The 59,123-nt window shown below is 35.2% G+C and overlaps 2 protein-coding genes and 1 non-coding gene across 7 annotated transcripts; 1 reads left to right on the top strand and 2 right to left on the bottom strand.

Moving 5' to 3' along the window:
* The first annotated feature begins 815 nt into the window (after positions 1–815).
* On the top strand, positions 816–14,850 carry LOC123539128 (uncharacterized). Of its 3 annotated transcripts, none has more exons than XM_045323616.2 (2): positions 816–935; positions 11,876–14,850. In XM_045323616.2, the coding sequence occupies exon 2, from the start codon at positions 11,952–11,954 to the stop codon at positions 13,905–13,907; it is 1,956 nt and encodes a 651-aa protein (XP_045179551.2). In that variant the 5' UTR covers positions 816–935; positions 11,876–11,951; the 3' UTR covers positions 13,908–14,850. The 3 variants fall into 3 exon arrangements, with proteins under 3 accessions (XP_045179551.2, XP_045179550.2, XP_045179548.2); XM_045323615.2 differs by lacking the exon at positions 816–935 and adding an exon at positions 8,218–8,333; XM_045323613.2 differs by lacking the exon at positions 816–935 and adding an exon at positions 8,298–8,421.
* Positions 14,851–17,812: 2,962 nt separating this feature from the next.
* LOC123539541 (U1 spliceosomal RNA) lies at positions 17,813–17,975 on the bottom strand. The gene has a single exon (XR_006684009.2). It is a non-coding gene; the product is annotated as a U1 spliceosomal RNA (small nuclear RNA).
* Positions 17,976–30,494: 12,519 nt separating this feature from the next.
* On the bottom strand, positions 30,495–57,583 carry LOC123539017 (catenin beta-like). Of its 3 annotated transcripts, none has more exons than XM_045323478.2 (15): positions 57,429–57,583; positions 41,349–41,422; positions 40,453–40,580; positions 39,960–40,092; positions 39,317–39,504; positions 38,500–38,804; positions 38,007–38,208; positions 37,396–37,540; positions 36,735–36,838; positions 36,194–36,400; positions 35,529–35,783; positions 35,028–35,189; positions 34,171–34,446; positions 33,444–33,558; positions 30,495–33,055 (listed from the first exon to the last, which is right to left on the bottom strand). In XM_045323478.2, the coding sequence occupies exons 2-15, from the start codon at positions 41,389–41,391 to the stop codon at positions 32,847–32,849; spliced, it is 2,472 nt and encodes an 823-aa protein (XP_045179413.1). In that variant the 5' UTR covers positions 41,392–41,422; positions 57,429–57,583; the 3' UTR covers positions 30,495–32,846. The 3 variants fall into 3 exon arrangements, with proteins under 3 accessions (XP_045179413.1, XP_045179414.1, XP_045179415.1); XM_045323479.2 differs by lacking the exon at positions 57,429–57,583 and adding an exon at positions 46,570–46,720; XM_045323480.2 differs by lacking the exon at positions 57,429–57,583 and adding an exon at positions 41,872–42,094.
* Positions 57,584–59,123: the final 1,540 nt, after the last annotated feature.

Raw genomic sequence — 59,123 nt, 5'->3', positions numbered from 1 at the left:
ATGAAAATTCATGTACATTTTCATTAAAACACGACAATACTGACGTCACGTCGACATGTTATTTGGCGCCATATATTTGCATAGAAAGTGCTACCATATTAAAAGACATTTCAGAATCAAAATGTTATAAGAAAATGGCGTTGCACTAAATCTACACATTTGAAATCGAAGTTTAGATGTATACACACTATTTTATTGCTCTATTCCGCGCATGCGCAGAGGGGCGCCTAGGGTCTTTTTGCATCTTAATAAGCTGGAAAGTCGTCATATAACCAGTAATTGTGCCGGTGTGACTTTTAACCCAACAAAAATATTTGCGTCATGAAAAAGCGCTTACGTATTTTGTAACAAAAGACATATTTGAATCGAAATAAAATTTTGCGAACGTTTTTTTAAATATATCGGAAGATTGTGCTGCGTAATGTCATTTCTTAATATACCTAATATTTACAAATACAGAAGTACCAAACATATCATTATTACAAACAGGTCTGAGTAAAAGTCTGTAAATTAAAGTAGGACAATGTATAATTAAACAGTATATCGCTAGTAAATCTTGTTACGTATTTAAGTAGCTTCCTTTAAAATCGGGAGGAAAATGAATATTTAGTGCAGATTTTAATTGACTTCCCAATAAGATTAGATAGTATTTATGTTTAGCGATTTTCAAAAATTATGTTCGATGTTTCATGTCAGTGTACTTGAAAGGAAAACGTTTATATACGCATTAATGCTGATAAGCAAACGCTATAAAATCGCAAAAAGTTCCAGCCTGGTGAAACAAATCGGCTTTTTTTTTGAACACGTAAGAACGTTATTTCTCACATTGAGCTGATGAAAAAGAGTTGATTAAACGTTGATTTCATAAATCATAGACTTCATTATTATTTAATTTCCAAGTGTTCATTCAGCTGTTGGATGAAGAGCTTTATGATGTAAGTTTTTTTTTTTTTTTTTTTTTTTTCTTTTCGTGTTTATTATTATTATTATTATTATTATTATATTAAGTTCAAGAGCGGATCCAACAAGGGGTAGCGTTTGTCATTGTAGTCATATCATTTGTCTCGTTTCGCTCGCCGAACTTTATATATGTAGTCATTAAAATTGCAAAAATTGTGGTCAGATTGCTTTATGAAAATTGACACATTGAAAATGATGACAATTTGTCAAAAATTCAAGCTCAGATTTTGTCAAAATTGAAAATGTATGTTAGATTGTACCATTTGCAGTACAATGTATCAATACTAAAATGTTATGAGGCGAGCGGCATACCCATGGACAACACCTAGAAACTTCCCTTACACCACCCTTTCAAACCAACCCAACCGAAATGGAATAGCTGAGTGCCGTTATTTCAGTTATATGTAACAGTCGTCTGTTAAGCTATGATCCTTACCAGTGTTACTGTTGTACACAGATAGCGATAACTTCCCATCATGAATAAAAAATGTGGAGTGATATATAAAGGCCTTTGGTCTGACATTACGGAGTACAATGTACACATCAACCTGGACTTATAAAATGGTCCATACTTTCTTGTATTACACTCAAGAACACGACTGAAGTCTCTTTCCCCCCCCCCCCCCCCCACTCCCCCCACTCCCTCCAGTCATCCCCATTTCTCACGCCCTTGTAACTGCTCGTGTTAGAACTTGATTTGAATGATTGGAAGATCCCCAAAACAGATGATGATGATAATAAAATAAAAGATAGAATCACTAGCACAAGACCAAAATGAAAGTGACATGATACATATAACACCCGCCTCGGTAGCCTAGTGGTAGAGCGTCCGCTTCGACTGCGGGAGGTCGTGGGTTCGATCCCCGGCCGCGTCATACCAAAGACGTAAAAAGGGTACTAGTAGCTTCCTCGCTTTGCGCTCAGCATTAAGAGGGTAGTGCTAGGACTGGTCAGCCCGGTGTCAGTATAATGTGACTGTGTGGGGTATTGTGTCACGTGTCTACGGCATGATATTCCAGTGAGGCAGCACTGTAAAGTTGGGCATTGTGCTCACTGCTCCAAGTAGACACCGTCGTTTATATGACTGGAAAATTGTTGAAAAAAGACGTTAAACCCGAACACACACACATATATAACACCCTACCCACAGGTTTACTCTGAGAACCATGGTATCCATCGGGGAAATATACGAGCCCATTTCAATCCAGTTGTAAGATCCAACTTAAATGCAAAAGAAAACAAATTAAAACAATTAAAACAATTACTTTCATTCCGTAATTTCTAGTCGAAGAAACCTACCCTAAAATTGCAGAGAACCAGAAAAAATATCTTAACGTTTCTAGTTCCATATTTTGAGCTTTTTGTATTAATAATATTTGAAATTCTTTTCTATTTTTTTGTGCATGTACTTGTATTTTATAGCGCAATTTTATAATAAAGATAAACAAACTCGCATATGGCATTATCAGCAAATCAAATTTCAATAAGAGCGCCTGTTTCGCTGGTCCAATACTCAAAACCGTCTAATCAGTCTAATCAGACTTATTTTGAGAAGAGAAGGGACATAATTTAATATATAATTTTTGAATATCATAAGGAATTACCTCCTATGAACAAAACATTTGATCTGAATACAGACTATAATTTCAAGGAAAATTCTTCATTGCTCACTTAGGCTTCTGAAAAGCTAATTCCGATAGGTCAGATGATTTTTTGACTTTCTTTCATGGAAGATTGTTAGAAAATCATTAAACTTTCTAGTAATTGTTAGCTATGAACAGGACCGCTCAGATTTCCCGCATTTTAAAGAATATGTAACACAGTTAAAAAAAAATCCTACTAAATAATTAAGGTATTGGACACCTAATAGCAACTTTTACTGTGCCGTGTTTTATAAATTTTGTATAATTTATGGTATTTCCTCAATTTCAAAGTGATGGCTACTATCCAAAACGTTTCCAGAGAATTTATTATACCATTAATTTTGATAAAAGAAACATCAAACTATTTGTAAACAATTATAAAACACAAAATAAAACTGTCAATATCATTTTTTTCTAGGGTGCCTCAAGTAAACAGATTTAATGGAACTGAATTCTAAACTTCAACATTGAAAGGGTCTGTTTTGAATTTTACTCACTTCATTCAAAAATAACCTTGAGGCAGAAGTAAAACCTACCTACATTTCTTCCACAATATGTAATCTAAAGAGTGAAGGCAATATAATAATAGAGAACTTTTACCTCGTGTAACTCAGTATTTTTAAAGATGTCTAATTCTACCCCTTCTGTTTCAGAGATAAATTCACTGTCTTTAAAGAAGTAAAAACTTACTAGGAAAAAAGGAAAATAAGCGAAAAAAATTTTGGCCCCGGTGGGGTTTGACCCCCCCCCCCCCCCCCCCCCCCCCGCCGAAAATTAAGGTCAGAGTAGGTCTATGTTAGGAAATGAATAATCTTCAAAGAGGAGGTACTCTATTACGGGTCTAATACATTAAAGTTGCTTTAGAATCTTATTTATTTATTTATTTATTTGGGTTTTACGGCGCACCAACACAGTACAGAATCATCGTAGTAATCGGAGTTACAATGAAGCTCGAACACATGATTACGTCCCTTTTCCTGTGTATACTCTATACATGTAGAAACGGCGACGTTGCAATATTTTGCTAAATAAATAAACACAATCATTATAGGCAAATAATAATTAAATGTTGTTGTTTTTTCTTAAATGTCGTAAAGGATCTTCGAAAGTGAACTTTACTTTTGGTAATGCTCTATGCTACTAACCTTCAAGATAGACGGAAATGCACAACATCCAAGTTCGATCCAGAAGTGACGGGGGAACATGTTATCCCTATCCCAGTCAGCTAAGATGTGACCTTTATAAGTTTAGACTAAAATTCACCGGACATAGCTCAATCAGCTGAACAGTGGCCATTGGCATTTCTGCCAATATACTGTTGTCTACAGCCTCGGTCCAGATTGGTAATATTTCGGTAACAAGATGTTCGGCTAAAATCTACCATCTTTTATTTTTAAAAAAATATCCAGTTAAGACCCCCTGAAACCTTTACAGGAAGGGCACCCCATCCCGTATCTACCCCTAACACGAACCTCGCCGATGACGACGCCGTCACCCTCAACTTCTGCCTTCTTCCCTTCCCCATCCCTACAAACACCCACTTCCCCACCTCCAAAAGTAAAAATATTCTGGAACCGGGCCTGCAACTACCACCATTAATAAGTGTCATTTTGACTCCCCTATCAGCCTTGGCATTTAATATTAAGAAGCGTTTTGTTGATTGTTACGTTTATGACGTCACCAGAGTACGAACGAAATAACACGTGCTTAATTACGTCATATTTACCACCGTTTCGTTCAGTTCAGATCGCAGTTTCGGACAGTGTAAGTTTTTCTCGGATTTTTTCCGACTTTTTTGCGTTTTCTTAAGTAGAGTTTTATAAAAATTGATACAGTCAAACTCGCTTAATACGAACTCTTCGGGACCTGGGAAATGTGCTCGTATCAAACGAAATGTATGATTTCCGGGTAATTTGCCCGAGCAAGTTGGGCAGTATCACCAGTATCTCTGGTGAATAGCGTCCGGTAAATAAATAAAAACAGAAGTGAATAGATGCTCATTAGTAGTTTTAACTAATTAAGTGAGTGTGTTCAGTTTACAATGAAATAACTCAACAAAATTCATACTGAAACACGTAAAAATGTATGAAAAATAAATTTTAATGTACAAATGTATTGAATCACCAAGTGTTTATAACAAATGAAAGTGATTATCGCTGAATTGCTGAAGACATTATTACTTGGACTCGATTGTAATGAATAAAATAACTGCATACATAGTGTTAATCTCTTTATTATGTACTTATCGAATACAGGTGATAACCACTTCGATTAAATATTAGCACTGTAGAGATTTAAACTGTTAAAAGATCAAGCGTAGCAAAAAAATCAAAATTGGCCGCCGACTTCTAAAATAAGTTCGTATCAAAAAATGGAAACTTATAACATTTTAGCTCATTGGGACTTCCAAAATGTGTTCGTATCTCCCGAAAGTTCGTATGAAGCGAGTTCGCTATAACCGAAATAATTTTACAAAGAAATAGAAGGACTCAGCCGGGGAATCTGGATTTTGTTCGTTATAGCGGAAAATTCGTAACAAGCGAGTTCGTATTAAGTGGACTCGACTGTATTTGGTCTACCGACCACTACCACGCCCGGTAATCTCCAGAATCATATCCCTTCGGTTATGTATGGAAATGCTTCTGTTGTGATTTCCGGTTATGATGGTTTTCACGTAAAAACAGTGACACAGGTTAGGAATTCTTACGGTTTCTTTCCAATATTACTAATATGAAATAAGGCAAAGCCTCAAAGCGAGCTCAAAGAAATCGGATTTAGCTAAAAATATTATGCATCATTTATTTGTCACAAAGTAACTATTCACTAGTCACAAGAATTCAGGAGAACCTATTCACTTGAAAAAGTCTACATTTAGTGTCACCATACCTGTAACAGTGAATATCATACGTTGCAAAATTTATGGGAAGCCGGTGTCACGGTGACGTCATTATCGCGTTCCCGTTTCTTTCTGCTTATTAATGACATTTTTTTCCATTTTCTGGCCGATGCTTGACCTTTTAAATGAAAACAATATTTTTTTCAAACAACTGGAAATCATTCTTTCATTATTGTTGAGTGATGAATATTTTTTAGCAATTGAATGAAGTTCTGTATTCACTCCGGAAAAAAGTACTTCCTGTGAGCACCTATCCGCTAGGGTGCGCTTTTTAAAAACTTCCGACGAAACTTTTCAAATCCATCACCAAGTGTGCAAGTATACTTGCGTTACCGTAAAGCTCGATTCTCGAGCTCGCTATAAATGAAAAATCAGCGAATGCTATTTGATGCACGATTGAATAATGATTACATATATACAATATTTTCCGTGCAGCGACCAACTATTTGCTTTCTGTCAACTTTAGAAGTTGTAGGCCCTTACATGATGTCATTTCAGCGTTTGTTTCTGTGCCACCGATATCGCTTTCTGCTATTGTTTTCGAACACGTACGTTTTCTTGCGGCAAATCGTCGGCGTCAGTCGATCAATGATACACAAATTTAACGTTTCAATTTATTCCGACAAAAACGTGTGAGAGCGTTGTTTACGACGGAAAGTTTGCAGTTTATTAGGTGTTATGATCCGGTTGGTGATGTTATGAGTCTTCAAAGTGGGTTATGATTCTTCGTAAAACAATATCTGCCGTAGGAGATCTAAACTATTCTGTCATGAAAAGCAAAGTAAAATGATGGATGTGCGGATTACCATGTCTGCATTGAATGTCTATTTGTTGTTGCTAATATTGTTTAGTCGCGCTTTAAATTTTCATATTAGAAATTACAGCATGATGGTACAAAACGTTTACAAGCTTTTGAAATACTTCCGTTGGTGTAATTAAAACGTTTGTGTATCATTGATCGACTGAGGCCGACTATTTGCCGCAAGAAAACGTATGTGTTCGAAAACAATAGCAGAAAGCACTATCGGTGGCACAGAAACGCTGAAATGTCATCATTTGTACAACTTCTAAAGTAGTTGCTGCACGGAAAATTTTGTATGTATGTGTAATCATTGTTCAATCATGCACCGAATAGCATTCGCTGATTTTGCAATTATAGCAATATTGGAAAGAAACTGTAAGAATCCTTACCTGTGTCACTGTTTTTACGTGAAAACCATCATAACTGGAAATCACAAAAGAAGCATTTCCATACATAACCGAAAGGTTATGATTCTGGAGATTACCGGGCGTGCACTACAGTAACGTGATGTTCGGATCATTTTACGTTCATATTTTGATTACTTTTACTAAAAATGTTTTTCATCAATGCTTTAAAAATCTTATATTTTGAATTGAGGAACTAAAGGGGCCTTATTTTACAAAAAAAAAATAATATAGATAGCAATAAATCTCACAGCTGTTATTAATCCGAAGAATGGTTTAGTTTTCGAACAGATGTGATTCTAATTTCGAACATTTCCAGATTTAAAAAAAAAAATGAATAAGAACAAAGACATAGAGCCATAGGAAATTACTTTTACTTAGCTGGCTGTAAGTTCAAACAATCTCGAAAGGCCATACAAGGTGGCCGAGTAATATTTGAACTTAGAATATTGCACTTTTTCCGCACTTAGAAGGTTTTCGGTACAGTTTGAACTCCTACCACCAGAACTAATCATGCTAAATACGGTTTGAAATCAGGAGGAGACCAGCGTTGGTCATGCATGTATACTGATGTATGGTAGTGCATGTTTGAGCCCCAACATGATGTGTAAAATATATATATCAGATGTGTAAGCAGATATATTCACTTTACATGTTTACTATCTCAGTCAAAAAATGTTGCCCATTATTAATTTTTGCTTTTAAAAGATGGACAGATGTTGAAATTTTGCGGATATAAGTGCGAAATACTAAGTCAAAATTTCAACTTGTTACTCAAAATTTCTACTTAACGTCACTCGAAATAATTGCAAAGAATGGAACATTTTAAAAATTTAGAACTTTCGGTTTCTATACTTGCGAAAACATTTTTTCACAACTGAAGGCCCTATCAGGCTTCCGTACATCGATAAACATCTGGATATAGGTGTTTTTTTTTCATTACACAACTGCATGAAACTTTATGTCAGATCAAGTTACGCTCAGGATCAAGGTAAATAATCCGAGTATACTAAATATAAAGTTATGTATATGTGAAACTATTCAAGTATAAATCTAAAGTTATATCAATATGGATACAGCTTCCTCCGCCATCAAAGCTGGAAAATCGCCATATGGCCTATAATTGTGTCGGTGCGACGTAAAACCCAACAAAATAAATAAATAAACAAAATAATGTTATTTTTAAATTTTCGTCATATGTATCTATAAAGACGCAAAAAAAAATATGTGAAATCGTATAAATGTTTGTATACATGTATATTGTTGTTATTGTTGTTAACAGAAGGTCATACTGAAAAAAGTACCCGGTAAACGTTTCATTTTTATGTTACGTACAGTTTGTATGTAACCTTCATTAAATAAAGATTTTATTATCATCATTTAAATTATTATTATTATTTAAGAGCCATTAGTCGTAAGTATTGCATATCATCAATTACACTTGAATGGCCTTTTTCATTACTATGATATTGGCAGATTGTCAACAAAATCAAATTATCAAGTTTTCACGATTCACCAATAGCATACTCACATGTTATAATCACAGATATAGAATACATTATCGGGGTTTTCCCTGATAACTTAAGGAATTCCAAAATCATATATTTATAGTAGTAGGAATTTCACAGGTAAATACCTATCTCTAACGGTACAGTCAGTTTAATCATACTTTAGATAGCATTTGTGGTGTAAGGATCTATAATCAATCTCACCAAGGTAAGAGACAGTAAACATATATTTGATATGATTGTGACGTGACATGAAGATACTATATTTGTTTTTTTTGTTGTTGTTGTTTTTATTATCATTATCATTTTTATCGGGGATGTCTGAAGTGTAATAGTATTTCAGACAACCGAAACATTGGTAACAGCTGTTATACTTACTGCGCAGTTCTGTCTGCTATGTCATAAATTTCATATTGTCTTGTCATATGCTATGACTATGCAAAGAGCTATAAAAAATACTTCTTTGGACTATGTCTGCGTTTTCTAAGGTTCAAATGGGTCCGTCTTTTTTATATTTGCGCGAACTTGACCAGCAGACATTTTGATAGCCTAAAATTTACACCTTAGATCTTCATGTACTTTCGTAAACAGTATGCATACATGTAGCTTATATGCATATTTCTTTATCATAATATAATAGATTAGCTTAAGGCATCGCCTACAGTGGCAGCCATTTGACTCAAAATTTTACATGCAAATTTTCATAAAAATAAAAGATGACTAAGTGGTAACTATAAAGTCAATAAATTTGTCATAATTATGTTTTAAATATCTATGTGAACATATGCAAGTAGAATGATGTGCATTTCACTACCTGTATTATGCCTTTATTCGATATTTTTTATGACAAAATTTTGCAATTTTATCTGCAGTCAAACTCAATATATATTCAATACATTTCAAAGATAATTACAGCCAACTGTAAAGCAGACCGTGAAGAATAAAGTCTTCAGAAATTATTTTGAAATTTTACCTGATTACTGAATTATACACAAAAATCCCAACACCATCAATTTATCCAATTTGTGTTATATGTTCACACATAATTTACATGTATATAAACAGGTGATATTATAGGATTATGTATAGGTTTACCTGGCTACCTGTGGTCAGTAATGCATGTATAAACAACATTTTAAATTAAATTTACATGGGGTTGTCTTTTTGTGTCTAATGCAATAACCAGGAACAATTTCGACAAAAATCCGTAGGAGTTTGCAGTATACATATTGTACTATGAAATTAACTAAATTTTGTGTTTGTAATATTTTTTATATTGGAGTTCTACTGCACATAAAATTTCAATATTTTGTGGTAAATTTTCGGTCTAAACGAGACTCAAATATTTTACAAGTGGCATATGTACTATAAATCATCATATGCTTCTTATGCTGATGATAATTTGACCAGCTGTTAAGGCTTTAGTGCAATTTTCAAGAGAAAAATACTCGGCCTGAAAATATGAACTGATACTGAGTTGTGACTGTGGCGATGCCTTAAGTCAAGCGGCCGAACAATTTTTAAATGCTGTAAAATTGTTATTTTTCGTTTGCATAAGCCGTTTAATGTAATGGTTGCGGTAGACTAGCTCCTAGACTATGATATATCTTTTTACATTTTTATGACTGAATGTAGTGAACTGAGCCAGTCTATATCCTATGTCCAAATATCATGATAATTTTAACATCATTCCTCTGTGAAAATCTCTAAAATAGACTGGCGTTTGTTTCTATGAAACTGAATTCGACAAAAAGTGGAAAAATGTAGAAATATAATTATTATCAGGCTAGTAGCTAGTCTATGGTTGCGGCAAAAAAACGATCTGTCCATTTCTTTGGGGACAAGACTTCGATAAGATCTATAGTTCTTGAGTAGTATCTGTTCGAACCACGAAATCCGCGAAAGTAAGTCATCCGCGAGTTAAAATGATTAAATCTGACATTTAATAAATGACCCATTAATTTTCAAAATATGGCAAAATTACATTTGAAGTTTTACAGGTAGTCAGTCAGATTTTAGTCGTTTTTTATCACTTGCGATCTGTGTTCACGGAGTACTTAACACTTATTAGATTTCACTTTTAATTTTGATAATCTTTTTTATTATTGTTGCACAACCAAGATAGAATTATGTTCGTATGAGGATCAAGTTGATAAATATACTTTGCCGTTAGAATAATATGCATATAAGAACTATTATACATTGTAAAATATTTTCATCAATGCTTTACATTGGTCATTATATAGGTAGCCGAAGTTAATAAAATGTAAGTTTGTAAGATGTTTGCTTATCCTGGTTTCGCAATCAATATAGAAAGGAAATGAATGCGGTTAGAAGCTACACACGGTTTCAAAACCTGTGTTTTTGTTCAGATTATCGAAATATCCCAGTATCTGTCAGATAGATGTGTAAATCTAGAAGTTATATTTTAAATGAAAATTGCACAATTTTATAACAAAAAAGGTAATAAGATATACATTACTAATAGGAATCTAACTCTGTGTCTTGAGTCATTCTGTTCCTGAAGAAAGCGATAACAGATTAAACAAAAAAAAGTGAAAGGTATCATAGATAATGGGATATTTCAATAACCAGAACTAAACTACAAGTGTAGCTTCGGAAATCTATAATTTTAGGCAAAGGGGGGTAATAATAATCATTTTACAAACTTGCATTTCTAAAGAATTTCGGTTGAATATGTAATTGTCAAAGCAAATCTTTGACAAAAATAATACAAATATCACTCCATACAGTAGGCTAAGTATTTTTTTATCAAATTTATACTAATGCTAAAATAACTTTATCTTTTAAGTTAACTTAGTTGTTCAACCATGACAAGATCATCAAATTCAAAATAATCTCCAGTGAAAATCTAACATGTAGAAATCACTCAGTGAACACACAATAAGTGTTATAGATCACATGTTAAAGACGGCGATAAACCAAATTGATATTTTGAAGAACATGAATACAATTCATTATCTACCATGATAAGATATGAAATATAAACATAGCCTAATTACATACGGGTAACGGATGTTGTTAAATAATTATGTGGTTTACAATGATGATAGATTTCTGCTATTAAACGAATATTTACGAAGATATTAGAAGTCGCATATTTCCTCGAAGTGTTCAAAACAATCAGAAGGGGATTGTGATTGAAATCTATGTAGTTTTAGAATACATCTATGTTGCCATAAGGTAGCCTATATTTTAGAATGGTTCAGTATTATCCCATATTATTCGTAAATTTACTTTGGTTTAGAGTTTCGACCTGTACTCACAGTCCGATGATAATCTTTTAATGAACAAATGTTATTTGATGCGATGTTATTTTCATGTCTGCGCTAGGTCATATTGACCTTGTTTGCTTTTTTGCGGTCTGCAGGTATTAGATCAAGATCACTTTGATCTCGAGACTTAAAACGGGATTCCATCAATAACTGAAATATACTTGGACCTACAGCAGTGACATTTCATTCAGTGATAGCCTGACCTCTACTGTTTTGATAGGTTTTATGGCTTAAGGCTTAGGCCCTCTATTCTTTAGACTGAACATTGGATACACTGATTCCTCCGACAAGCCATTAATCAATGGGGTTTAGAGCAGACTTATTTAACAATTAGCTGCTGTCACAGGTTTTCTCTTTTTATTTCAGCATGAAACCTGTTCCATGACGTTCTGTTCAACCTGTTAACGGCTTATTGGAACACACCGCACTAGAAAATACAGCCATGGCTTACAGTAAACCAATTGGCCGCTGGAGCCGGGATGATGCTTGTCAATTTGAATCTTCGGATCGTATTTCTGACGTTTTTGATGAAATCAGCATGTGTGTAAGACAGGACGAAGGACATGGCGCTTTTGACGCTTTCCAACAGGAAGCGGAAAATGAAGCAACATCTTCTAAACCGACTGTAAGCTGCGGAATGTGTGTCAGTCATGTCAGGGTGGAACGGGTATCACAACTAAAGAAGGGCCAACATATTGCTATGCCTGGTAAGCGAATTGGTCACGCGTATGATTCTTCGAAGAGGAAGCAAGAGTGGGTTTATATGCACCACGCGATTGTTAAGGATATCGTTGCAATGGATGATAAGAAATACATTGCCGAGGTTAAACTCATTCATATGTGGCAGAATGAAAGAGGAGAACTTGGACTTTGTGATTCGGTCACAACATTTGCTTTAACGCATGACGAGCTCTATATAGTTGTATATAGACATCCAAGATACACACCAAGCCAGATTGTAGAAAGAGCTGAAAAAGCATTGAATGATCGTGAAAATGCTCATACAGAGTGCAAAAAGATCAGATTCAGTGACTATAATGTTGTCACCACAAATTGCGAGCACTTTGCTACATGGTGTGTGGTTGGGTTAAGCAAAAGTCATAAAGAATTGCACTGGTGGAAGCAACTGGGACAGAAAATTCTTGAAATCGGCGAGAGTACACAAGTTATGGCATTGAAAGCGCGCATTGTTGAAATCTTCGGACAAGGCAGTATGGTAGTTAAATTGCTCTCAAAATTCCTCGCAAAATTCTCGTTTGACTCCTCCGATGAAATTGCTAAGCTCGTGAATGTTGGGATGCCCGAGGCTAGCACAGTACTAGGTGGAGCCGCAGCCTTTTATGTCCTATACTGCTTGGTGATGACAATATATTTCCATGTAAAATACACCAGGAATGAAATCTGCATGTCGTGCTACCGAGACAATATCACGGATCTATGGGCTAGATGTTCTCTATATGGAATAACGTCTGTTGCCACCTATTTTATAATGAGTGGATGCGTTTGTGTGCCAGCAGTTACAAGTTGCTTTATGTTGATTGTTTTATCAATTGCTGTACAACATCATATACCAAACATAAGGAAAGCTTTGATGGCTCCCTATGGGTGCGAGAAAAAGGCAATATATCGACTTGATGATCTAAAAGTAGGCGACATTGTCACCATTCAGTACTGGGGACTTCCACATGACGTCATAGTAACGGAAGTCCACCCAAATGGCAGACTGAGAAGAGGCAAGATTCGGGCTATTCATTACGCATTGGATAAACTCTTTTCGACGAGGGAAGTTAAAGAAGAGTACTTTCCAACTGCATCGAACCTGAGCAGGTTAGGATGGCCGATCTTGAAACGTCACGAATGTGCGCACTTGAATTTGTTCCCTCCGGAAACAGCAGTTCTAAGGGCCAGGCAGCGAATTGGCGAAAGAAAATGGCATGCGACCAAAAACCGTTCCGATCATGTCTGCTACTGGGCGAAAGTGAGGCAACAGTTAACTGAAGAGGACAAACCACAGGGATTAGCACAGGGGCTCACTGATTATGTTACAGGGAAAGGTCAATCTCCTCATTTGAGTACGTTGTTTATTGGAGAGCATGAAGTCCACCTGAGTAGCGATTTTGATATAGGTGATGTCATCAAAGTAAAGGAGACGGAGGGCATTGTCGTTGGAAAGGACTGTGGTGAAAGAAAGATGAATTTACAGCTAATAACCGTGAAGGGATCTGTGAAACAACTAAAGCAATTTGTGAACCTAAACACTGACAATGCAACAGTTTTGCAATATCATCCTGCACATTGTCATCCGAAGGCTACACGAGCAGATCGTGCAAGACTGATCAGAGGCCAGAAAATTTCAATGCAAAACTTTAAGGACTTTTGTATTTTGTTGAAAAGTTAAGAGAATGCAACAGTTGTAGGGTATAATGCTGTAAATTGCCATCCAAAGGCTACACGAGCATATCGTGCAAAACTCATAAAATTTCAGAAAATTTGTGGTATGTTTTTTTATTTTATTGAGAAGTCAGTGCATTTTATTATGTGTTGCAACAGACTTGATTATCGGCAACATAGCATTAGCAAGCGCACAAGTGTTCATTTTAGTTCAAGTGTGCCGGAAGAAGACACTTTCGTGTTCATTTTCTATAAAGTCTCTGTTAATTATATAGTATGGACATTTATATGATAGTGAAAGCCTAATGTGTTCGTTAGAATGATTCACGTTGACTTTTAGCTTATACAACAGTTTTCATATGAGAACAAATACAGAACTACAAAAGTGAGATTACAAACAGGATCGAGTAGAAAGATTTAAATCTTTTAACCCTCACCTGAAATACAGTGTTTATACAAATTATATCATTGCAAAATCGTGTTATGTTTTAAATGGTTGGCGAATATAAAATATCTTGATATGGATTTTGTAATTGACTTTCGTAAAAGATTGGACAGTAGTTATAGTTAGCTAATTTCTCATTCGGTCTTTTTAACATTAAAATGTAATTAGTTTCTCAGATTCAAGCTTACATTCAGCGGATAGACGAAAGTAACAATTTACAAAGCTATACGCCTATATGTTAAAAAGCAATAGTTCAGTCAAAAGCTATAAAATCGCAAGAACATTTTGTTATTTTTTGGATACCTAGCAGTGTTATTTCTCAAAGAGGAGACAACTTTATGACATTCAGTTATGAGTATAGCTCTACATATACGATGAGGTTACATATTTAGTAAAGTTAAATACCACGGATGAGGATTTTCAGCATTTGTAGTAGTTATCTTAAAATGTACTTATGAAACAAAAATGTTAATTAAATATTGCTCACATAAATTAAATTAAATTATGATTTTGTTTGTTTATTTTGTTAAGTTTAACGCCGTTTTTCAAGGAGGATGTCAGTTAACATAGATCCAGTGTTCCTGGTTTCCTGCCAGTATTAACCTGTTCTCACGAAGTAACTGACAACTTCTCCTCATTAATGACAGGTGTAGCATGATTCATCTTCGAGCACTCACCACGGAGAACATATAAAACACATCGTATTTACCAGCGATGTAAAAACAACTGAATACGCCTGAAGTTGCTCCCCTTGCTTACACTGCTATGCAGATTTGCTTAATAAGAACTGGCGTCTTTGGGGAGACCTTCTTATAACTAATCGAACCTTCAAGCGTGTTGACCTTTACAGAAAATACTATAGGTAGAAGACTGACTGTGTTTTACGGCTACTCTGCACATTTTAAAATTAACCAGAATTGTAAATTTAAGTTTAGAAATTAGTCTCATGAAGCGTGCAACACTGTACTGTCAAATTCAAATTCAGGAAAAAAAAACAATCAGATGTCTGATATTTAAGTGGTACCTAAACTTATGTTGATGAACAAGAATCCTAACAGAAACAAAGGTCGTAAAATTAGTCTCAAAATATTGTAAGAATATATGAGCCGTGCCATGAGAAAACCAACATAGTGGGTTTGCGACCAGCATGGATCCAGACCAGCCTGCGCATCCGCGCAGTCTGGTCAGGATCCATGCTGTTCGCTTTTAAAGCCTATTGGAATTGGAGAAACTGTCAGCTAACAGCATGGATCCTGACCAGACTGCGCGGATGCGCAGGCTGGTCTGGATCCATGCTGGTCGCAAACCCATTATGTTGGTTTTCTCATGGCGCGGCTCATATCACTGGTTGAAGGTGCGGATTGAAATATCTGGCTCGATGGTACATGTAACCGTTTAGGCGGTAACGAGGCTCTACCGAGTTACCTCAAAACAGTCACCGAGAGCCAGATACCGCTATCCGCATTTTTAACCAGTGATGGATTTTTTTTCTTGCATACCATATTCTTCAAATATTAGAAGAAATGTAATTAAGCGAATGGTTTTCTTTAAAGCACTATATTTTTACGCATTCATTCATAACCTACAACACGTGAGTCATCTTACATCCCATGGTGTAAGATGAGTTTTTCTAGCACCGGCAAAAGCACGGGAAAGTCCTGTCTGGTATGTAAGAAAGCCTTCTATTGATCCATTGTCAAGACTAGCCTTCTATTGATCCATTGTCAAGACTGACCACGATCTCGACTTGCTGGGCGTGAGATTGCTAACCTGAATTTTGATGCCAGTCTCTGAATGCAACTTCCTCATTGGTAAATTACAAGCTCGTGTTCAGTGTACACTACCCAGTAAACGTCCTTGACATTGAACTAACACCGTCTAAACTGTCGTCTTATCAGGATTAATATCTTACAGTTCTTCAACATTTCCAAAATTCTTCAGTCAAAAAAAAATGTTATTTTCAACGCCGAGTATTAAAAATATATCCTGTAGATATTCAACATTACTTCCATATTCAGAGAGTTTTGAATGCTCATCGCAAGTACGAGTCATGTTCATCGCCAGGGGAGGTAAATTAAGATTACTGCTCCGCTTCAGGGGAGATAAATTAAGACTGCGGTGCTGTTCCGCTTTAGGGGAGGTAAATTAAGATTACGCAGAGCAGCTACATATCTTTTACCATCTTATGATGGCATATTTCTGCCAACAACATAACAACATATCCACTTAACTATGTAGACAGTTTTCTCTAAAAAATATCACATATCCAGTTACTAAGGCAACTGGCAAAGTCGCCTGTAATCCAGATAATTATGTTAACAGATCAAAACTGCCTGTTAGTGCCCACTTCTGCCATCCACATACAATTCACATAAATAAGTGGTTATTGTGAAAGTTTTCTTGATATCCAGTTAATATTTGTACCCAAATTGGCGATTAACCGCTAAACTTTTCGTCCCGTATACGGAATTGTCACGGTATAGAACTTGAATATTGAAACGGGGTGGCCGGGTAGCTCAGTCGGTACAGCATTGGAACGGTATTCCGAGGCCCCGGGTTCGAGTCCCGGTCTGCCTGCCCATTTTTCTCATCCTGTGACATTTGGCGCCCAACGTGGGGCATTGACGACATTACACTGGTTAGTCTTCGACGAGCGATATTGCCTGATTAATTAAGTACTCGCTGAAATTCGAGGTCGAATTTCAAAATGGTGGGGAAATATGTCACGGAATAGAACTTGAATATTAAAACGAAGAAAAATGTGTGGGCGGTCGGGTAGCTCATTCCGTAGATTATCGGAACGGTATTCAGAGGCCCCGGGTTCGAGTCTCGGTCTAGCTTCACATTTTTCTCACCGTGACAGAATGAACGATTGTATATCCACGTCATACCCTACCTCCACCCCTAATGGTTTGTGCCAATAGACAGCATTTTGAATGATAAATTAAATTAAATTTGCATAATTGTTATGTCCCTTAACGTATTTTCATTTATTCCGTAATGACAGGGAACGATTAACGGGATATTGCCAATCATAACTGACTAACTGACAAAAATCAAGATACCTAATTTTAATACGTAAGTGAATATGTGGATGGCAGTAGTGGGCACTAACAAGCCGTTTTGTCCTGTTAAGATACTTAAGTGGATGACAAGCAATTTTGTCACTTGCCAGATAATAACTGAATAAGTGACATTTTTACAAAAAAAAATCGAGTTAAATAAGTGGATATGTGGTTGGCAGAAATATGCTACCATATGTTCTCGTTCATGGCTATGATCAAACATGTATTTATTAAAATCGCAGTGCACGGTTTACACAGGATCAAATCGAAATAAAATAGTTAAAAGATATCTCAAACTGACTGAGTACGGAAAGACGAGTGACACGTAACCCAGTAAGTCTAATTTTAATGTACAGCCAAAGCCTATTTCGGTTAAATAAAAATGATTCCAGATTTGTTTGTTTAGGGATAGCGCGAACGCAGTCCCCACACCAATAAATTGCGTACCCGAGTAACCCACATTTGGGGCTATCGCAGGCGTCAGCCTAACCGAAGTGCAATGGAAGGGCCTCTTCCTGGGGAAACCGCCTTGCTGATCACGGTGTTCCCTGTACCAGGTAAGTATGATTTCATAGCTGAATTTCAGGTATATAAACTAGCTCTTTTGTTGTAAGTCAACAGTTCAATAATTAGCATACTAATATAAACTAAGGTAAGCATATATATTAATTCAAAATATTAAACAATATAAATTTCTAATAAACTATGTAGTGTAAAATTAATAAATGCACAAAAAATTATCGTATAATAAAATCAGGTTTCCATAGTTCATCGAATATTTTTAAAAATTCTGAATTAAAGTTACGATTATCGCATTTCCGTAATGCTATAAATAACTCTATCACTTATACTCTGGATTATTTCCCTTTACTTGTGTAAAGTTCAATCCAACAGGCATTTACATTATACAGGTAATTGGTAATTTTTCGACCTGACCAGCATTCGTGTGTATTACAGGTAACGGACAGCGTAATATATTAGATCTATAAACTGAATGAATTTCTTGCCGGTTCGCACTTTGACTATTTCTGTAAGACATATAAAGGGAGGTAATCATGTTTAGACCTACATTAGAATCTATTTCAATTTAACTGTTTACTATAACAACCGGAAACGTCTGGAAAACTCCGATTATTCTGATGATTCTATCACAACTTTTAATAAATTCTTTGTCGTATGAAAATATACTGATGTTGGATCGAACTTATAAAAGGTGATTCTTGCCCTGTGCTGATATTAAAACTAAATTAGATCTATCTGTGACCTACAATATAATTTTAGAGATGCGGGCGAGATCATCGATCATTATACCCATCATTATAAATCAAATTTAAACTTCAATTAAATTTTGTTTTAATGAAAAATACTTCAGTGTTACTTGAAAATAAGTGAACAGCGCGTAGGAAACATGGTATCGTGAATATTGTTCAGTGAACAGACACTTATCAGGGAACAGTACTCAGTGCCGTGAACACTTACTCAGCAGTACTCACGATGCCGCGGACACTACTCAGTGAACAGTTCTCACGATGCCGTTAACACTACTCAGTGAACAGTACTCACGGCCGGGGCCGTGAACACTATCCTGTGAGCAGTACCCACGGGGCCGTGAACACTACTCAGTGAACAGTAGGCTACTCACGGGGCCGTGAACACTACTCAATGAACAGTACTCACGGGGCCGTGAACACTATTCTGTGAGCAGTACTCACAGGGCCGTGAACATTTTTCAGTGATCTATGTTCTATGTGAAGTACTCAGATTTTTCATCATTTCAAACGTTTGAAATGTTCAGTGAGAAATTGTAATCCCAGCACCCTTTAAGTCAAACCCACAGCACATGTCTACCAGCAAAAAGGGGACTTTTAGAATAAAATATTGTGTGATCGTGCTACCACATACACACATCACCTAGGGTGATGTCCCTTTCTCTCTGACGAAAGGAACGAATTTTTTGTCAAGCTTTTTTTTTTGTTTTACAAAATTTATTAAGATGATTTAAAACCTGTATTACATCTAGGCTACATCGCAACTCTTTTGATAAATTTCTTGAATACAGAACTCTTTGTACTGGAAGAATAGTGTGAATTCATCTTCCATGAAATATCTTTTGCAAACCGATCTATTGATTTGACATACAAGTTTTTCCAAACAGTATCAAATTTTATTTGTGGATATTTAGCAACGATGATCTTTAGGAGATTTTTTTCTGATCGGACCTAATATATTGATTAGACAGGCAGTCGACCTAATTCGTGTTTCTAGCCATCCATCTTTGTTTATATAAAATTCTGGATTATGATCAATGATATAGTTACCTTATAAACATCTGAGGCCGAAACCCCAGGTGCTGTCACTTGGAAGGACTCGCAGTACTTCTCCTTAACAGGAGAGTAACTAAAATCCAGTTAACAAATAACCAATGAAACAAACTATCGTTTTAACTTTTAGAATTACACGACATTGTTTAAATCCTTTTAACACAACACTCCATACGGCGCTGGCAGCATTTAACACGTCTTATCGCTTCTCCAGTTATAATGTAACTCATTGTGTGATGTTCATTTCAAATTGCCCACGCGTGCTCAAGAGGTGAAGTCATGTTCACATTGGGCGGGCTGTAAAAACTACCCTTTTTGGTGGCAGCGGGTGGGAACCCGCCTTGTTGATCACGGTGAGCATTCGTTATGGAATCGCAAGTATATAAATTAGCTCATGTGTTCTAAGTACACAGGACAATAATTATCATACAGATGTAAACTAAATTAAGCCTACATATTAATTCAAAATACTGAAAAAGATAAATGTCTTCTACATTATGTAGTGTACAATAAATAAATGCATTAAAATTATAGTAAATCAAAATCAAATTTTTCGTTTCTTATCGAACATTTTTCAAAATTCTGAATTTAAGTTACGATAGAATCATCGTAATTTTTCGCATTTCCGTAATGCTATAAATAGCTCTAGCAGTAAATACTCTGGATTACTTCCCTTTACCTGTTTTGAAATCGGCAAGTCATTCATTAAAAGTTTTAGAACAAGAACAAAGAGTTTCTTAAATTTTCGTTACAAGCGTCAGAATCATCATCTCCGGTTATCATAGTAAACATCAAGTCGCCGGAAGAACTGAATTTATTGTGCATCGCCAGTAAACCCATTTCAAAGTGGTTGATCTATACAACAATAATTACACAGAAATAAGAGTAAAAATGTTACTGATCATTGATCTATAAACTGTTAATCTAATTACTTCTACAACTAAGATGTCAGTTTATTAAATCCCCACTTCACGGAAGTGTACTGTAAACTAGACGATGCTTTTGTAAAAAAAGCGCATGTCTCCCCAAATGCATAGTATGGTATAAGCAAATACTCAATAGGGGACAGGAGACACGGATGGTTGGCTGCAATAGGGGTCATCTACTTGGCATGCCCAATCATCCCACTAAGTTTCAACATTCTGAGCCTACTGGTTCTTAAGTTATGAACTGGAAACGGTTTTCCACGTTCAGGCCCCTGTGACCTTGACCTTTGATCGAGTGAAATCATAATCAGTAGGGGTCATCGGGGGTCATCTACTCTGCATGTCCAATCACCAGGGTTGTAGTAATGCTAATGCTAATGGTAATGCATTAATAATGCATTATTTTTTTCAAATAATGCCAAGTAATGATTAATGCCACAATTTTAGCATTGAAAATAATGCTAATTTAATGCCAAAGTAAGTAATGCTAATGCTAATGCTTAGCATTACTTAGGCATTATTTTTTGTATCACTGGAAAAAAAAAATACACATGTATGCTGTTATTTATACAGGTTATAGCAGTTCTCTAATAGATTTTTGTTTGATTTTAATAAACTGTCTGATGATATAATTGCCTTTTGTTCAATGTACACCTGAAAGATTTTGAAAATACATTTAAAACCTTGGACAACTCCAAGGTGCATATTTATAATAGCCATAGAAGTGTGACATAATTAGATCTGTCACCCAAAATATCAAACAGAATCTATTATCTTTTGACACCTTTTTATCAATTGACACTATGCCACTGATAGTGATGTTTAAGACCTGTTTAAGGCAGCTAGCTTTTACATGTCATGTTAAATTAGGCTGTTAGGGAGCCATTAAACAGGTACTTGACTTTCTCTAACAATTTAAATGCTCATTTATGCTGTACTTCCAACATTAGGTATTTTTATTTTTTTAATTTTTTTTTTTATTAAGTAATGGTAAAAGAAAAAAATCAGATATAATACAAGGAAGTCATACACGTATTTAACTATTCATGTAGACGACCTAGACCTAGGTAAACTAAAATGATTTAATGAAAAACAGTGTATGTGATAATAACATGCAATGATTCTCAAAAAGTAATGGTAATGCTAATGCTAATGCACCCTGTGTAATGCTAATTTAATGCATTATTTTGATAAAAATGAGTAATGCTAATGCTAATTTAATGCCATCTTTTTCCAAGTAATGCTAATTTAATGCATTACTATTGCAAGTTATTATTAACAACCCTGCCAATCACCCTATTAAATTTCAACATTATGGGTCAAGTGGTTCTCAAGTTATTGATTGAAAAGTGGTGTCTATGTTCAACCCACTATGACCTTTACCTTTGATGGAGTGACCCCAAAAACTAGAAGGGTCATCTACCCTGTAAGTCCTATCACCCTATGAAATTTGAAGGTTCTGAGTCAAATGATTCTCAAGCTATTGACTGGAAATGGATTTCCATGTTCTGTTGGCTGCGACCTTGACCTTTAATAGGGTGACCAACAAAAAATAATAGTGGTCATCTATTCTTAAGTCCTATCATCCTATGAAGTTTCAACATACTGGCAAAGTTGCCTGTAATCCAGATAATTATGTTTCTATTAATTCTGGGTCAATTGGTTCTCAAGTTACTGACCGGAAATGGATTTCCATGTTCTGTTCACTGAAACCTTGACCTCTAATAGTGACCCCAAAATCAATAGGGGTCATCTACTATGCATGTCCAATCATCCTCTGAAGTTTCAACATTCTGGGTCAAATGGTTCTCAAGTTACTGATCGGAAATGGTCAATCTAATAAGCTTCAACATTCTGGGTCAAGTGGTTCTCAAGTAACTGATCGGAAGTGGTTTTCCATGTTCAGGCCCCTGTGACCTTGACCTTTAATAGTGACCTCAAAATCAATAGGGTTCGTCCACTCTGTATGATCAATCATCCTATGAAGTTTCAACATCCTGGATGAAATGGTTCTCAAGTTATTGATCAGAAATCGTTTTCCATGTTCAGGCCCCTGTGAAATTGACCTTTGATTGAGTGACCCCAATAACAATAGGGGTTGTCTACTCCATAAGCCCTGCCACTCTATGAAGTTCGAGGGTTCTAGGTCAAATGGTTCTCCAGTTATTGATCGGTAATGAAGTGTGACAGATGGACGTACAGGGCAAAAACAATATGTCTGGGGGAAGACATAATAATCTCATGCAGCACTTTAGAGAAATACAATTTATTTGACAGGTGCGGTGAAGAGTTAAACAGTGCCGTGATAACTACTCAGTGAACAGTACTCACAATATCATGAACACTACTGAGTGAACAGTACTTGCAGTGCCGTGAACACTACTCAGTGAACAGTACTCGCAATATCACAAACACTACTCAGTGAACAGTACTCTTAATGCTGTGAACACTATTCAGTAAACAGTACTCTTGATGCCGTGAACACTACTCAGTACACAGTACTCTTGATGCCGTGAACACTACTCAATGAACAGTACTTGCAATGCCAAAATCACACTCAGTGAACAGCAGTCATGATGCCGTGAACACTACTCAGCTAACAGTACTCATGATGCCGTGAACACTACTTAGCAAGCTGTACTCATGATGCCATGAACACTACTCAGTGAACAGTATTCATGATGCCATGAACACTACTCAGTGAACAGTATTCGTGATGCCATGAACACTACTCATAATGCTGTGAACCCTACCCAGTGAACAGTACTTGTGATGACATAAACACTAATTAGTGAACCGTACTCATGATGCAGTGGACACCACTCAGTGAGCAGTACTCACGGGCTGTGAACACTACTGAGTGAACAGTATTCACGATACTGTGAGCAGTACTCATGCTATGAACACTACTTGGTGGATGCCGTGAACACTTCTTGGTATACAATACCCACAGTACTGAAAACACTTTCCAGTGATCTATGTTCAATGTGAAGTACTCAGAGCTGTCATCCCTTCATACTGCATGCACATTTAAAATGGTCAATGAGAACTTGTAATTCCAGCACATTTTGAAGCCAACCCAGTGAACAGTACTTGTGATGAAGTAAACACTAATTAGTGAACCGTACTCATGATGCAGTGGACACCACTCAGTGAGCAGTACTCACGGGCTGTGAACACTACTGAGTGAACAGTATTCACGATACTGTGAGCAGTACTCATGCTATGAACACTACTTGGTGGATGCCGTGAACACTTCTTGGTATACAATACCAACAGTACTGAAAACACTTTCCAGTGATCTATGTTCAATGTGAAGTACTCAGAGCTGTCATCCCTTCATACTGCATGCACATTTAAAATGGTCAATGAGAACTTGTAATTCCAGCACATTTTGAAGCCAACCCAAAGAACATGTCTCACCGCCAAAAAAGGGGGAATTTAAGACTAAACAAACGTGTGACCGTGCGACCACATACACACATCACAGTGGGTGATGATCTTTCTTGCTTTAAACAGGAACTGAAGGTCAACTTGTTTTCAGTTTTGACATAAAAACCAGAATGCATTTATACAAATTTTTGTCAAATATGGGTCTGAACATTTTTTAATTGCATTTAAAATTGTTTCAGTAAAACTTTTTTTATTATTTCATACATTTGCCATTCGTTTTCAAGATGTGTATATGTTAGCTCTATGCAAATCATTGTTTAGGTTAAACAATGATATAATAGGATAACAAGAGGGCCATGATGGCCCTATATCGCTCACCTGAGTACCATTGCTCAAAATGATATGATCATTTCAAACCAATCTCATTAGAAGCTGCTAAGATGTATTCATTTAGATAAAAAAAATAAAGGATGGTAATTTGTCAATATGTATCTTCACTGATTCTCCAAGTTCATCTGTTGAAATTTCAGATCAGTATCTTCATTAGTTACGGAGAAATACCCATTTTAATTTGAAATAAAGGGAGATAATTTGACATAAAATCAGTCCATAGTTATCTACCCTGATTGTCTCAGTCCAACTAATGACAATAATGAAATTTCAAATAAGTCCTATAAGGACTTACTGATATAAATCCATTTTGATTACAATCAGGGGAGGTAATCAGATATAAAATAATTTTAAGATCTGAAAGATTTATCATGGAATCCAAGATTTATTGTTGTTGAAGATATTTTGGAAGTTTGTATCAAATCAAACCATAAATGAAGTCTCCATATGGCTGCAAAAGCCAAAACAGCAAATTTTGGACCTTTAAGGGGCCATAACGGTGGAACCCATGATGGAATCTGGCCAGTTCAAGAAAGGAACCAAGATCTTGTGGTGATACAAGTTGTGTGCAAGTTTGGTTAAAACAAGTGAATGAAGTATTGCCATGCAATACAAAGTCCCCTACTGGAAGGCACCTAATTTTTTCTACTGCAGTATAACATAATGAACTGATATCTGTCAATGATGTATAAACAATATTGTACTACATATACAATATGTTATAACATTATAACAACACACTTGGATTAAAATGTGCATATATAAAAACCCACAGTTGTTTTCATATTGAATTTTTTTGGCTGATTATAAAAATGTTATCATGTAAGTTATTTATAGTAACAACAAAGGGAAATTAATCTTTCAAAAAAAAAAAAAAAAAAAAAAAAAAAAAAAAAAAAAAATTAATAATATAAGTCCACAAGAAACTCTTTACCAGGTAGAGATAGGTCAAAATACACCTAAAAATTGGATGTAACATGCATGCTGTACCACAGAAAAGTGGTCTCGATTTTTCTCTACTGCCAGTAATAAAAAAGTTACAATAAAATCTATTTATAGTAATAACAAAGGGATGTAATTCTAAAAACAAGGGTGCCTCATGGTGGTGAACATTTGGTCCAAGTTACATCAAAATCCCTCCATGCATGAAGAAGAAATGTTCCATACAAAGTCATTCTTGAATTTGACCTTTGACTTTTAAATATGACCTTGACCTTAGACCTAGGGACCTGGTTCTTGCGCATGACATGTTGTCTCATCCAGGGGAATATTTGTGCCAACTGATATCTAAATCCTGCTTTGCATGACAAAGTTATAGACCGGACAGGAAAAAAATCCTCTTGACCTTTGATCTCAAAGTGTGACCTTGACCTTTAAGCTAGGGTACTGGGTGTTGCGCATGACATGTCGTCTCATCATGGGAAACATTTGTGCCAAGTAATATTAAAATCCCTTCATGGATGGCAGAGTTATGGACGGGACAGGAAAAAAACTCTGTTGACCTTTGACCCCCAATTGTGACCTTGACCTTTGAGCTAGGGGTCCGGGATTCGCGCATGACACGTCGTCTCATCATGGGGAACACTTGTGCTAAGTAATATTAAAATCCCTTAATGAATGTCAGAGTTATGGACCGGACACGAAACAGAACCTGTTCATGCTATGTTAACATTTGACTGCTAAGTGTGACCTTGACCTTTGAGCTAGGGGTCTGAAAGTTGTGCATGACATATCGTCTTATTATGAGGTACATTTGTGCCAAGTAATATTAAAATCCCTTCATAGATGGGAGAGTTATGGACCGGACAGGAAAAAAACCTTGTTGACCTTTGACCTCCAATTGTGACCTTGACCTTTAAGCTAGGGGTCCAGGTTTTGCGCATGACACGTCGTCTCCTCATGGGGAACATTTGTGCCAAGTAATATTAAAATCTCTTCATGGATGGGAGAGTCATGGACCGGACAGGAAAAAAGCCCTGTTGACCTTTGACCTCCAATTGTGACCTTGACCTTTGAGCTAGGGGTCTGGGATTTGCGCACGACACATCATCTCATCATGGGGAACATTTGTGCCAAGTAATACTAAAATCCCTTCAAGGATGGGAGAGTTGTGGACCGGACAGGAAAAAAGCCCTGTTGACCTTTGACCTCCTATTGTGGCCTTGACCTTTGAGCTAGGGGTCTGGGTTTTGCGCATGACACGTCGTCTCATCATGGGGAACATTTGTGCCAAGTAATATTAGAATCCCTTCATGGATGACAGAGTTATGGACCGGACATGAAATTGCGGACGGATGGAATGACGGAATGACGGAAAGACGGAATGACGGAATGACGGAAAAGAGCATTCCTATAGTCCCCAAAACTGGTTTTCAACCAGTAGGGGACTAATAAAATCATAAATGAAGCTGCTGTTGTGCAGACAAGGTCAAAATAGCTCATTCTGGCCCTTTCAAGGGCCGTAACTCTGGAACCCATAAAGAATTCTTGCCTGTTCAAGAAAAGACCCAAGATCTTATGGTGATACAAGTTGTGTGCAAGTTTGGTTAAAATCATATCATAAATGAAGCTGCTATTGTGCAGACAAGGTCAAAATACCTAATTTTGGCCCTTTCAGGGGCCATAACTCTAGAACCCATAATGGGATCTGGCCAGTTCAAGAAAGGAACCGAGATCTTATGGTGATACAAGTTGTGTGCAAGTTTGGTAAAAATCAAATCATAAATAAAGCTGCTATTGTGCAGACAAGGTCAAAATTGCTAATTTTGGCCCTTTCAGGGGCCATAACTCCGGAACCCATAATGGGATCTGGCCAGTTCAAGAAAGAAACCGAGACCTTATGGTGATACAAGTTGTGTGCAAGTTTGGTTAAAATAAAATCATAAATGAAACCACTATCATGCAGACAAGAAATTGTTGACGGACGCACGCACAGTCGACGGACGACGGACGAAGGGTGATCACAAAAGCTCACCTTGTCACTTTGTGACAGGTGAGCTAAAAAGCGTGTTTAAGGATATCGCGTCGACCAATTTTAAACGTCAGTCTGTTTATACATATTCCACATTGACAACTATATTTAGCTCTATAACGTAGTTGTACTAGTATGTAGAAAATAAACTAAAACTCTGCTGTTGACTGGAGTTATGGCTTCTATATAAGGCGCTTGCTTACTTCTCCTAGAGTATTTTCATTGGAATCAAGGTAACCAAATACATTACAAGAACCTCTCATATACAACAAAAATTATCCTAGACAATCAAATTAAATAAGTATAACATATCATCCCATAATACTGGCTCCACGTTCAGATACCGAGAAGTTTCTAAAAGGTCAAAAAGGGCCAGAATTCAACCAAAATAGTAAAGACAGAGTTATGTACTCCTGTCCACAGATGGAGACCATGATGATAAACAAGTGTTCAAAAATTCGAAGCTGCATGTCAAATAGTTTTGACAAAACGTGGAATTGTATGAAAACTGTACAAATTTCCAAGTCCAAAAAGGGCCATAATTCAGCCAAACTAGTTGACAGAGTTATGTACTCTTGCCTACAGATACTGTTCTAATAAGCAAGTGATAAAGGTTTCAAAGCCATATGTCAAACAGTTTACACAAAATATGAATTGGTACGAAAAACTTAACCAAGATTTGTAAGTTAAAAGGGACCTTAATTTAGACAAAATCCTTGATGGAGTTATGTACTCTTGCCTAAAACTGGACATGGTGATTGTACACAAATGCTGAAAGTTTCAAATTATCTCGAAAGTTTGTCAAAATGTGGACTGGTACAAAAAACTTAACCAAGGTGTGATGCCAACGCCGTGGTGAGTAGGATAGCTCTACTTATTCTTCAAATAGTGAAGCTGAAGTGTTCCCACACATTTTTAATAGTCAATTTTATTGAATTTCTCCTAAATAATTACCGTTCTGCATTAAAACAAAATTCAACAAGAGCTGTCTCCGTAGGATGACACATGCCCCCGATGGCACTTTGAATGAATAGTTATGGCCGATGTTAGAGTTTAGGACCTTTGACCTACGGAGCTGGGTCTTGCGCACGACACATCATCTTACTGTGTCACACATTCATGCATAGTTATTTTAAAATCCATGCATGAATGACAAAGATATGGACCGGACATGCCCATCAATGCACTATCATGAAAAATGATCTTTAACGTCTAAGTGTGACCTTGACCTTTGAGTTATGGACCTGGGTCTTGCGTGTGACACGTCGTCTTATTGTGGTACACATTCATGCCAAGTTATTTGAAAATCCATCCATCGATGACAAAGATATGGACCGGACACACCCATCAATGCACTATCCTTTAACATCTAAGTGTGACCTTAACCTTTGAGCTACGAACCTGGGTCTTGCGCAGGACACGTCGTCTTACTGTGGTACACATTCATGCCCAGTTATTTGAAAATCCATCCATCGATGACAAAGATATGGACCGGACACGCCCATTAATGCACTATCCTTTAACGTCTAAGTGTGACCTTGACCTTTGAGCTACGGACCTGGGTCTTGCGCACTGCACGTCGTCTTACTGTGGTACACATTCTTGCCAAGTTATTTGAAAATCCATCCATCGATGACAAAGATATGGACCGGACACGCCCATCAATGCACTATCCTTTAACGTCTAAGTGTGACCTTGACCTTTGAGCTACGGACCTGGGTCTTGCGCACTGCACGTCGTCTTACTGTGGTACACATTCATGCCAAGTTATTTGAAAATCCATCCATCGATGACAAAGATATGGACCGGACACGAAAATTGCGGACAGACCGACAGACTGACAGATATGCCTCCCTTCGGTGGCATAAAAAGCCGAGCGATATTGTCTCAGTATTTTCTTGAAGGAAAGATGATTGTCGAGTTCTGCTCAACCAAGGGCTAGCAGGCATCGACAGTAGCTTACATTTCCACTATTGTCCATGAACAAGCTCAAATCAAACCGAGCCATCACCTCTTTTCATTTATGTTGTGTTGGGCAACCAGTGGTCTTCCACTTTTTCTATTTATTATCTCATTGTTATTTAAAATTGTAATAAAATTTTAAGAACAAAATCTTATTTTCCGGAATCTGTTAAACATTTAGCCTGCTGGTAGCAAGAGCTTCTGCCTTTGCGACCAGTGCAGACCAAGATCAGTCTGCATGTCTGTGGATTAAGCTGAACATGGTCTGCACTGTTGGCTATTCAGTCCGTAAATTTACTGTGAAAACCTCTTTGAAACCTAAGTCAAAGTGGTACTGCCCAAATTGAATGATGGACCAATCCATTTAAGAAATTTAGCAGGCTAAAGGTTAAGAATGTCAACCTCCATGCACCCATCCTTAAAGCCAGTCTTTTAAGAAACCAGACCATTGACCACCAAATATATCAAAACACCCTATCTACATCCACTCCGACGTTTTCCAAAAATCTATGACTTTTCCAATCTGCATGTGAGAATCCCGATTATATAAAAATTCATGATAAGCCACCAGGATTTACAAATTTATTTATTATTCCAAGAGAATTTAGGACTACAATTACTAAAAATGTCAGAAATTACTAAAAGCTCACTAAATTATGGTCATACACCGAGTAATTTACATGTATACAAAATTTATGAAAAACCTTAACTTTACAAAACATAACACAGACTAGGCATTTTTTTAAATTAACAAATAAAAGTAATTGGCTCCTTAAATATAAAGAACTTTGTTTAATGTGTTGTTCTTACAGAAAAATTCAAAGGAAAGGTGATACATTTATAAAAGGGCAATGTTTTATCTTCTCAATTGTGCAACTTGGGAGACAAGAACACTAGCCCTTTGCTACAGCAAAGTTTGTCAAAACAGTACAATTTGTGAAGCATTTTTTTTTTCAATTTGCAAAAGACCCATACAGGTGGATACATAAAAGATGAATAACAAGGTGTCAACAAGCTTATTCTTGCTGGGACAATCGATATATTTTATCCAAGGGCTATAGTTATACCAAAGGTAATTCTGTTTTTGGTATTTTTAAATGAGACAACAAAAAGTATACAACTCATTTTTATATCATTTTAATTCACATTTAATAATACCAGTACAAAGAAAAGTAAAATATAGCACAGTACTAATTTAGAATGCACTAAAATTTCATTCTTATCCAATAATGAACATACGAAAGAGAGAAATAAGGAAGTTTGGGGGTAAAAAGTTTGCTAAAAAATGAAATTTCGCATGCACTGTACAGTATGCAACATGTATATAAAACGCATGTACAACCAATAATATAACAGTCTCTGTGAATGGAATGACACGACTTTTACGAAGAGAATACCAGTCAAAATCTAAATGGCTTAAAGCATAAAAACATTTTTTTGCAAGTACATTAAAAAAAAAAAAAATGCCGAAATTTGCTGAAATGAAGACCAGGAGTATGTTATTTTCGATTTGAAATCATCAATTGAAAGAGTAGTAATAAACATTCTGTGAAGTTAACAAAATATTTACTAATTTCGAAGTTAAAAACATTTTCTACTGTAAAACTACTAAATATGTACAAATTTTACAAAGGGATAAAAACAGTCTGCTTTTCAAACATGTTAAATGGTGTCAGATTTATGGTGCTTGATAAAAATGTTTTGAGGCAAACTGATCTGCTTGAAAATAGAAAAGATGAAATTTGCTTGTAAACATGACAAAATAATGGCCTAATAGTTGTGTGCTTTCCTGGGAAAAGAACAAGTAACACCTGAATATGTTCCTAGTTTTTATCTTTGTACAACCTTTTCAGTTCATCAATGATAAAACTAGAATATGACTAAAGAACACAATAATATAAGATATATATACACAAAACATATAATATACCTGGATGATATTATAAAAATAGTTCATTTTGTTCAATTAAAAAAATGGTCAAAAATATATAAAGTTCAGACAGAAAAAAACACAGTTTAACTGTGAATGATACAATGTTGATCATGATTAAAATAATGACATGGTATTATAATTGGTAAGGTTTTCTTTGATTTTTCTTTGCTTCAGAGACATTACCATTCTTTTGATCAAACTTTTCGGAAAAGAAAAAAAACTTAATGACTGCCAACTCTGATGAAAATCTTTTTAAAAAAGATTACTGTTGCACACCATTTTAAATGTTTTTTTTTCTATTTACAGCTAACACCTTATTTAACAGCGTGCAAAAGTAACAAGATTTCTTGTATGAAAATAAATGCAATAAAGATGACTTTTAAATGTTTAAAATACATTTTATTCATACAAAAAGATCTCGATCTTCAAAAGAAAGATGAAATTCAGACAGTTTGTTCGATCAAAAAAGGTGGTAATACCAACTGTGATAAATGCAGCATAATCTACATTATCTATAACTAACTTTAAATATAAGTACAAAGACGTAAGGGACTGACCAAAATATTTTCTGAAATAAACTGAAAATTTTACCAAGACCTTTAGAATTTTTTTCTAAAAAGTTTCTTCTAAAATTTATTACGATGATAAATAGTTAAAATTCATATCAATATCTTTGTGTTTCCCCTCTTTTTTTTTCTTCATTAATGAATTCAAATTTTACTAAAAACTGGTCAGTTAAGCCCCCCGCAGCATTAGGTTTTGAAACATTTCACAATATATATTGCTCCCATATACAAGTTTTGTCAACAACTCTATATACAAAGGTGAATTAAGCACAAATGCATTGATTAGCCAATTTCACATTAAAACATTTCTGAAGTCTTCACTGTCAATAACTTACCTCGTTTAAACTTTATTCCACTATATAATAATTTTTCCCTGAATTTTTATAAAAAAACTTTCCAAAAGCTATCAATTTCAAAACTGCAAAATTAACAAGCACATACTAAAGTTGCATTCCGACACTATGTCTTAATGTGTCAGAATTTTTTTTTACCAAACTTTCAAAACTGTAAAATATTTACCGATAAAAAATTTTCATCAATGAAATAACCTTTCAACAAAGAATTCTCCAACTTACTGGCAATCAAAGCAAATGATACTCAAAAGGCAGTGTGGTATTGTACAAGATGATGTTTTTCCGACTTCTGTTCTGAAAATGGATATGTGGAGTCCGAAAAGGCAACGTGTTACGTCTGATTACTCTCTGTACATTTCACATCGTCTAGTTTAAAACTATCCATCTGGCTTCATTTTGTACAAAACACAATGACATATAAAAGAATGTCCTAAAAATTTTAAAACCAGAATTAAAATCTTTACACATCTGTTTATAAGATCCAAGTATTTTGCACAGTTGGTAGTCACAGATGTCACTATCAACAGATAATTTCCACAATTTGACACTTGTTATCTCCCTTGAATCATCTCTACGTTTGATAAAAAATAATTCACTGATTAAGTACACAGTTGTCTCCCCTTACAAGTCGGTATCAAACCACTGTTGGGGTAGCCCGCCAGGGTTATCTCCCTGACCTTGTGGGGGCATACCACTGTTGTCCAAATTTCCGAAACTGAGATCGCCGTGAGGTCCAATGTCAAGGTTGTCCATAGGACCATACTGGTTGCCACCTTGGCTACCTAGATCTAAACCCTGCATAGAATCTATAGGCAACTGACTGTCATAACCTGTAACAGAAAATATTTAATTTAAAGTATAATAAATTGAAAATGAGACCATTCAGAAGAAGAATCAAATATCTAAAACAGATCGTACAATTTCCTAACTGCAGTGCAGAAATACAATACCAAATGAAATACAAAAAGAGAGAAGCCTTGCAACAGGAGGACTTAATGCCGTATTTGATATTTCAGCTGTTTCCTCATCCAAACAGCTAATTTATTTTAAATCATATACAACTATAAAGCAAAAGAAGTTTAAAATCTAGACAATATTTCTGGCACAGGTTGGTACCTCTAGTCCTGCTGCAATCTTGTGATAAAAAGTGTTTTACAGAACTCTTGACAGTCTGGCATTTTTTAATAAAAATTCATCAATATCCAACATATAATTTACCTCGGCTCATGTCATGTTGAGACCCGCTCATGTTTTGTTGGCTGCCTGGGTTGTACATTTGATCGTTGGAGCGATATTCATCTTGACCGAAACCAACGTCGTCAAATCCTGGTGGCTGTAAACATCAACAAAACAGACAATGAAAACACACGACAAACAATATCACTTTCATATTTAGTGTAAAATGTAACTAGGCTTTAATCTTTTAACCCTTACCATGCGAAATTTCTATAATGGACTGGTCCATCTTCCAATTTTGGCAGTACCATTTATCACCTGAAGGGGTGTTTACTGAAAATTTGCTGACTGAATAGCGAACAGTGTAGACCATGATCAGACTGCGCGGATGTGCAGGCTGATCTTGGTCTACACTGGTCGCAAAGGCAGAATCAATCGTGTCCAGCATGATAAAGGTTAATAATCCTGACTTCCCTGAATGACTTTAGAAAATTGATTCATTTTGTGAAAAAGATTAATAAGACTTTTCAGAATATTCAAGACACTTTCAATAACAGCACTGAAATGTATTTCAAAATTTTAGTAAATTAATGATAAACATACTGTTCTGAAATTTAATCAACAGTCTTACTCCATACAATCCTCAAAAGCATAAATTAAATAAATTTAGTCTTATTTACGAGAAATGCTCATTCTCTGAAATAATTCTTATGCAGTAAATCAAAAATACTGCCAATCTTTCAAATTTGTACTAAAAGGGATAACTCACATCAGCCCATGCCATATTCTGGTCCCCTCTGAAGAGAGAGCTGGTCAGTTCTACTGACAATCTTTTCTTGTAGTCCTGAGGCTTGTCTTCTGACATACGGAACAGAACAGCAGCCGCGTATGTGGCCACTCCCTCGTTCCTCGAGTGGAGAAGTTCCGTGAGGGGAGCCGTGGCTCCCTCCTGCTCAATGAGTTCGGCACCTTCCTTGTCGGAGGCCAACTCGCAGAGCACACCAGCTGCGACACGCTGAATGTTCTCAACTGGTGAATACAGCAACTGTGAAAAAATAAAATAATTTTAATTCATCAACTAAAACTATTTCAAAAACTGTTACCTTTTTTTTTTAGTTCATTTTGCAAATATTTGCTCTACTGAATATGGAAGCTCAAATCTCTACTGAATACTAAAGCTCCAAGGTATCCCCTCGTAATACCAGGCAGACAGACATCTGGACACATCAGATATTCAGCCAGGGAGTTATAAACATGACTGCATGAACAAATTTACTACACACTGTTTCATACTTCACTGCGTATAACAGTTTTGTCTCATAGGTGCATACATGTAGCTCTCTCATGTAAATATTTACATGGCTGTTTTCCAAATTACAATGCGGTGAAGAAGGATGTACTTTAACAAGTGTTACTGGCATCAGCGCAGTAGATCCTTGAAAACATCTTGCCTTAAAATACACTCTAAAGTAACAATTCTAAAGTTTTCCCAGAATATGAATGAAATTAACACTAATCATTAGTTTACCTGTATGCAGAGTCAGCTACATTTAATTACGTTCTTCATTATTCTATAACATTTTTTCTTTTCCCCCATATTGAAATTAAAATTAATCTAGCAGTTACCTGTACGAAAAGTGGGATACAGTTAAGTCCCCTTATGACGGCTCTGTTATGTGCCTCACGGGCGAGGATGTGAAGGGCACCGACGGTTCCCTCAACGATCTCCTCCATTCTAACGCCATCTACGTAGCCACTACCTTGTCCATTAGAACTGATTGATGCTCTCTGTAAAATACATATACAATGATAAAACTTTCCGTTTAAACATTAGATTTTCAATGACATTTTGAATTAAAATGAACAAGCAAAAAGTAAGCTTTAAAAAAAAATATATAAGATCTACCAAATCATAACTTTTAAAATTTAGAAGAGGGATACCTATGAACAAAACGTGTGAAAAATGAAAGACCTTAGTTTAAAATGACAGAAAGAAATCTAAAAATTTTGTCAATACAGCCAGAAAGCCACTGCAAACAAAACCTATACAGTAATGAGTATTTCCAATTTTAATACATGAAAGATTTGTTTTATTCGAATAAAGCAACAGTGGTGGTGAATGCTTACCCTTTGTGTGTCTTGGTGAGCTCTTATCATCAGCTGTACAATTCTTGGTAGTGCTCCGTGCTCTCTGAGAGGGGCATGGTTGGCTTGGCAGAGTGCCAGGTTACGAATGAGACCGACCACAGCCTTGATCAGTGGCCATCTGCTTGGTGGGTGGAGAAGTTTTACGAGGACTGGGAGACCATAGTGCAAACGCACTGCATTCTGGGCCATCTCAGCCTCATGGTGTCGCGCTGTCAAGTGACGTAAAGCACATACCTAAAATTTATGAAAACAGAGAAACATATTAAGGATTGTAACATAAACTTCCTACACTGGTACTTTATCATAACTGATAACAAAGAAACTGGTAACAATCGTTTGTATTTTTTCTTTACTAAATCCAGGTAGTCTGACATAAACACAGAAATATTTCTGAAAGTTCTGAACAATTTACACGACCTGATTTCATGTACTTCAATTTAACTTATATCATTTTTGTCAACCACATTTATAAACAAGAAAATATCCTTACAATATATATTCAGCTTAGAGGAATACTCTCCAATGCAAAACAAAGATTCAAATCCCATTTAAGCAAATGATAATTTTCCTATTGCTATGTTAATGTTAAACAAAAATGAGGAATAGCACAACATTGTACATACAGATAAAGAAGTTAAACTTACAGCTGGCTCTGTGATGTCCTCCCTGTCTCCAGCTTGCAGAATTGTCCTGACGAGAGCTTCGATACCGCCCACCTGGCACACGATCATCTTGTTACGAATGTTGTTACATGTCAAGTTCGAGAGTATACCAGCAGCGCATGTGACCACGTTGATGTCATTAGACGACAATAACTGTACCAGCATTTGTAGAAGTCCATCTAATGTGTCCTGTCAAATAAACAGAAAAAGCGTTTGAAAATAACTATTTGGTCTTGCTAAAAATAAATCTAACAGATTTCTTCACAATCACTAAACACAATGTCATTTACTTCAACATTCTGCATAATGCACTATTACAACAATCGCTGCAGACTTATCTTCCTTTGAGACAGATTTACTCTTGATAATCAATCTAAAATTACATTTATAAACACAACAAAATAAACACAAAAAGGAGCTTTTTACAAGCTCTCGAAATGTGTCGAGTCATAATGAAATTCATTTTACTTCTTACCAATCGTAAAGAAGTCAGTATCTAAAATGAAATTAAAGGCATACTTACACATTTGGTTGCAGCATCTGACAAGTTTCTCAGTGTCCAGAGACAGTTCTGTACAAGTCTCTGACTTCCATGACCGAGGTGATTGGCCAGGGCCTGCATACCGCCTGAAATACAATGCAAGTTGGGTTTAAACCAGTCTGGCTGAAAAAGTAGCCTGCATTAAAAAAATTTTCTTTCAACAAAATGTTCTAGGAGGCTTTTCATCAATCTCTGAGCACAAATAAAAACCAAACAAGATAAGCATAGAAATATGACCAATCCACTTAGTTGTGACTTCAAAGGCAAAAATAGCTCACATTGTAATTACTATAACTGTTATTTTGGCAAGTCTGAAATTAAATACAGATCTGGCACTCATTTTATAAACCCTCAAAGGACAAAAATCTTTTGAAGTAGATTTGTTTCAAATGTGCAATTATTCTTAAAATGCCAAGTAAAACAAAATATGGTAGTTATGGCATAATGTCGACTTAAAGACATCTTAACATGATATACTGGAAAGTGATTTCATTTTTTTTTAGCATAAAAGTATAGTTTGAATTAAAATCAATTTTTCACGAAACTAGATAATCATACATCAAACAAGATGGAAAACAGGACAGTAGCTTTTTCGTTGTGACATACCAAGTATGAATACAAGTAAACATTTATTGATACATACCAGCTTCAACAACAGCTGGTTTGTTACTGGGACAAACAGACAGAACTTTGAGAACACGAGATGTGGTCCACAGAAGTTTTTCATATGTGTATGATCTCATGAGACGAACAAGTTCACCGGGTCCTCCACTGGCCAGGATGATCAGCTGAAATCATTTGAAAAGATATTTGTAGAATTACACAAAAAACCATACATGCAGAAAAGACAACTTACAGTACAAAATAACACAGAACAAAAGTGCAAGGTGCATTTTTCAACTTTTGGTTGACAAAAGTCTTCTTCTGTTCTTTTCTTGGGAGTTTTGTTACCACAAAATCTAAATAAATTCAATACTTTAATTGCCATTTAAGTCCCAATCCTAATGTAGAGCTCAATTTTTTTCAAACAATGGTGAAGGCAATATTTAGAGCTGATGAAATACCTTTAACATTGAAATGCAAGCTTTAAATAGGCACCTACACAAATATTAATTCGTTCTGGACAAGCGGTATGTAAAATAACAAAACTTTTTTCTATCTCGAGGCCACTCTGATGTGGAGAAATGTTTAAACTTCGCTATACACATTTAACTTGTATTTTGAGAATAAAACTCATTAATCTATGTATCATACCTTGCTTTCCTGGTTTCCGTAAGCAAGAATCTGGAGACAGTCTGTCGTGATTGCGAGGAATTTGACATTGTTCCTCTGCAGGAGAGCTACCATCTTCTGTAAGCCTCCAGCAAGTCGGACCGCCATCTTGGATCCATCTTGGTGCAACAGAAGATTGTGTAAAGTTGTGATTGCGTAGAATAACACCGATTCCATTGGTGAACTGTAAAAATAAACAAATATACTTCTGTGTTCCTTCATTCGAGAAAAACATCTAACAGGTTTATATTAATTGCAGATCGTAAGATTTTAAGTAATGCAGGTATACAAATTACGTTGTTGAAAGTTGCTTTCTAGCCTAGGCTCACTATGCAATAAATTAAGATACATTCCTAGTCCAATACACATACTTTTCCCACTCACTTTTATTTCTGGCCAAATTTCTTTTTAAAAAGTAATCTTCATATGCATAATTAAGTTGTTTCATATTTCATTTATTCTCCAATGCACTCACCTCAGAAGTTTCACTAAAGCTGGTATGCCGCCAGATTTAAAGATGGCCAGGAGGCCTTGTCTGTGATGTGACAGGTTATGTAATGTGCCTGCAGCACATCTTGTTGTCTCTGTATCATTTGTGTTGCTCATGGCACGTACAAGAGCAGCAACCATCTGTGGAGAATTCATAATGGCTGCTCGACTGGCCTCCTTCTTGGACAGCTGGTGAACCATCATGGCCGCTTGGCTAACGACGACCTGATCATCATCGCATAGGAGCTTGGTCAGCTCAGGGATGGCTCGTGTGGCAAGATCTGCATCATCCTGTAAAAATAATTTGAATATTTGTACTTACGACACTATTTTTTGGCATGTGATGGGAACCACATCCAATTTTCAGTGCTGAATCAAATTTCAGCTTTAATACTTAATTTCATTCCTCTCACAAATCTGCTTCAATATCAACTTTTGGCACATGTGTAAGATCGCAGAATTGGATTTTGTTAACGGATTATACTGAAAATGAGTGACAGAAACATTTTGTCCTAAACCACAGAAAATGGGTTACTTTCACTTATGATATCGACCTGAAATATTTTTTTCCTTTTATATGATGAAACACAACCACAGCCCAACATGTTTACATGGACAAAGTAACATTACTGTAAGTTCGAGTTTGGATGTGACACAATAGGTCAAAACTCTGAATGGTGATTTCACATGAGATCTTACTTTTAGCATTTTCATTACAGGATATATTTGTTAGGCTTTGAAACACAACTAGGGTGCAAATTCTTCCAGTAAAATGTAAATTTCACGTTGACTAAAACACCTACCTGATAATTGATAAGGTTAACGACTGCATGTTTCAGCATCTGTGAAGGTTCAGCAAGGCGCTGTACCGCTGTTGGTTGGTCGGGATGAATTTGTGTGGATGGTATTTGGAGGCCCTCCTCCAGGGTCTCGGGGAACATGGCTTCCCGTACACGATGGGAACGTGTCTGGTTTAACTGTTGGTTCATATCTGTTGTAAAAATCATTCAAATAAAGATCTGTGTACAAAACATATTAAAGTTTAATTTTTTTTTGACACTTCTGAAACGTGAATGCAATAACTGGTGGCTGCTCTTTAAACTGACACTGCAATAGGAAAATGCAACCATTTGTTATATTATAGTAACAAGGAAGTGGCAAAGCCGAAACCATTCATTAAATGAAGCTGAAATTCAAGCCAGCTACTAAGGAAAGTTTCTGAGAAAAGCCATTCTTGTAATTTTTTTGGTATGAGAACTGTCCAAGAATTGAAAGTTGGGTGCTATAAAGGACATTAAAACTAATTAGAAGGCATTCAAAAGAATGCTTCAATAACAGACTACTTCTGATAGGCCCTTTCAATTTCAGATGAAGCTTTTTATTCTGGGAGAATGTTTACTAGTCTGATTCTCCTGTTGCTATCTACATCATCAGAGGTCAACTTACCATCAACTTGTTCCTGTGTGAAGCCGGGACCCATACCCTGGTCGCCCCAGTTGAACATCATCCTGGATGTATCCATGTTTTGGTCTGGTTCCTCCATATCATCCACATGGCTCTTGCCACTGAGTGATGGAGCCTGGAAACAACAAACAATGCAGCAAATATGTTAGCAATCTATAGGCTTATGAAGTATTTATGTTAAGACTACTTCAAGGTAGATTTCTACAGACTACCTAGTTTATACCAATACCCGACTGATCATTATTTCACTGCATTCAAAAAAAGGTTTTTAACAAACATTATTCTGAAATTTAGATATTGTCAATCAGTAAATCCAACTATCTTTACTCCCTTGTACTGGTGATACACCAAAGACATGATAAATTTATCTATTTACATAATTTTTTAAAACCTCTACATTCTGTTTAAAAGTATGAATTCTTTTTCACATTTTAACACTTTTTTTAAGGTTTTAAGGTTTTATATATTTTTGTACCTGTGTTGTAGCGCCTGAGTGGATTCCTGAATCTCCCATGTACTGGTTCTGCTGCCACATTAATGTCTGTTGTTGTTTGTTGTCCATCGGCATATCTCCTAGATCCATCATGTTTCCTCCAGGGCCCACTGAAAATATCATAATAATTAGTAAATGGATGGAGAAAAGTTGTATTTGCAAACATTCTCAATAGTTCATCGCCTCAGTGTAAAAACTTCTTCTTTAGATCAATCAAGTATATCACTTTCAGCACATAAGAGATACTTATTAAATAACGACATTAGTTTAGTTCTTTATTATATCAGTTCAATTCTCACATGAAGAATGACAACACCCCAAGCAAAGCTTGAACCCTCATTGGTGAGGGGCAAGTGATTTTAAGTCAGCAACCTTAACCACATAATCATAGAGGCTCCCCATTTAAAAGGTAGAATTTCAGGTCATGTTAGTCAAGTAAATATTAATATTTTAAACTAAGTAAAAGACCATCATAACGTTACCATTTTCCCGATTTTTGTGCTAATGGCTTTCAGTCTACTGTTAACCCTTAGCCTGCTAAATTTCTTAAATGGACTGGTCCATCATTCAATCTTGGCAATACCATTTATTATTCAAAGGGGTGTTCATTGAAAATTTACTAACTGAATAGCGAACAGTGCAGACCATGATCAGACTGCACGGATGTGCAGGCTGATCTTGGTCTGCACTGTTCGCAAAGGCAGATACAATTGCCGTCAGCAGGCTAAAGGTTAATGAACAATATGATTGAATAGAATGCACACACCATACCTTCATTAAGGCCTAATTAATCAAAAAGACATTTATTTGCCATTCTGCAGCTCTGTAATAACATTTCAATCAGCGAGACAATAGAAAAAAGAAAAACATGTACTTACAAGCCCTGGTGGAGGCTGGTTGATTCATATTGTATGTACTCATGGTTATAGATCTCTATGTATGCTCATAGGCTCTGAAAATATACAAGAAATACTCTGTTTAAAACAAAGTTCCAATTTTTTTTAATGTATACAATTTTACAAATATAAAGCCAAGTTCAAACATAGAACAAAATATTTTCCTATTTAAATTATTCACCTTCATTTCCTACATGCAATTCAATCAAAACAAGCAAAAAAAAAAATTAATAATTTAATAAGCATTTAATTATCCGGATTATAAACAAAAGACAACTCTGACAAGCTCAATTATAATCTATCCAATGTAATTAATCCATCGCTTAAATATTAAATTCATTATTTCATGCTTAAAATGTAACATCATTAACAATTCTAACAACCTTGTAATACAATGGAAGAATAATTATTCACATATCCAAAATATTACAATTAATTATAACTTATTATTGTATTTTAAGCATGGTATATAATTATGTAATATTCATTTAACAAAGAAACTTACATGAATAAATAATACGAGATTTACATCCAATTAATTCCAATTTATTAAAATCTGCACTTGTGGTTTTTCTTCGATACACAAAGACAGTGTTGTTTATCTTTAACATATATATATATATATTATACACTATTCAAAATAATTCCAGTTTTTACTCAATTTGAGTTAATCACATTTCAAGCAAATGAGTGAATTATTCCATTACACTGATCTACCACAGTTTACTCAATTGAGTTAATCCACACATTTTGTCAAAACTGCCAGTCATAATAATATTTTTCACACCTCTTTCACCTTCATGAATTTCACATAAAAAATATGACTAAACACAAATCAATACAACTCTTTCCTTTATATCTGAAAAACAGTTTAGTCACCCAGTGCAGTATGCTGTGTGTCAGTCAAATGAACATTGTATTAAACCAGCTTAATCAATATTAACGAACATCCACCCAAGATTAACTTCACATACTAAATATCCAATACAGATTTTCCTTTGAAACTTGATAGGTCAAATTAAACTCCAATTTCACTAATTAAAAACTTTAAAACACATGTACACACTATGCCTTCTTACAACCTGACACACTTCTTCCAAACTAAATATATTTCAGTAAATTAGAGAAATTTCTACAACTCGATCAGTAATGATCTTATCAATTATTATTATTGTAGAATTTTATCAGAACCATCAGTTTATTTTCATAACGTTTGACACTTCAGGTATGCTACAATTCAAACATGTCACAACTGTATAAAGAAATACAACCAGTGTTACTATCAGTTTAAAAATCTGACATTGCCCTTTGTAAACACAGACACATTTATGACTTTACCCAAGCAGAAATTTGTGTATTACAGGTTTAACAATCTTACCTGTTAAACGTTTTACAGGTATTAATTTTGGTAGTAATTCTTTCAAAAGTGGTAATTTTTATGTGAAAATTACATAATATTTCTCACAAACATTGGTATCAACAATATTATTCTGTGTAACTGGCAAGATTTGCATCTTCTTACGCAAAATAACACTAATCATGCCACCCCTACGCTGAATGTAGAATGAACTATTCCATCATGACACCTGCCACTTCTGACCTACCTGTCATTAAATAATGGGGTGTGCCAACCGGTTGAGACATTAATAAACAGCAATCTACACTGACATGGGGGCGCAGAAAGGAAGTTAGAAGGAAGAGAACACTCAAGGTTTTTTCCCACACATCAAAGGCAAAGTCAAGTGTGGTAATATTTATGTAATTTCTTGCTGACAAAATAAAATGCAGTCAATACATAACACGGTATTCCTTGTGGTGTACAGTACCAAAAATAAATTGCTATAAAGCAAACAAAAACATCAACATTCAAGGAAGTTACAGAGGTCATGGTTACAGAATTCAGTAAAATCTCAGACTGCATCCCTACAATTGGTCTATTTCAAGACACGAAACACCATCCAACAAGTTACAACACAGCTACATAGCGACCAAGTCATGTCCTGCCGTTGCTGGGTATTCAGTGATAAACTTTGAATGAAGAGGTTAGTTGTTCAAAGACCAGCTACTAGTTTGAGACCAGTTTTCCCTGGACAGCTAATTAAATAAGTCACACGATTAAATCAAATACGCCTCACAATTTGGCAATAAAACAAACATCAACAAGTAAACAAAACTACTCAAGTGGAGTCAGGAGTGATCGGCTCCCTGGTAGCTGGTAGGTCACTCAGTGCCCTGCAGTCACTATCAATTTTGAACCTCATCAGCCCGCCAACATCCCTACCTAACCCATTAATGGGACTGCATCAATCCCACTTTTTATCCTTTATTTTCATGGTAATAATATTGATGCAATCAATTCCATAACCTTAGTACGAAACCATAAAATTCCATCAAGTTATTTTTACGATCTTGGGAAACATGTTCTAGTACTGGAAAAACATGGAATTGGAACTTTTATCAAAGGAAACTGGAGACTGTTTTAGTGCAATTAGCAAATTGTTTTTACTGTTAGAATCAGCAGCTGTGAAATAACCTAACAGAAAAAGAGACCTGTATTTTCCAAAACACATGTATGAGAAATAAATTCAGAACAGAAGACATTTTAGGCACACTGTTTACTGAATATTTACAGAACATATATTATAGAAAATTTAGGAAATCCAGGAACACCTGGTTTTCTTGGTTTTGTGCAACAAAATCTTGTCACTGGCAAGTGTATTCACCAATTTCATAAAGCAAAAGTGATTATTCAACTGAAACAAAATCTGTCCAAGAATCCATTTCTTACAGAAGGAATACATCTTCATTAAGTCCAATCATTCAGTATTGTCTTAACCTTTAGCCTATGGCAGCAAGTGATTTTACCTTTGCGACCAGCACAGACCAATTAAGATCAGCCTGCACATCTGTGCAGGCTGATCATGATCTGCACTGTTTGCTATTCAGTCAATAAATTTTCAGTGAACACCGCTTTGAATAATAAGTGGTGCTACCCAAACTGAATGATGGACCAGTCCATTTTAGAAATTTAGCAGGGTGAAGGTCAATTCATTGTTTGCAAGTATTTTGCTTCCATTAGATGTTTGAATTTTTAATCTGGCGTGCCGAATGATGAACACTGATTTGCTGTATCTACTTCCGGAAGTTATTATGAGGATGCATGCTCATCAGATTTAAACAAAAGAAATAAATTAGAGGTTAATCTTGGGATTCTGATGAAGCTTTGATGGATGGGAATCAATTGAGAAAACTCCGCATCCAGATAAGCAACCTGTCTGAAGCCTAATCTGAACCGGCAAGTTCAGTTCTGCACGATCACAGAAAAGTGGGTTGGAAGGGGCCTTTCGAATTTTCGTATCTAGACTTGCTTTATTCAAGTTTGTAGACACGTTTCTTTAATGGTCACCAGAAACCTTATAATAAAACAATTTCTCTTCAAGCTCTAATAGTTTAAGCTGATTTTGACATATGTCATGGAAACAAATTATATTCCAATCCACTTACCCATGTAATTATAGCCCTATATATCTTTTCATCTGTCACTTTGACCAATTAGTTTCAACACATTAAACTTTTATTCAATTGGTCTAAATTAAATTTACGCCCCCTCAGGGTACCTCAAGATTACAAAAGGTGCATTTATCAGGTAACCTGTCAAAGGTATTAACTGGGGGAGATTCTCAAAGCGATACAGGTAAATCACAAAATAAGTCTGGGTATCCTGAGAATTAATCCTCTGTAGCAAAAGGATGGCAGCTCAATAAGATTACCCAATCATGAGCAACCAAATTACTGAATACTAAAACTGTATACCAGGCTACTTAAAATTCTGTTTTGAACCATTTTGAACTTTCCCCTAAGAAAAATACCAAGTGCAAACAAATTACTGAGCTGACATGTGTGGAGTTTGGATTATAACAAGGGAAGCATAGAAGAATGGTTTAAGTGGGATATTCTTCTCCAGTAGTTACATCAGTGTATCAGTAAGTCCAATGAAAGTGTCAACATTTTTAAGATGGCAGTTTTATGACCTGTGAAACTGCATTATATATGACTCTGCTCTGCAAAGTCATATTACACCTGACTGTTACCTTATTAAAGGTGTGGGAGACTAAGTATGAATGACACTTATTTTCTGAAATTGTTTTTATAAAAAATTGTGTTTATAAAAAAAATTAAGTGGTGATCGGATACAGCAGTTTATCTAAAGATGACACATTTGTGAAACTTTATAATTCTCTGCATGTGACTGACTCAATTACAGTATAAACTTCCCTAAACAAATCAGAGGTGAAGATCTTATCATGTAAGTCATCCTGCCCCAGTAGAGAACAAGCTCTTTCAAGTTCGTGATTCAAGCTTAAATACCAACTTTCTAAAGCTTAAAATGTCCTTTTCCTTTAGACTTAAACCCTTACCCTGATAAATTTCTAAAATGGACTGGTCAATCATTCAATTTGGGCAGTGCACTTAATATTCAAAGAGGTGTTCACTGAAATTTTCTTGCTGAAACCGAACAGTAGAGACCATGATCAGCCTGCACAGATCTTGGTCTGCACTGGTCGCAAAGGTAAATCATTTGCCGCCAGGTATAGAACTTGGCATTCAAATAAATCTCAGGCCCAACTTTCCCTGCCCCTTAAGTCATGATCTATTAATCTTTCAGTGCAGGTAAAAATAACCAGATGCTCTCCCTTTTTAAGAGTATGTTTCAGCTAGTGCCTGTAAACTTCACAACTCTGTATGTATTTCTGCATATATAAAGTCCCCCAGTTATATACTCATATTGGAGACCCCTCCAAAGAATATTAAACACTCTAAATTCTAAAAGCTACCTCAGCAGTCTGTTTTCTCTTGTATTAGAACTTAGAAGATATATGCTATTGCTGACAAAGGTTTCAAACAAACAAAATCCTGGTTGAGCTCAAGAAATACAACTTTAAATTTTTTCTACAATATTGTTAAATTCTGTTATGAAGATTTGAACAGTGTCAGGTCAAAGTCTAAATTATACAAGTCTGTTAAAAGACGCTCTTTAGAAAGTTGTGCCAGTCTGAGTAAATTTTGAACAGATTCACTCATTCAGTAATGTTAATTATTCTCTGAGATACAACAATCTTCAAAAAGTTCAATTATATATTAAAGAAAAAAACTTTCAAGAATGGATATCAAGTTTATTACCAACAAAATTGTTCATACTTACACATGAGCAAATCCATTATCAGAAAAGAATTAATCCAATAAACAAAACAAACTGAACACAGCGATTTTCCAATCTAAACAATAACAAGGAATTCTGTAAAACTGTTTATTTGTTTATTCAACCTACTCCTCTAACTCTTCACAAAGTATGTAATAAATTTTCTACATTTTGTATATGACTCATTATTATAAAAACTTAAAATGCCCTCACTGTATTTTGAGGCACTTACAATATTTCAACCATAAATTAATTTCTCAAGTGTCACACTTGTACAATACACAAAAAGAGGATTAAAATTACATACTAGAAGTTTACATGCTAAGCTTGACAGGGCATAATACATTCTCTACATGTAATTTAATACACTGCTGTAAAATGGTAAAATAGTTGAGATAATAAATTAATGTAATGTAAACTGAAGGTACTTTACTTACCGGTAATTTTTTTACAATGGGACTAAAGTCTGAGTGGTAAAAAGTTAGTTTTGACTGCATTTTTTATTTTTATATTCACAAAAACTCTATTGGCATGTATTATATTTATAAAGGTATAAATGGAATCACGAAAAATGCAAATTTCCCATCTCGGGCCTACATACTGCTGCCTTCTAATGGCAATGCAAACACGTGTACACTGTAATACATGCAGTTATGAATATTACATGACTCAATACTTGAATAAAATTTTTGCAAAGAATTAGCAAAATATGTGCCACGGGGATGGAGTTGCTCGTATACATTTATTTATTAATTGTCAAATAGTCCTTTTTGAATCCCAATTTATAGGGGTGTAACGATACATCGAACTATCGATGCATTGCAATACTAAGTGTCCCGATAGCATGCATCGATAGAAAAGTCACGATCCAATAACAATCGCCGATAGTTCCTTCAACAATCGATAGTTTCGATAGTTTTGAAATTTTAGTAAATACAGAAATAATTTATAATTTATAAACCAAGAAACAGAGCCAGCTTTCATTTGCGCCTCGGAAAATGTTTACGTCTCCATTTCAATAATTACCCTCAGGGAAATTTAAAAACTACCATAAATGACTGAGAAGTCTGGGAGATAATTAATAAATTTAGTTTTTTTGAAACTTTGATTAAATATGTTTAAAAAACCTGTTAATTTAGATGAGAAAATGTACTATGGACATGGAGAAAGAAGGCTATTTGTATTATACAGCAAACTGTTCGGTAGGGCCCTTCATTTAGTGCTGGTACACCTTAATCCAATCCGTTAATTTTCTTTCTTTTTCGATGCTTTGGGTTATTGAACATTTTGGGACATTCGCAACAAAATGGCCGATCGGTTTGAGTTACCTTGCATAGGTTTATTGTTTTACTTATTTTTTTCCAAACCCATGGAAGGCAAGAAATATTTATGTTAAAATTTTTTTCTGTCCGTTTCAGTTATACAAACATCTCAATGTGTGTTAACAGGAATTATAAACAGTGCCGTTTTTTTTCACTGAAACAATGCCAGTTGGTAACTTTACTGTAAAAAATTTATGATGGCTGATAACTATTGCAATGTATCGAAATTTAGTAACCTGCAATAGAATAGTATCGCAATAGTTTTTAAGCAATATCAATAGTATTGCAATAGTCAAAATTGGCCTCAATAGTCACCCCTACCAATTTATTTTACAATGTCATTTTCCATTAAAATTTTCTCTTTTTTTATAACATTTTATTTTAAGAAAATTTCGCTTGTAGATCATTCAAAAGATCATCCATTGAAACGCCAAAAGACAAACATTCACTATGCCATCGTTTGCATCAAGATCCAATCAATGCAGATGTATATAGTTTTAAACAAGAGCTCCGCCAAGCGGGGCAATATACGCCCGAAGGGTTATATCAGAGGATGGGATCAAAATTTAAAGAACTTGATTGTTGATGCCCAAAGGACAGGAACAACAAAGGGGAAGTCCACAAAAAAATCAGGCTTATAAAAAGCTCATGTAACATTTGCCTCAAGGAATCTGACTGGAAACATAATGTTTAGCACTATTTTCCAACATTATTTCAGTTATGCTTAGGTCAACAGTTAACCTATCCACAAGTTCAGTATCCGTAGTAACATTTTTTTCATAAGCGTCAACTTCTGCACATGAATCAGAGGTGAAGGACAAATTATTTCAGGCAGAATGTCTTTTATCACCACACAGACCATACACCTTACCCAAGGATCGAACTCACGACCCTGTGGTAAGCAGATCTAAGATCTCCCCATTACTGCCTTTAAGTTTACATAATTACACTCGCAACCTGTGTAGAGGCAGTTCAGCACAAAGACATCTTGATTACTCTGACAGAAAAGTACCTAGAAATGCAAACAAAAGGGCCAAGATGGCCCTAGGTCGCTAACCTAAGAAACAAACCATAACAGTGTAAAACATGTTTGACCTAATGATTTCATGGAAACAAATATTCTGACCAATTTTCATTAAGATTGGACCAAAAAACTGGTCTCTTGCGATTAAACAAGCATTGTCTTAGATATGACCTAGTGACCTAGTTTTTGACCCTAGATGACCCATGTTCAAACTCGACCTAGATTTTATCAAGGCAATCATTCTGACCAAAATCTATGAAGATCATTTGAAAAATACAGCCTCTATCACATACACAAGTTTTTTCTTTGATTTGACCAAGTGACCTAGTTTTTGACCTCCGATGAACCAATTATTCAGGGTTTCAGAAATCTGCAAATTTACTGGTAGCCCGAACATTTTAGTTTATTCGGCACTGACCATTTTGGATTATTTGCTAAGTGCTTGTATACTAATGTCTACAGTTGGGATGGAATGCTTAAATTAATATAGGGTTTCTTAATTCTAGCTATATGCATGTTATTGTAGATTTTGTTCTCTAAAATAGCAATTACAAGTATCATCTGACACTAAATTTTTCTCATTTTTTTCATTTTAGAAGATAAAATTATTTAAATTGGGAATTCTTCTCCCTCTAATTATTGTTATAATGACAAGCATAAACAGAGGTCAGTCAATTTTTATAAATTTGCAAATTCCTTATTTAATATTTGCAATTTAGCTTATAAAATCATTTTAAGTCGACAAATAATTCAGTCTGATTCTTAACATCTTTTAAAAAGCAGTTTGATAAAAGGACTAAAGCCGAGTAAATTGCGTTTCTCTTTTTTCTTGTAACTATGTAATTACGTATCCGAATTTATGTTTCTCCGAAATCAGGTATAGTTTCTGACATGAATGCGTCAATTTTTGCTAAATTATTGTCGATTTTTGCATTCTGTACAAGTATTTACATTAAAAAGCATATAGTCGATGTAAGCACTTAACTTAATCGAATATCAGATTCTACTTGATAAATATGGAGGTCAGCAAAAACGAAAGTACACTTTGGCAGGTGGCGGTAAGATGACGTAATTTTCAGACTGGTTTGCCAATTGTTTTGAACACTACAGGTCAGCAACTTGGAAGCTTTTGGATCAGTCTAAAACCTTGTGTGCACAGGTAAACATTTGCCCAGGGGTACAATTAAAAATGGTCAATTGTTTGCCGACTGTGACAATAGGTCATAAGATAATTAATGCCTCTGGCGTGTATTACTCGATAAACAAGGGGATTATGTGAAACTGTCAAAGTTATGCATGAAGACTAGGTTATTGATTACCGGGCTACTCGATATAGAGTTTTAAGGTAGGCCGACGGGCACGCTCTGAAAATATTTAATAGCCAGACAGAATTTTCTGGTAGCCCCCGGGCTCCAGACATGGGATTTCTGAAACCCTGATATTTAAACTTGACCTAGATTTCATTAAGGCAATCATCCTGACCAAATTTCATAAAAATCAATTGAAAAATACAGTCTCTATTGCAAACACAAGATTTTTCTTAAATTTTACCTAGTGACCTAGTTTTTGAACTCAGATAACCCATATTCAAACTCGACCTAGATTTCATCAAGGCAATCACTCTGACCAAACTTCATGAAGATCAATTGAAAAATACAGCCTCTATTGCATACACAATGTTTTTCTTCGATTTGACCTAGTGCCATAGTTTTTGACCCCAGATGACCCATTTTCGAACTCGGCCTAGATTTTATCAAGGTTAAATCATTCTGGCTAACTTTCATGAAGACCAGTAACTGTTGAAAAATACAGCCTCTATTGCATACGACGAGGTTTTTCTTAGATTTGACCTAGTGACCTAGTTTTTGAACCCAGATGATCCATGTTCAAACTTGGCCTAAATTTCATCAAGGTAATCATTCTGACCAATACTCATGAAGATCAATTGAAAAATACAGCCCCTATCGCATACACAAGATTTTTCCTTGATTTGACCTAGTGACCTAGTTTTTGACCCCAGATGACCCATTTTAGAACTAGGCCTAGATTTCATTAAAGGTAATCATTCGGACCAAATTTCATGAAGATCAGTTCAAAAATACAGCCTCTATCACATACACAAGCTAGTGAGCTAAAAAACTTCACTAGCAGCACTCCATAACATCAAATATTAGATTTCTGCAAATGCAGTCAACAGCTTAAATCTGTATGATGTTATAGTCCAGAATAGCAAATGTTGCCCCTCTGTTTGTCTGCTTATTGTCTTAAAACTATGCAAATAGTATACAAAATGGTATTATCAGCCCAGTTTAAAATGTAGAAATAATGTATCTTTTACCATATTTCTGAAGCCGACTGTACCATAGTATAGACAATGATACAATACGGGTATTTAGTTATCTCCATTGTGTTCAAATCATGGCCTCATCATTCTTGAAATAAAGTAGGCAATTATATCCATTGAAATCATACAGTTACAACTTATAAAAGTACCTATGCAGACATAAAATGGTGGTGCAGTCATATACATGACAGGAAAGTTTGATGTATACAAGAAACTAAGACTCCCATGTTTACAGATTTTTGTGAATGCTTACACAATTTTTCAAACAGGAAACGATACCATTTAATTATTGTCTTCAGACATTACTCTGACTGGCTTTTCCCCTTCTACAGCCATGACAGCTGGGACAAAAAATCGTAACTGCACTATTTTCACGGAAAATTTTGTAACATTTTTGCTAGTTCAGGCAGTTTTGACATTTCCGTGCCACATTTGGCACTGCCTGGTGCGATTCCATTGCAAAATGGTACAATTTATTGCAATCAAATCAAATATAGCACTGCAGACAGCCTTCTTACATGGTAAGGTTCTGAAGTTTTGAAGTTTATTTCACAAATGTAAAACAATCTGAATATCAAATTATTTTGACTAGGGGACTTGTGGAAGAGGGGACCCGTGTATTTTGAGGTACGGTGTAGAAATCATGCAGCATGGCATCAAGTCTGTGAATGAAAAACTGTGGGTAGTCAAAATAATTCGACGTTCAGATTGTCTCATATTTTTGACAGGCAATCTAAATGTCAAAACTTCGAAGGACTAAAATAATGGAGGATAAATCACAGCGCAGTCATGTAAAGCTAGGGTTGGATATCATTAAGAACGAAGCGGTCCGATACCGACACCAACGAAACGATACGGTATTTTTAATGATACCGATACCATGCTTTGTAGTACATCACATAAGCAGTGACTTGCTTAGTATTATATACACCTATGTAAGTAGATATACATGAAAATTTGCTGTGATAAATAAACATTTTAAGTCTGTTAATGGAATGTTGTATCATTAGATTATGAAAGAGTAAAAAATAAACATTTCTTACAGACTAGTTTTCCAAAATAAAAATCTAGAGTAGATACCTCGCTCACTATGCAATTTAAATCTAGAATACACTCACTGTAGTAATGCTTTTAAAGCTCAGTACCCGTCTAGAACTGTTAAACTGAAAAACTTATTAGCTTTCAAATTACCCCTCTAACAAGTCAGACCCCATTTTCACTCATAATAATCTTCGACTAGGTTGACTAGTAATGTTTTTAATGTGAAAAAACTTTGCACACATTTAAATTGAACAATAACCTTCAAAACACTTCAAACAACCAACATTCCAACAATAACATTATTTCTAATGGTTCGCCAAAACCGATTATTTGTTTACGTAGGTTACAGCTTAGTCTCGTAACTTTTTATTTACACAATGTCGATTGTGTTATTACGCTATTTGCTTAAATTTCTGCTTTATTTTGCCGCAGATTTTGTAAGAATTTTGTTTTTACTTTTATGGAAATACCGAAATAGGAACCAGTTCTTTTCGGTATATACCGGTACTTTTCAAAGTGATTATTCGGTATTGCACCGATACCGGGAACCGGCATCCAACCCTATGTAAAGCTATTGGTTTTATCGCTTGCGCATATAGGCGTGTAGACACACAGTAAACGGGTAAATGTTAATCGTGTACAGTACATAAATCGCTTTAACTCGCCAGAAAATTTGTAATTTTGGATATTATTTGATAATGTAGTTCTAAAAATAAACATCGGACTTCAATGTTTTACGATATTGACATTTCATATTAGTCCAATGTCTTATCAAAGTTATGAATTTCCCAGTAGAGCTTTACGCAAAAATTCTTCTGGAAGGTTTTACAAGTTCATGGTGGAAGTGAGTAAAAACCGATAGCTAAATACCAACGCATCCTTTGAACATACTGTCTTACTGAAAATATTGAAGATCTGTCCCCACTTTGAACATAAAATTTCGCAACACAACACAAAACTGTCAAATCTTCTTTTAATAAAAAATGCTTTAGACGAAAAAACAATCTCACGGTCGGCTTCGAAAAGAAATGCGTCCCGTTACTAACGTACATTGTCTATGTTGTATGCATATGTTTATAACTGATGGATGTGCCCAGCATTTATTGGTTGTAATTTAATTAAAAGTTATTTAAATAAGTTATAAGTTCGTATCAAAGCACTTTAAAAGGCTAGTCCACATGCATTCGGCGGTACCAATGGTTAAATAGTGGCCGCAGATTTTTTACAGTTGAAGGACATTTGCCCTCAATGAAACAAGAGCTGTCAGTGGACAGCGCGATCGACTATTCTCAGTGCTTGATAGTATAATATAAGCAACGAGTAAAACTTTAACATTACAAGTTGAAAAGGGGCCGTAATTCAGTCAAAATGCTTGATAGAGTAGCCTCCTCCTTTTTACAGACTGGGGACTGGATGGTAAACAAGTACGTAAAATATGAAAGCAATGTATCTCAATGGACTAATATTTGGGGTGGTACGCAAACTTTAACATTTGTGTGACGCTAACGCTCGCGTCGGGGCGAGTAGGATAGCTACCCTATAATTTCGATAAAACGTCGGACTATAAATTATTAAATGTCAAAAAAATCGTAAAATATTGAAGTCCGACATTAATTTTAGAACTATCTGCTTCCAATGAAGGTGGAGGGGGAAAAGAGTTCATTTAAAATCACCTGCGATTTTGAGTTAACTTAACTTCTGCATTAATTCATACATCCAGTCCATAATTTACGGACTGAAAGAGTGCGGAAGTCTACATTATGTTTGTAATGTAAAACTTTCAGAGACTTGTAATAGACAATTAGATCTACGGCCTGGTGCACAGTAAAGTGCCCAATTCAGCAAAAAATCATGTACATAGCCCCATCTTTCAAACAATGCTGAAGAACTATGAAAAAAGTTTATTAATAAGGGATGATACAGATGTAGATGTGGAGGTGAACATTTATCATGGGAAAAATTTAGAAATAAAGTAGTGCGACAAGTTTAAGTAGGGAAAAAATTTGCCATTTTTGCATTGTAACGGGTTAGCATCTAAAATTTCATCATTTTTGTAACGCTGTCTGACAGAAATTTGTTCTTTTTTACATCTTCACAAATTAACTTTTTGTGAAAGAAAAAATCTTTGCTTTCATTTGATATATAACATCATGTTCTCCCGTATTTCTTGTTTGAGATCATGGTTTGAACCAACGTTGTATGGATGTAACGCCCTAGAAATCTGAAAATTTCTTTTACTTAAAAAAGTGAAGAAAAAAAATAGTAACTTTTGGTGCTAGAAATGTGGGATGGCCTTTAAAAAGTTTGAAAAATATGTAAGTTGAAATAGTCAAAGTAGCATTTCTGTACATCAAGTCTATAAATAAATATAGCCGAATATCTCATCAAAAGTTAGTTTGTGACAAAAAATCCGTAATGTCCGTCCCCCTACCATAAACTTCATTAAGTGTTTTTAAAACTAGAAATTTGCAGCCCCATTTTTATTACATAGATGACATGAGTAACATTTCCAAAAATTGTTGAAATCAATCAAAACAGTTTTTTTTGATATTGACAAAGTGTAAAAGTTATATGTAATGTCCGTCCCCGTAATGTCCGTCCCCACTTATCATTTTATTTTAAATGTTGTATTATATTGTTATTTTCTATCAAATTCAATTTCTTTTATTTTGATTTACCAATAAGAACTGAATTTTTTTTAAAAAAAGCATTTAAAAATCAGTAAAATACATTATTTTGTGACATTTTTTCCTTAAAAACACAGTGTGTGTAAAAAAAAGTCAAAATTTATTGAAATCTTTAGCAAAATGAATCAGTTTCATACATGAATTTTACTTTCATATAAAGAAACTCATGAAAAAAAAGTGAAAAAAGACTAATGGTTATATATAAAAGTAAAACTTTGCCAAACATTATCTATAAGACATTTAAAGTGTTGGGGGACGGACATTACATTTTTTTACTAAAACTACATGTTTGAAAAAAGTAAGTAGAATTTTTAGTCTTCTGTCTTCTTGAAATTTATAGTGTTGTAATTCATAGGTTTTAACAAACATATCCATGCCCACCTTTTGTCCCTTAGTCATTAAAAAACGTTTTGAAATGTACCATACTGTTTAAACACTTGATCCCCTCCCTAAATGCCCCACTGTATATTTCTTATCTTTTATATTTTCTCTTACATTTTCATCAACACAATAAAGGGTCATAAGATGCATCAAAATCAATTCCTTAATTAAAAAAAAATAATTAATTAGTGACCCATTGAGATGGCAAAAAACATGCCATAAAAACAGGGTGGCCATAGAAGATCACAAAATCACACTTTCTAACAGGGTGCCAAAAATTACAAGGGACCATAAAACCCTAAACTGGATCTTAATTGATCATTATGGAATCTTTACCTAAAACAACACTCTTTGATGTAAGTGTTATAATCCAGTGTATTGTATACAATTAAAACCCTAGTAAGGATATATATTTTGCCTTTTTTTTCCAAGGACTTCCCCTTTTAAAAAAGTATTATATTAAATTAAACCATGAAAAATAAAAGACTGGTCAATTATACAAACAAGTATACAAAAAAAAAACAATGTGTTGAAGTGTTATATTTTTTCAATCATAGACAAAACATTATTATGTTATCATTATTTTTTTGTACCATTAACACAGCACTGATAGAAAACTGAACTGATACAGTAATGTTATGGTCATCTACATTTAAAAATGCTTGTATTCTACTGGAAGGTTGTTAGATATGGATTATTTTTTTGGGAATGCTGTACTGCATGTATGATCTTTGAAACAGAACAGTACTTGCATATATATGATAATATGCAGTAAAGAATTGATTGTAAAAACTGATTTTGACAAATACTGTTAATACTAGCAGAATACTTTTTGAAAATTAGTAAAAATGAAATATTCAATCTTGCTCGCTTTTTAACTGCTATTTCAATGAATGTTGAAATGAATTTCCTTTATCATTTAGTAAAACCATTTTTTTATATTTATAGACATATTACCTATTGAAATGACACAAATGTTTCCCTTTGTTAAGAAATTTGAATTTCAGGTAATTTATGTTCCAAAGTAGTTATAAAAGTGAACCAGTCATTTTATGTAATGTCCGTCCCCCGTTTCCCGCACTATTTTTATGATATTTCTGCTTAAATGTAATATAAATAAGAGTATTTATATTTCTACTTTTTTGTTTGTATTAATTATTTGCTTTAAAGGTGTTTTCCTGCTGTAAATGTTCATTTTCCAAATTTTATATTAAAATGAATTTTACAATTAACAGAAAATAATCGTAAATTTCAAAGAATTTAGCTATTTTTTAAAAAAAAATGGAAAAGCAAGGAGTTAGGCTTATATTTTCTTTTTCTGTGACCTCAAACTATTAGAAAATACACATAAAAGAAGTGGTTTTGCATAAAACATTTACAGTAGGAATCTAATTTGAATGACAGTGAATGTCCGTCCCCAACCGACATGGCAACTTAAATCCCCTTTTTTGAAAAAATTCCCAAAAAGGTTTTCTATTTGGGGACTGATCCTTGTGCACAACATGTTGAAGAGTAGAAAAAAGGTATTTTTTAAGGGGAAGTAAAAACTTTATTTTTTGACTTAGATGCTAACCCAATTGGGCACTTTACTGTGCACCAGGCCCTACCTCTAAAAAAAAGTTATTTCTTAAAGTGGAATTGCAGGAATTGATGACAAATTTGTAGGATGAAATAAAATTTGTTCTAGGGACGAGTTATTTTCAACACATATGTCAAGTCCTTTGCACAAAGAACGAGAAATTGTTAACGGACTTATCCCTGATGCTTGCTTGGGGATCTGGGAAGGGAAAATTTATATGCCATCCCCCTCCCCTAAACACTGAACATGGAAATGTCGAACAGAGCACATGAAAAAAACTCCGGATAAACAAGTAACAGTTATTTTTAAGTTCATGGAAACTATGTGAAATACAAATAAAACATGCAACATTCTGAAATGATGATTCACTGTAAAATACACACCTAAAAATAGTCGACTCGCCCGAGTTGAACAAAAGCCTGTTCCAAATAAAAGAAATTTGCTACTAATTTATGCCATTTTCTGCTTAAAAAATAGGACTTACCGTAAGCAAATGCTTTGGCGAACCATAAGCTTTCTCTTTAAATTAATATATAAGCGAAACTATAGAGAAATCGACTGTCAATTGTGCGAAATACTTTGGATAGCCTGTTCAAATTTCCAAGATGGCGAGCAGTCAATTAAAGCTACGCATGCGCATTAACGTCGCACCTGTCACACTTCATTAGGTCCGTGCGCAGGCCAAGCAAAACCAAGGCTAAACCAATGACGGAATAACCTGGTAACAGTATGAAATTCTATCAATAAGACTCCAGAAGTCTATCTTTTAAAAAGATGCCCCTATAATATTATATATATATATATATATATATATATATATATATATATATATATTATATATATATATATATATATATATATATATATATATATTAAGTTGTTGTTATTTTAAGTCCTGTGCAAAATTAAAATGATTTTATATTGCATTGAATGGTTATACAGAGCTAGATTACATTGAAATATTTTCTAAAACTGAAAAATATTAGCTATCTAGGATAGAACTTCCCACGTAATTTTCATACTGTCCAACCTTTACAACAATGATCAATTTTTATACCCAATAATGCCCATACACCACCTTGTAGGCCTAAGCAATCACTCGGGCGACGTCTATGTTGCAGAGATTACCCTGTTCTTCTGGTTGTTGAAGCATCGTTGTTGTCAGGACCTTTGATATCGGTCTTTAGGCATGGACCCCAGACGACTCTGCCTTGCTCGAGATCATCGTCTTACCAATGTAAAATGGTATTTTCCGGTAGAGCTGAACACAATGTCTGAGGTTTCTGTGGAGGAATCCTAGCGTGAAGGTGGTTCTTTTGGATATTGTTGATCAATACGAGTTTTACATCATTTCTATAGGTCGTCCTGTTTGGTGATTGCAAGACATTGGTCTTTTTATACTTATTGGTGGATAATTTGGCCCACTTTGTAGAAGAACACGGTTTTATTTCTGATTCTAAGGCTGTTGCATTTCTTTTAGTTAAATTTCATACCCAATTCCTTAAATATTGCTATATTTGCAGAATAACTGATGGTCTAGGTCCTTTTGTTGCTGGAGGTGGTCTTGAATAGAGTAAATGCCACGATTTAGCGAGCAGTCATCAGCATTGAGTTGGATATGTGATTTGACTGTCTGTAGAAGATAAATGATATGGTACAGTTCTAAGTAAAAAAGGCCCGAACACTGTGCCTTGCTGAGCGCAGGAACAAACATCAAATCGCTTATCGATTCCTTCGCTGGGTGGTATATCGTGTGTCGTAGGACTTATCTTGCGGAATTCTTGTTCTGGGGATAGTGTCAAACGCCTTGTTTTTGTCATAATAGTTAGGTTTCACAAAAATACCGAGAACGGAGTCCATGATTGACTGACGTTATGTGTATCTAGGTGGTTAGATAATGTGTCGTAGTGGTTTGGATAAAATGTAGGTAAGTAATACTGGGCGGTAGTTCTCCTGGATGTGACTATCTCCCTTTTAATTGACCGGTATAACAGTTATATCCTGCCAGTCCTTTGGTTTTTCACCAGTGTCAACAAATTTTTGGAAAATGGAAGTTAATGGCTTTTGTTGCTTCTTCGGCAAACACCTGTAGTACTCCGTTGGGCAGCTCATCTGGTTCTGAAGCTTTGTTGACCGTGATGGTGCGTTAAAGTTTTAATATCCACGTCTATCATATCTT

Source organism: Mercenaria mercenaria, chromosome 18, assembly GCF_021730395.1.
Source record: "Mercenaria mercenaria strain notata chromosome 18, MADL_Memer_1, whole genome shotgun sequence".
Classification (NCBI taxonomy): Eukaryota; Metazoa; Mollusca; class Bivalvia; order Venerida; family Veneridae; genus Mercenaria; species Mercenaria mercenaria.
The sequence above is the reverse complement of the archived record's forward strand: the minus strand, read 5'-3'. Positions and strand labels throughout refer to the sequence as shown.

Bases quoted from the DNA above. Each gene is read 5' to 3' on its own strand.
- LOC123539128 (XM_045323616.2), top strand. From the start codon at position 11,952: ATGGCTTACAGTAAACCAATTGGCCGCTGGAGCCGGGATGATGCTTGT.
- LOC123539017 (XM_045323478.2), bottom strand. From the start codon at position 41,391: ATGAGTACATACAATATGAATCAACCAGCCTCCACCAGGGCTT. The intron at 39,505-39,959 runs GTAAGTTGACCT...TTTTTACAACAG, and splicing joins CACACAGGAACAAGTTGATG to ATATGAACCAACAGTTAAAC. The intron at 37,541-38,006 runs GTATGATACATA...AAATGATTTCAG, and splicing joins ACGGAAACCAGGAAAGCAAG to CTGATCATCCTGGCCAGTGG.